This window comes from Terrapene carolina, unplaced genomic scaffold (genome assembly GCF_002925995.2).
Source record: "Terrapene carolina triunguis isolate 2854851 unplaced genomic scaffold, T_m_triunguis-2.0 Scaffold210, whole genome shotgun sequence".
NCBI lineage: Eukaryota > Metazoa > Chordata > Testudines > Emydidae > Terrapene > Terrapene triunguis.
Genome location: NW_020664561.1, coordinates 13,128,038 through 13,192,165, shown reverse-complemented (window position 1 = coordinate 13,192,165; position 64,128 = coordinate 13,128,038). Strand labels below are relative to the sequence as shown.

Sequence of the window (64,128 nt, the reverse complement as noted above, 5' to 3'; positions counted from 1 at the left end):
TAAAAGACATGTGCGGAGATAGATTGCTTTTAAGGGTGCATACACATTCTGCTTTTGAAAATACTAAGTGTTAGGAGCAGCAAGGTCTTGGACCCTATGGGATTAATAAAAGGGGAGATATGGCTCATAACTGCTGACATGAAATCTAATGTGAACTTGAGTGTGTATCTAACAGGCTACTGGCACTGTGCTAGACTGGTCTCATAACAGCAGTATTGATTTGACCTTACACAGTTAAGTAGGTAGCTTGGACATGTTAGAAAGAATCATGAGCAAAACAAACTTGCAGGACATCTCAGCAGAATCTTACATACTGTGTATTTGTGAACTACAAAAAGACTGTGCTGCCCTGCCTGAGGCAGCTGCAGTTAACTGCAGCGCTTTAACTTGTTTTACTGCACTGTAAGCCAAAAGTTGATAAACTCTAGGCTGAGGGTAAACGTTTTCTAAAACTCTTTACATCTTGATTATACAAGCCTCAAGCCCACTGAGTGTGCTTTTTGCTGTTGTGTAACAGAATGACTGCCTCTGTTTAACTGCTGTTACCGTTTGGCAAGTGATTTGTCAAGTTTTAAAATAACATACAATATTTTGATAAATAAACTTCAAAAGGTATTTAATATTAATGATATGGGCCATATTCTCTCCTTGGATATGTCACATCCATTGACTAATTTATACATGCACAGGGTAGAATATGGCCCAGAGCTTGTACCCTAAATGTATACTAACACACACAAAAATAGGATGTCTTAATTTTTCCTGACCCAGTATTTTTTAGAAATCTTAAGCACTGTTGTGACAAACAAAAAGCCAGAAAATGCAAAGTTAAGGGAGAGACTCCAGTTCATCATTATTTCCCCAATCCTTACATTACCTTTGAATTGCCTGGCACTTCAGTTTTGTTTCACAACATTGTTATTTGAGTCTAGTTTTGTCACAGTGAAGTGGAAATTAGACTTAATGAGTCACTGTTTTATTTAAGTGTTGCTAAAAGCTGTCAGTACCAAAACTTGGTCTAGAAGGGCTCGACCTGGCAGCATAGGTGTGGGGACAAATAAATCCAAATAGCTGTTTTATACTGCAAAACTGATTTAAACCCCCCCCCCCCTTTTTTTTTTTTTTTAAATTGCTGCTCCTGGCCTTCTGACTCAGATTAATTTAGAAAAGTTTAAGGCAACCAGGCTTTTCTTTTAAAAAAGAATTGCCCTTTCCAGGCCAAAAATTGGGAGTTAGTTAGTGCCCATACATAGCAAATCTTGATAGCTAAAACTGCATGCTGCTCAAATATAAGCCCTTCCTCAGGATACCCTTGAAAGTGAAATTTCAGCTTTAATAAGATATTTCTTTGTTAAACACTGAAATAGACTTTAATCCTAACTAAACTTGCTTCTGCATGGCAATATTGTGGCTCTCAGACTAAATTATAACCACCTGCCTATGTAAAGAAAATTGAATTTGTACACAGAACACTTACAATGTAACATGGAAAGTAAGCGTGTACTATATGCCTTCTAGCTCCTGCAGGATTAGGGATAACTGCCCCTAACTTTTGGATGACAGTCTTTCACCCTTAAATGGGACATTTGTTTGTTTAATGTGCCCTTATCTCTATTTTGGGTAGCATTTGCCATACAGGCCTTCTATATTAAAAAAATAAATAAATTTGCAGATCACCTTTAGCTGAGGGTTTGTCTACACTAGAAAGTTAATACAGATTAAGGTAGATTGCAAATTTAAAGCACAGTAGCTGTTTCTGAATAACTCTGTGGGTCAACCCTTATTCTGGAACAAGAATGCCTTGTTGCTGTTTAGCTTAACCCACTTGGAAACTGTAGATAAGCCCTGAAATATTCCTTGATTTAGTTTGTCAGAAATAAGTTAAATTTATCATTGGTGTGTTAAATACATGCTTTGCTTCCTCTAGGAGCTGTTAGCTTCCAATATGCACAGCAAGAGTATAAGTAGACTTGGTCCATTATAATCACACTTGCATTTAATATCTCTTCAAGAGTAACTTTTCAGTTGGAGATCCAGGAAGCTAACTATGTAACTCCCATTAGGTTTAATAGGAATCTGTGTGGACCTGACACTGTACCTTTCAATGCTTGGCACTTCAGTGTTGCTGTTACAAAGGGGATTTGGGTATGTGCACCTACTGCTGCTGTGTCTTGTCACTGGAGAATATACTAACCTGTTTGTTTTATATTTGGAACAGCATCCTGTGAAATGACTAACTTTAGACACGTCAGAAAACTTGAGCCTAGATATAAAAACCAGAGGAGCCATTTTCAGTAGAGGAAGGAAGATTTCCCACTTCTAATTCTATTTAATTTCCTGATACTGTAATTTCAGTGTAGGGCTCAGTGCTAGTTGTTCATTGTAGAATGTGGGAATAGACATTTTTCACTGGTAGTTGCACACGCAGTTCCCCACTTACATTACAATATGCTGTGTTGTGTTCTCTCCAAGAATTCTTAATTAAATGAGTTGTACAGAACTGCTCCTACACTTAAGGAAATTTTAGACTATAACATGTTACCAGAAGCCTATTAAACTGCTGTGCTTAAGTATGTCTGTCTAGATGGTGCTGCTAGCTAGCAAATTCAGTGTCTTTAGTCCTATTCTCCTTGTAAATCTGCTTGCTCCTGTTGCCTTTTCCTTTAATTATGTCATAAATAATGGACTGTGGCATCACCAAATGAATTCAGCTACTGGAAATAGTTAAATGGTGGGTTTTTTGATAATCCTTTGTTAGAAGTGTAAATATATAGAGAGAGTCTGGTACAATATTATATTTGAAAGTTCAGACTGTCTCTAAAGCTTGGAGAAGCTAGAGACTGCTTCTGTGAACATATTCCAGACTGGTACACAGCGTTAATCAAAATGTAGCACTTTTTGAACTCTGAGAAAGATCCCTGTACAGAATCTGGATCAAATTAACAATGTGATATTTTCATTTTGGTGTGGCAAGCCTGGGCAGTTGGAACATTTATACGGTCCACACTAAGCTGTAATGAAGAGGTTGCAGATAGCTGTCTGTAGAGTTTGACGTCTTAATGCTGTAGTGGAGCTAGGTGGCCTCTGAGGAAGCTTTTTTGACCATCCCTTATGGTTGAGCACTGTGAAAGATCTGTTATACTTGATCACTGCGGAATCTAAAATGGCTAGCTGTGGCTTATTTTCATACTGTAAAAGTTGCTGTTCTTCCTCCATTCAGAAGAGCTGTTAAAACTGCAGGTTGTGTTGTAATTGAACTTTCCTCAAAGAGGAACTAGACTGTATCTCCAATTTTATATTTGTTTTAACTTTGGGACAGTGACATTTCATTATGTTGTGCTCCACATTGTAATAGAGAGGTGGGTACTGTGCTCCGAGTCCATCTGCTATTTTCCTTTCTTCAGGTTAGTGGCAGGCTGCCAAAAATTGCATTTTAGTAATGCTGTTTATAGGGGGAGCCACTTACTGCATTCTCTTATGGGCAGGGGAGGATAGATTGTACTTCCCATGACCTTACTAGCCCCTCCTGTTCCTCCCTCCATACAGGTTTTTAAAGGAACTACTCGATCATCTGAGACCTAGTAGTCCATGAGTGCAATGAGTTAAATGCAGATTTGTACTCTGCTATATGCATCCCACACTAAGTGGGCTTGGGAGGTGTATAGCACAGTACTTGCAATGTACACATGTGAATTGTCTAGAAGCCCAGTGAGTGGTGTTGCAGGTGGTTGGTAAGGAGATGGTGGATGAGTCTCCCTTTCCCTATTTTTTTCCCCTCCATGACCATACTTCAGTTCCATGTAATCTTGTTCCATGGTGGCTTCTGCCCTGTCATTCATTATTGAGAGAGCAATCTCACAAGTACCAAGAGAACCACAGTCCATTGACTGTCCAACAGTATTAGATATTTATGCTATTATCTAAACTTTAACTTGCATTAAAAAGCTCTGCATAGCAGACATGCTTTGAGAACTGCTGCCTTAATGCACTAGTTTACTGTGGCTGTGTTGCAGCTTGTTTTATAAAGGGGATAACAGCGTGGTGGTGGGGCCTGTTGCAGCGTACAGCCACATAACTTTAAAGGAACTCTGCTCATCTTTACTTCAGGATTAGCAGATCTTCCCTGTTTACTATAGAAAGATCTTTGTACAAAGCTGAAACTTTAGCTGCACCCTTCAGGTTAAAAAAAGGGGTGGTGAGAGGTCTTAAACAGTCTCTCACTACAGTTAAGGGTTCAAGCATGTCTCACTAACAGTTTCCAGCAAAAAGAGGGAAGGCAAGCCTTGATTTTTCTGATGTAAAAGCAAAAAATGGTTTGGGGAAGGTGGCACTTTGTAGCTGTCTTTCTGATTCATTCCAAAGGAGCAATAGAAGAGCACAAACACTTTTCCATCGGTGAAGAAACCCTAGTCTAGGAACATGGGGGTGATGGATTATTTCAGCCCTAGAAAGTTGTTTTGCTAAAAGTGTCGATTTGGATTGAAGACTGTTGTAACTCAAAGGCTTCTACCACAACTCTGCTAGGTCTTGTGCCAAATTAAAGCGTATAGTAAAACATTGATTCAGCCCCTACAGTCTTGTGTGTGTTAAGTAGGAATAGACTGATGGAGGCTTGACCACAGCAGTCAAGGGCCTAGTGCTACCAGTATGGTTAGTACTAGTGCTAGCCCCAGAAGAGTCCTCGAGACAAAGTAGTTGAGTGACCTCAAAATATTGATAGACAACAAACCACCTGTCATGTAGAGGAGGTTGAGATTACCATCAGCTTTCTCTTTCCCCTCCAAGAGGAGGCAAAACCTACCCTCTCCTTCATCCCCATGATTACCCTGGAATCATGGTACAGTAAAAACCCTACAGTGTACAGTAAGCAGGCCTGGCAAGTACAGTTCAGGGGCGCTAGGTATACCAAACCTGATGCTGCAGGACCAAATGTTTGGATTATTCCACAGCACTGTGGAAAAACTCAGAGCTTTATATCCAGAAAATGAACTCATCTCCCACAGTACCCCGCCTTCGCACAAGCAAGTCCACCCATGTAACATGCTACGTGGACTAAGGTTTGGGAATCCCTTCTTAACTGCCTCACTTCCCCTCCCAGGCTCAGATACAGCCGGTGCAGTGCAAAGCAGTGCACGTGACAACAAACAGAAAAAACAAGCAATGGATGGGCAGCTGACTAACAGTCATTCATCCAAAACACTGTTCCATTGTTTCAGTATTTAAATGCAGCAGGGAGCTCTAACAGCACTGTCCTATGCTAATGCTGCCAGAGTGCAGCAGCTGCTTGTTCCCTTTGGATGCACTGGCTGCTCTCCATGGTGATGCTCATAAGGACAATGCATCTGGGGGGATTCTGTAAAAAGCTCTGACTTACCAGAATGCAGAAGTAACGTTCCTTTACTCTTTCCGTCTTACTGTCCTCAGCGGGGGAGCAAAGATTGCAGTAATCGATTACCAAACCTCTGCTGCTATTCCATTGAGTGTTTTCGATGACAGTAGAACTGCTACTCTGATCTGGGAGCAACACAGGCATGAGTGGAAAAAACAGCTCTGGAATATTTGCTTGGTGTTGAAGTGATTGTGTTGTGAACTCTGGAGTGCTGACTGTTAGCTGAGGGAAGGGGAGATATAAGGATTTGGCTATGCAAAAAATCAAATCTGTTTTAGTGTGAAGTTATGAACTCCTCTTTAATGGGGAGTGAGTTTGGTAATTAATTATGTAGAAAAGTTATTTAAATAGATACAGTCAGGGAAAAAGCAGTTTCCCCTTATGTTCTAGAAGCCAGTTGCCACTAAGGAACATAAGGGTCAAGACTCAAGGGGACAGCAGTGGAGTGGGAGGCAAAGCTAGTCCTGGAAAACTTACAGTTGTCTCTTCTGATGATTCTTTACCCATGTGTATACATGTTTTAGCACTCGTGATCCATATGCTGTGTTGCTGCAGCACAGGAAAGCAGCTGGTCTGTGCCTGGGTGGAGATCCTGCTGTCTGTTTTCCCCTGAAATATTCGGTGAGGATTGACAGCAGTTCATTCCTGTGGAGTACAATGTGATTACACCACGGCAACTGTTCCCACGAAACAAAATGTGATAAGTCACAGCTTAGTAGTAGCTGTTGGAGAGTAAGGACACTGGGCAATAGTGTAAAGCCTGTGAGAAACGTTTCAAATAATGAGCTGCAGTAGCCATCTAAGGAAATGGTGTTACTCTAAAATATCAACAACTGTTTACTTCTGCTGTTGGAATCATGTTACGGTTATGCAAAGAATCCTTCATCCTTCTACAGTATTAAAGTGGAGATGCGCTGAACACCTGTCTCATCGATTTTTCCCCCCATTTGTTTGGGTGAATGGTTTGGCAGCGTAGGCCACCCCACAAACCATCCCCAAAGAGGAAATGATTTTCAAGCACATACAGCATTGTTGGTATATTACCATGACCCTGTAGCGCACAGGAGTTGCTTTCATCTGTGCCCGTTCTGGGTAGGGAGTATTGAAATCCCTGACTAATTGACACAACCTGCAATGATAAGTTTAAGAAGCCAACACCACCCCTATGATCCACAATAGATGAAGAATTGGCTGAGCACAGACATTGAAGTATATGATCACCAGCAATAGGATGTCTGCCCTCATACTGAGAACTTTCCACAAGACAGCCTTTCTGCTCTTCATCAGTTTCCACCACAAGCCTTACTTCACAAAAGCTAGACACCTGAAAACAGTGCATCTATTTTACCAATCATAATAATACCTCTCAATGGCAGCTAATCAGCCCAAATAAGCAATTAGACAAAGCTGAGCCTACACGGGCATGGCCAGCTGAGTCAGCCAGCAAGGTCCTGCTAATAGATGCAAGATCAGGTGCCTCAGCCATGTTCTTATTAGTGAGTGGCCATGAATTAAGCAGCAGGAGCCAAAGGCAGGGGCACTGCTTGCCCTTTCCCTGTACTACTGCCAAACCGCAAGGACAGAAACCAAGGGTATGTCTACACTGCACTAAAAACACTGACAGCTGGCCTGTGTCAGCTGACTCAGGCTCAGTCTGCAGGGCTATAAAATTGCAGCGTAGACATCTGGGCTGTAGTCATGGCTCTGGGACCCTCCTGGGGTCCCAGAGCCCAGGTTCCAGCCTGAGTCAGCTGACATGGGCCAGCCATGGGTGTTTTAATACAGTGTAGACATAACCCAAGTGTCTACCACAGCCCTACATTTGGCAAATGCCCTTTTGCCACCTAATTCCACACACACACGCGCGCCCCAAGGATGTAGGAGCGCCATTCCTGGGGCTGGTCTCCTTTGCCTTCCAGATCCCCAGTGCTTGAGCACTGCTCCAGTCTGTCATTGTAGCTACATCAGCAGTGAAGAGTGGGGACTGCCATAGCCAGGCACTGGAGTAACCAGCAAAACGAAGGCATCTCTTGCTTCCTTTACATGGGTACTGAGGATGGAATGTAGTTCCCTGAGATCCCTGTAGGCCTAGGATTTCCAGCTAGTGAATGCGAGAGCGGGCACCACACTTTCCCTGTCCGAGGATACTTGTGCCAGTCCCTGTTTGCTGGGCAAGCTGTTTCCACTGATTATTTGGATCAAGTAGGCAGGAGCTTGGATAAAATGGCCCTGTCACACCAAATGCAGCCAACGGGCTCAATTTTGACAGTGTCAAGTAGCAGCTAGTTTTTTAAACAAGTGAATTAATTGCCCATGAAAAGTGCCACCTTGCTCTCCCTGACAACTGGAATCCTCCATTCACACAACAGATGCAGCACTGGCAGGAGCAATGCAGGCTCAGGGCCTATAGTGAAGGGGACCATACATGCACATGAATAAACAGAGAGAAGCCTTCCTATACAGGGCCTCTGCTCTGACATGGAGCGCCCACCTCTAGTTCTGATGGAACAGTGCAATCTCCAGGCCCAAAAGCCTGTGGCTTGGGCTGGGAGTGCTACCAAAGGAGCTAATACCAATGTGGAGATCTGGCTAACGCTGGCAGTAAGCCCTCCCGTTCACCTCACGTCGGTCGTCACAATGTCAATGGATGGCACCAGCTTTGGGCAGCTACTAAACTAGTTTGTATTTCAGCAAGCCACCTCCCAGGAGAAATGCTCCGTTTCCCATTACTAATCCCCTGAATCATCTCATTTCCCTCTGTCAAAACAGTTGGTCATTTAAAGAAGTTGAACACTTCCCCAAAGCCCGCTGGATGGAGAGATTCTGCCTGCAGAGTTTGTGCTAAGTGGTTGCTGCAAATGGCCTGGCCCAGCAATAGTTCATTTTACCTCCACTTTTCTTGCTCGAGTCCATGGAGATGATGGTGTCTCCACGTATGGGCCTGGTACACACTTTGCCCTGGGGATCTTACAGTCCCATTGGCAGCATCGCAATCCAAGTGACCAATTGCCAAACAGCCTGAAACTGAAATAGTGGGGAAGTTATTTCCTGCCCGTTGGAGCCAGTTGACCTTTTCCAAAATTGCAGCGAGGTCTTTGCCAAGTGGGGTATTGCCAAACCGGCTATCTGTGAGCAGGTGCTAGTATGCTGGGATGGGGGGGAGCATAGTGCCGGGTCTCCTATGGAAAACACTGCTGAGGGGAGATGAGAGGTGTCAGCAACTCCTGTCAAAGGTTCTGCTGCTCGGGAAGTAGCTAACAGCCTCCCCTCAAAGACAGAGCTCCAGTGGAGGGCAAAAGGCAGGAGAAGAAGGGATTATGCCATCACAGCCCTCTCCCCTGAAAAACCCACAAGTCTGGTTGTGACCACTAAGTAGAGAGGGGGCAGTGCATTGATCCCTTAGCAGCAGCCATAGCCTAGCTTAGAAATTCAAAACTGAAGCATTTCCTCACTGAGCACGTATGCTAGTTTGTCACTGTAGGGTCCCTAATGCTGCCACTGCTGGCTTCCTCCCACAGTGGGGAGAGACAAAGAATTAAGGTGAAGAAAGTAGATTATGTCTGGGTCTTTCCATTTTTCGCTTTAACGCCCAGAGCACAAGCACCCCAGGAGCTAGCTGGAGCAATCGTAGGCTTTCTGGGGTGAGCACAAAGGTGCAGTGATGTGCATGCTGCTTTGTGCCAGAAGCAGATGTTTCTCTTCCACCCTCTGAGACAGCCATGGTCCCTATTACAGTGGATGAAAGGACAACAGCTATCTGAGGGCAGAATTTGGTGCAGTGGGGGGGGGATGGCCCAGCATTTGGCTCTCACATTACCTTCATGTGAAGGTTCATGTGAAGGTTCATGTGGCCTTCTGTTGGAATTAGGGCCACTTGTCCCCACCAGCCTCTCCAACCCATGGTTACGGAACCGATCTCACCTTGTCCAGCCTATCCAATAGTAGGTGACATATCTTCCTGCCGAGTCAGCCATCGCACCACAAACTTATGCGTCTTCCTCTTCACTTCCCACCTGATGAAAGAAACTCCAGTGAAACTAACACAGAGACAGATGCCTGCTTGTGGCTCGCTCCGACACAGGGATGGGGTGGGCATTTTACACAGGAGTAGTGAAGGTGGAGGACTACATAGATCACTGAGCGCACTGCACAATCACAGTATGGTTATAAGCTGTCAGTCCTGATGAGAGGCAGAAGAGATCATGTTAGTGAATTTCTCTTTTTGCGTGTCTCCCACTTTACCATATAGGGCCCTGTTCACATTCGCTGTGACAGCCTTAAAAATGCTCTCGACTTTTACTTTGATTACCTTGATTCCAACAGCATGACCGGCTCCCAACTGTGGAGCATGGAACCCAGAGCAGAGAAACCGCCAAGCCACACCACTTCCAGGTGAGCTGGTGAACATAGTGAGGAATCACATCAGGGAACGGGCTGGAGAGCTGCCCTCTGTCCACCAGCAGGAGGAGCTGGAAATTCTCCCCCAGCAACTAGAGAGTTTGTTAGAGATGGGCCTGAGGCTAAGTCAGGATCCAGATCCAGACCTGAACGTTCAGTAAAGGGGGGAAAGGTGTTTGTATCTAGGGGTTTGGGCCCCAGTCTAGCACCCAGTGCCCGAAATGGTGACAAGTCAATTTACACCCCCAAACCAAGAGTGAGATTCTTTACATTCTAATTTACTTTTCAGTGTTTAATGCCCTTTGCTTTTTGGGGTCCAGCTTAGCAAGTGAGGTCACACTGGTCACCAATTTACATGCGCTGGCCCCATGCTGTAACGTCTGGGGTGCAAACTCTGCTGAGGATAATTTTAAAAGAATTCCCATGGCATTGACGTGTTTTGAATAAAAGCTGCTGTTAGCCCTTCCTCAGGCCTATATTTTGGGGCACATTTAGGCTGATCGTGTCCCTTGGAGGCAACAGTGGTTTTGTTTTTCAGAACAATGGAACTTACACTGCCCAGTGCTTTCTAAGGGGAAGTCAGCATTCTCAGTCTTACTTTGCATCAAAAGGCAGGTTCCTGTTTATTATCAGTGTTGCCAACTCTTAATTTTAGCACCAGTCTCACGCTTTTTGGTGGTGCTCTTAAAGCCCCAGCTCTTGGCGTTAGTTATGACAGGAGAATCTCAGCATAAGGATTTTTCTAGCCCTTGCAGCTGAAGACAAAAGCTTGACGTCATGAAATCGAAAGGTTCAAAATATAGAAGGCAAATCAAAACAATGTAGAACTTTTTTTAAAAAAATCCAATGATTTCTAAACATCTGGGGTTGGCAATATTGGTGCCATCAAGACACCAGCACTTTCAATAATTTGCTTTGCTGTGTAATTAGATGTAGTGATCAGAATCTCGTCTCTACCGTGCAAACGATCTCTGGCCCGGTGCTGCGTTCTACAAGGAGGAATGGTGAAGGAGGGGGACACAGTACAGGCTTGAAGAAATAGTTTTCCAGAACTGCTGTGATCTCTCCCACACAGAGAACGGCTCCAGCCTGCCACTCACAGGGCCTTTATTTGGGTTAGTATTTTTAAACTGCAGCTAATCTGATTTGCTTGCTAGTATTTTGTTTTTCTTTCAGTTGCTTTCTTTTCTAAAGACCAGTTTCAGATTCGCCCCAGAGGTGGCATTTGAAGGGGGTGGCCCCCTCTGGCTGGGGATTTTGTAGCAGCATGATGCTGCTTGAGAGAGAGGCGGAGGTTATTTGTTATACTTCACAGGCGCTTTCATTAGAAGAAAAGCTCTGCAAGCAGCCAAGATCCCTCCCCCCGGGTGAAGAACAGCCAGGCAATCTGTCCAGACACCCTGGGATCATTAGCATTGAAATATAAACTCTCTGGGGGATGGAGAACAAAAGCCGAATTACTCATCCAAGGAGCGGGGGCGGCGCTGGGCGAAAGGAAGGCGGCTGGAAGAGCTGTAGCTGGGCAGGTGTCTTCGTTCCTTGGCTGCTGGCCCAGAGCCGTTTGGGGCCTGCAGTGGGTGTGAGTGGGGCACAGAGGCTTGCTGCTGCCGCAGGGGGCCCTCCTGCCTCCGGAGCAACAGAGGCGGTGGGGGGGGGAGGGGTGCTTGAACTGAACTGGTTCTCTCCAGCTGCCATGGAGGCAGGAAGATGCCAGCTGTGCCCAGGCTGCTTGGGGCTGCATGGAAAGCTGGCACAGAGCAGAGACTACAGGGGCCTGTTTTCTAGAGCACCGCAAGAAGAGCTCCAATCATAAGAGGGCTGGCAGAGGGGAGCAGTCACACTCAGCGGGGAGGGGGCTGATGCCCCGTCAGCTGCTGGGAGAGACAGCAGCCTCTGGCCAGTCACTTTGTCTGTGCCTGGGCTGAGCCTTCCCCCCCCCCCCCCCCCCCCCACCCCCCCCTCTGGTTGTACTGCGCTTGTCCCCATAGTACCCATGCACCATCGGCGCAGCATGGTGTCCAGATCATTGCACCCCCCGCCCCAGCAGCCTCGGACTCCTCTGCTTCCCACGAGATTAGCCGGCCTGCTCAGGGAGGACCCTTGGTACTCCCACTTGAGGCTCCCTTCGGCCCCAGCTGCTAAGTGGGGCTTGGCATTCAGCCCTGCTGCATTGGGCTCCATGACGAGTCTCTAATGGGGTCACTGGCACTTCTAAAGTGCACTGAGACAGTGGAGGGGCAGCATGGCCCGGTGCACTGAGCACAGGGCTGGGAACCAGGAACAGCTGACTTCTAATCTTCACTCTGCCACTGCCATCCTGGATAGTCCCAAGCAAATCGCTTCGCCTCAGTGTCCCACTTTCCTCATCTGCTCGTTACAAGCAGCCATACTTACACCGCCGCCCAGGGATGTCTGGGCAGCACTTTGAAAGCATAAAGTTTGACTTAAGTGCTAGGTAACAGTATCTTTGCAGGGGGCTGTCAGCACTGGCCCTTTGGCCCAACGTAGCTTACAGAGCTTCCTGTGTGTGTGTAGGACAGACCTGGGTAGCTGCTGCTCACACTCAACCACCCAGGCTGCTTCTCCTTGCCATAAGGGAAGAGAACAGGAGAGATGTTGTTCCCGTTCTTCCCATGCTCTCCGCCCGCAGGGCTGTCTGGGATGTCTGCAGGCTGGAACAAATCCAGAACTGCGCTCCTGCTGGCTTTGACTAGCTTTCCCATCAGAGGGCGGGTTGCCTTCACATGTATGGAGAGCACCCGCAGGGTTTACTTCTGGGACACGTCGCAGCCAGCTCTCTCTCCGACATATATTCACTAGAGTGGCGATCAGCCTGTGCCAAAATAAACCCGGCATTAACCAACCTCAACTAGCCCGTGCCAGTGGCTAGCGAAGGATGTTCCACTCCTCAGTTATAAGCACTTGAGGCAGGCTGCATGTTTTACCCCCGAGTGCCTATTGACATGTCAGCGAAGCTGAGGCTCTGCTGTGCTGAAGCAGGGCACCCTAGTGCCCCCTACGTGTAGCTCAGCACTCCTCATAATGAGACCTTCGCTTGCCTGCCATTCCAGTGACTCTGCACCTGGGTTCCCGCCATCCTCTCTCAGGTGAGACTGGCAGCCCCTGGAAAGGTGACCTGCAATGGAAAAAGAAATGGGCTCATCGTGCCCTTCTTTGCGAGGGATAAAGCAAGCATGAAAGGGTTTTTCCTCCCTAAAAGAGGGGTGGTGGCATCAGAAAGTCAGGGCTTTCCATCCCTGAAATGGTGCGAAGGGCTAGAGACTCGGTGGGGTTCACAACGTCAGCACAGACGAAAGCTGAGCAATTGAGAGGGGTGTCCAGCCTCTAGGAAAAGGACATCACTGTTAACAATTCATCCCCTCTACCCAGCTCTCCCGTACTGGACCTCCAGCAAAAAATCCAGACACTGCCTCCCTGTTGTTCCTGAGGGGCGGAAATCTAGATGCAACGAAAGAGGCACAAACCCCATTTTAAAATATTTCCCTTTGCAGGTCACCTAAAACCAATTGACCAGGCTGGGAAAGCACAGCTGTGAGGACACGGTTCATGGCCGAGCAGCTGTTACCACACAGAAGCCAGAATGGCTGCATGCATAAACCACTCAGCTCACCAGTGGAGGGAGTGTTAGGGTTAAATCAGGCGGCCCTCCATAGATAAAGAGCCACATAGTGTTTCCTTTCAAGAGGCAGCACCTGGAGCCCGGGGCTATCCATCTGCCACCCACCGACATCCGGCTGTGACCTCTGATGGCCGTCTCCCTTGTGCTAATCATAATTTTTTGGAGGGCAGAGATGAATGGCTCTTACTGCCTCCTCTGTGGTGGGAGCAGAGGGGAGCTGCGGGCACTGTTTTGCCATTGGTTTTATTAGTTATTTAATACATACATTCAGCAAAGGTGCCAGATCAGCTGGGCCCCGCACTCAGCTACAGAGCAGCCCAAGCCCCCCCCCCCCCCCCCCCGCCCCGCCCGGGGCTTCAGCCCTGACCCAGACAGGCAACATCCAGGGTGAAGAGGGGAGTGCGGCACCCAGGCTCAGCCCATTGTTGGCCTTTCTCCCTGAGGCGAGTTGTGGCAATGGAGATGTGATGGGGAAGCTTGTGCAGTATGAACTGGCCGAGCCCACAAACCAGCCAGCCCGTGGTAACATGTTTCAGCCATTATCAATCTGGGCCCGGGGTGAACTGCCCTCCTGAAGCAAAAGCATCATGTCCCCTCCCCTCTGCCACAGGGAAAGGTGTTACCTGGCAACTGGAACATGGACAGACTGACTGGCTTCTCTCCACCTCTTGTCCCATAAAGCTGCAGGGGGTCACGGTGTCTTTGCTCCCCACCCCAGGAATCTCAATTGCTCCTAGTCCAAGCTGGGTAACATACACAGGCACCGAACATTGTCGGTGTGTACAACACACCACAGGAAAAGCCCAGTTCCCTTCCAGCAGTAGTGTATTAAGACATGCCATTCTCAAAGCTGTGCCGCAGCCCCAAAGGGGAGACAAGCCAGGGTTTTCAGCCGGGCACACACACCAGGCAGGCTGGGACTAACAGCACTAAGCAGGTGCTGAAACGGGGGTGGGGAGGGCTGGACCCAGCTGTTCAGTCTGGCAGTGTTGCCTGCTCCCCAATAACAAGGTTAGTTAAAACCACTGGCAGTGAGGAGGGGCAAAAGTGACCTCCTGGGAGAGCAAAGGCCCCAGACGTGATGAGGAGAGTGAAGGCCGAGGAAGTCCTAAGAGAGCCAGAGCGTGAGTGTGTATATCAGACGGATCATGCTCCCCGTGCAGAGGGTGCTGGAGGCAGGGGTGGGAGGGAGACAGAGATAAGGTTGAAATGAGCAATTTGCTTAGAACTTCCCCTTTTCCCAAGTCCTCCACTTTACCAGCAAAAGTCCCTCCCTGTGCATCCTCTTACAAACCTCTCCTTTCCTTGCTTTCCACTACCAGCTCCCTCTCCTGGGCTGGCTCCTCCATCCCTCTGGCCCTGCTTTTAAGCAGCATCCCATTAGATTAGTTCATAGTATACCGGAGCCCTTTCTTCACTCTGGCTGCCTTTCCATGGCTCATCCCAGGGACCAGATTTTGTTGGTTCTAGTGTCCCAAGCAGAACTGTCACATCCACACACGACTAATAACACTGCTAAGGTCCTTGCAGGATGTGTCCCCCCATTTGAGCTCAGCAGGCTGGGAGGTCTCCAAGCCCCCAGCTTGCATTGCCCCCCACACGGCACATTGAGCTGCCAGACCAGCTGCCTGTCATCCGGCCTTTCTCTGGGACTTGCACCAACTCAGCCCCACTTCCGGTAGGACTCTGGTTTCTAACCATTAACCGTGTCACGTTGCCAGACTAACCTCTGACAGGGAGCTTACTGCGCAGCACTGAGGCACTGCAGGCAAGTCTGCTTGTCCCTAAACAGACTAACCCCACAACCACGTCCCCCTTTAAGTGACTTAACCTTCCTGCTGCTCCAGCCCCATAACCGGACTGCAGCCCTCGCACCCAGACTCAGCCGTCCTGCTCCCCTTCCCCCAGATCTATGGCTCCCAGCTTCCCAGTGAACTGGGGACCCTCCCCAGCTGTGGGATGGCTTTCTTTGACAGATGCCAAGACTGGCTGCTCCTCCCTCCTGACCATCTCCTTATCCCTCCCAGCGCTGCGTATCTCGACCAACACCAGCTACCTTCCGCCCGCAATTTATGTACATGCCCCTCTTAGGGCACCGCACCCCTTGCAGCACCGCACCCCATCAGCAAGCATGGACCTGACCTGGCCACCCTCAGAGCACTGCCCGCAAACACTAACAGGCCCGTTCCCTGTCCCCCACTCTCACACCTGCTCCAATAACTCAGGTACAGGGTGTGGAGAGTTTCCATCAGAGATTTTTAATAAGTTAAGAGAAACACAATGATGAACATACAGAGGTTTCCAACACTGGTTAAATGAGCCCCTCGCCAGGCCAAACAGGTCCCATCAGCACATCCAGCAGGTCCCTGGGCTCTATGTCCTGCCCTTTATTTCGCCAGCATGAGTTAGCCCAAGAATGACATTGGCCTTCATCTCAGGCTGGCACCAAGGAGCCAGTGGGAAAGCTCTTGGCTCGGTGACATGAGGCAACCGGAGAGGGACTGACTGCACCCAGGGCACAAAGGCAGACCTGGCGAGAGGGCGGCGCTGCACGGCAGCCGTGGGCTCTTGCTGCACAGCTGCCAGGCTGGCGCTCAGAGCTGAAGACACTGGTGCTGCCAGGCCCCCACCATGGGAGCCTCTGATGGATACGCTGATCAGGCAGCGCCCCCTGCTGTTTGGCCACTGGGAACAGCAGGGACCTAGCTGGCAGGTCACGGATCCTTCCCGCACTGCAGGCAGTCACTATGTGGTGGATGAGGGCAGAAAATAAGACCCCCCCGTCTGCCCCAAGCTGGCAAATGTTGGGGAACAAAATATTGCACAGAAAGTCTGGCCCCTGAATGCTACTCAGCATGTCTGGGTGCAGACTCACCGCGGGGGAGCCGAGCAGCCCAGGCAGAGCAGTAGCACCCATTATTTCTCCTGGACTAGCGTGCATGAGCTGCTTGGTGCACCAGCCCGCCCAACAGAGAGAGGCTGTGAAGCAGACATCGCCCTGACAGTCCCTTGGCCACAGACAGGGATCCGCGTTGTCAGTCACAACTTTGCACACACTCACTATTTAGCACAGAAAGGTCCCCGACACGGAGACACAGCGCTGCCTGTGGCATCAGGTATCTTTCCGGTCATAAAGGCATCTCCTAGCAGCGGGAGTTGGGCTCCGTGCCAAGGACTGTGTCCCTGCAGCGCCCCATGAGGCAGCAGGGGCTTCACCCACATGCAGGTCAATCCTTGTTCAGCGAGGCCACTGAACACTGCGTAGCATCATGCTTCCTGGGTGCAACCAGGCACGACCCTGGCCTCCTCCATGCTACCGCTTGGTGGGTCTCTGCTTGAGCACTCGGATGGACAGGGTGTCGGCCCATAACAGCAATTCGCTGATGTGGGCCAGGCCAAGCCCGGTGACCTTGGCACCGTTCACCTCCAGGATCTCATCCCCCACTCCAAGGAGTCCTGCGTACAGCTTGGCTGTGCTGGTGTCTGCCATCTCCTGGACATAGATGCCTGCAAGGCAAATAGAGAGCCCACTCAGTGCCCCAGTTATGCAGAGAGTAAGGTGCAGCTTCCTAGGACTAGGACCCCTGCACCAACTCCTACCCTTCCTCTCAGCTCCTGCTGTTGCTAATGTTGCACACTGCAAACAGACCATTGCTTAGGTCACTTTGGCCTAGCTGCTCTTCCTTTGTGAGTATTGGGTACAACTCTCTGGTCTCCATCTAGTCAGAACCAGGCAGGTGTTTTCAGGCCAGCTCTTCAAAGAGCAGGTGACTAAGGCAAATCTAGAGTTATGCTAGAAGACAGATTGGGAAAGCTCTGCGATCGGACCAGTTAGGAGAATGGAAATTCTCACTGTGGCATTTCACTAAGGTGGAAAACCAAATCAGCGCACACAGGGATATTCTTCTGCTTGTAAGACATTTAGGGCCAGCACAATGGGGCCCAACTTGGACCTTTGGCCAGCACAACAATAAAAATAAACTATCTGCTCAGAGCACACATTCCCTGCACATGCGACTGACCCCCGCTGCTTCGAATTTCTGACCTTCCTGTTCACTCCAAATTTCACAGCATGCCAGATTATGAGGCCAGGATCTGGAGCGATCCAAGACCCCATGGTGCACCAAGCCACAGAGGGATCTGGATAAGCTGCAAGTTCACTAAAAACCTTTGGCCCACACTGTTCCAACAGTGAGCACTCGCAGTCAGAGAGGGGTTCAGTTTTCATGCTCGCTCAATTGATGGCCTCTGAAGCAACACTGCCAATAAGGGTGCCTGTTGGGGCATTGAAATCTCTGAAATCACACACGTCTACTAGCAATGGGACCACAGCCACCACTTACTGCACATCGGCCGCCAAACCACCCCGTGTCTGTAATTTGGGCTGAATTTGGAAGCAGCGACAAAGGTACAGACCTCCACCGCTCATTACCAGCACCAGGCAAGCCCTCATGTTAATTTCCTAAGGTAGGACAGGGATGCTGAGAGGGGCTTAGGCCACAGACCGCAGGACCATCACTGGCCATCCATCCCTGCCTGCAGGCCACCTGTTGGCCATTCCTTGCTGCTACACTGCAGCAAGTGCCGATCTGAGTCCCCAACTGTCCGATCCGAGTCCCTAACTGTCCGTATGGGGGTGTGGCATCTCCCCTGTGCAAATAAACATCAAACGTGCAACACGATGGGGGAAGCAAGCAGCAAAGCACACACACAACAGATGGGAAAAGAGAAACATGAAAACATCCTCGCCGCGCCTGCCAAGAGCTGCAGTGCATTCACCCGCAGCACTCACATCCGCACAGCCCCAGCCCCACGCCAGTCTGTAAGGGGAACTCCGCCATAGTCAGGGGGTCTGAGCCCGGGGGTCACGACCACCCTGCCCAATGGGAGAGGGGTCCTGGTGCAGAACAGGCTGAGACTCACTGGCCCTCTTTAAAGAGCTCTTCAGCCATTGGGTGTATGCAAGTCCTTAATAGCCATCTTTCCTTCTCTTCCCCCGGGGGCTCTGAATGGCTATCCTTGTTCTGAGTCTCAGCTGAAAGGCCAAGGACTGCAGCGGTGCAGAAGGAGCTACCTCCAGAGCCCAGGATGGTCAGGTTTGAGGCACCCGGCAGGGCTGCTCGCCAGACCCGCTCTGTGGATAAACCGAGGAGTCGGGGCTACAGAACTGTCATGGCAATAAATTCACTAAACATCTTACTGGAATATAGTATCCAAAGTCAAGGCTGGTTAAATCAAATGCCGGCCTCCTCCTGGAGCCCACCTACCTGATGCCAGGAGCCAGATGCACTGCAACACTGCCAGGAGCCCGGCCGGGAAGAACCCTGGAATGTCTGGACTCAGTCAGGCCCTGAGCCTTCCCCATTTCAGGGGGCTCTTCTCTATTTGGAATGGGGAAGAGATTTAGCAGGGGGACTCCAATAGCAAAGGGCTAGCCTGAGACTGGTGGAGGTCCCAGAGCCCGCTACTGCCTGAGGGCTGCTTTCCAGGGTGGCACTCCAGGGCTCCATGGGGATTTATAGAGACAGCTGGCCCCAGACACAGGCGCTTTCCCCCATCCCAGCAGAGGAGGTTAAGGATGAGAGGTCTAGATGGGGTGTTTTGGGAGCTCTACTACTCTGCTGACAAGCAGACAGCCCAGGAACTGCCAGGCTGAGTCAGCCCAGGGGCCATCCAGTGCGTGCCCAGTGTTCCACACGGGCCAGCAACAGCTGCTTTACAGGAAGGTGCAAGACCCCTTGCAGCAGGCTAAGGCAGCCACCTCTACTGCCCTGGGCTGCCATGTCCCAGGGGTGATGCTCAGGGGACGCCAGAAGTAGGGCGCTGCTACAGAGGCCCCACTTGTGGAATTTGCTCCCACCCAAAACATTCCTAAGCCTGAGACTGGCTGCCCGTAGGTCACACTGCTGTCTTTGTCCAGGCTCCCCCAACCAGGGCCAGCGACCCTGAGCACTGAGCAGACTGACTGGCTTCTCTCCACCTCTTGTCCCATAAAGCTGCAGGGGGGTCACGGTTTCATTGCTCCCCACCCCAGCAATGTCAATTGCTCCCAGTCCAAGCTGGGTAACACACCACAGGAAAAGCCCAGCTCCCTTCCAGCAGTAGTGTATTAACACATGCCATTCTCAAAGCTGTGCCGCAGCCCCAAAGGGGAGACAAGCCAGGGTTTTCAGCCGGGCACACACACCAGGCAGGCTGGGACTAACAGCACTAAGCAGGTGCTGGGGGGGGGGGGCGTATTTTTAAGGTCTCAGGAAGCTGAAACAAACCATAAAAGCTACTTGATGGTGCTGCTATAAAGCCCCACGTGACTATTCACTGCAGGTACCTGTGTCAGGTCGACCATTCCCTGAGGAGACACGGAACCCAAAAGTGCCCTGTGGGGGGCGCTGCAGCTCCAGCTGGCTGGTTCCATCCGGGAAGACTTCTACCACCCGCCCGACTGTTCGCACCAAGTCAGGGGCGCCAATGTCATCCACGCTGAGGGAACGCCGGGGCGGGGCACCTGCTTTCCTGGGGGGAGAAGGGACCGAGCCAGAGGGAACGTTACTGCTATGTGGAGCAAAGAACCCACCACCCTTGGAGCAAGGAGGTGTAATATCTAAGCTACAGGGAGTAAAGGGCTGAGGCCTAAAGCTTCAGACAGATCCTTCATCTCAGGGTCACAGGTTCAAGTCCAACTTGCACTCTAAGGAGCCTGAGGCAAGTGCTTGAATTGTTCCTACCTAATAAGGACTTCCCCTTGGTTCTCCGGTTTCAAGGCAGAGGAGACCCTGATCTTAACCAAGGGGAGACTCCTGGAAATTAGAAATGGAAGAGACCTGCAGCATTAGACCCTCTAAGGCCATCCCTCAGGAGCCCAGGCAGGGTTGTCTCACTCTCCGCCCACTGTCTCCAGGCCTTTGTTCAACCCTGTTTCAATTGGCTCCAGCAATGGTGCTCCCTTCACTTCCCCATAGGCTAGCGGGTCACACACTTACAAAGTTTCCCCTGATATTTACCTGGATTTTCCTTTCCTTCATTTCATCCCATCTCTCTTCATTAGACCCTCCCACCCACAGCGGACCAATCCAATCAGCGCTCACGCTAACAAGCGGCCGCTTCCAAATCCGAGTTCTGTGTCTGCTGCTCTCCAATGCACCCAGAATGGAGGTTTTAGCAATCTAGGCATGACGTTTGCAAGGCCTTCCTGGAGCCAGCTCCTCAGGGGTAACTCACCCTTTGGAGGCAGCTAGGCAGAATTCCAAGCAGGTGCGAGGTCTTTCAGATTGTCTGGAACTAGGGTCCTGTCTGTTCTGCACGGACGTTAAAAATCCAGCACCACATTTTGCAAGCATAAGAGTCTCCCTCACTGTGCCTGGCTCAATCATCCCCCAGGCCCTCAGTACTGTGCTGTCCGCCAGCATCCAGCCCGGAGGTGACTACACCGCGGCGGTGAAATAATTTCTATGGCATTTAATGTGCCTTGGGGAGCAAGCGCTGCATCTTCCTCTCCTCCCACTCAGAGTATCATATCCCTCTTCAGCTCCCTTTGCTGGCTTCCCCTGCCAGCCCTTTGGCATCACAGTAACAGTGTCTCCCTGGTCTCCCCTCTGATGCCCTGCACAGTTCTGCCCCACCTGCATTTCTGCTCTTATTTCTCCCTTTTTGTCCCCCTCCCAGCGCAGCCAATCTCCTAAAGGGCTTCTTGGCCCCTTTTGCTCTTTCCCCGGGTGTAATAGTACCCACTGGAGATGGAGCCCTGGCATGTGACTGGGGCATTTCTTTGGAACCTTGACCCAGGTCATGTGGCATGGGCCAACCAATAGAGACTCCTCCCAGCACTCCTGTGCATCACCCTTATTACACTGGCACCTTCTTCCAAGCTGCCCCATGCACTGGGAACTCCTCCGTCAACACATTCAGACCCCCTACAGACAGGCCCAAGCTTGGCTCCTTACCAGAACCTCCCCAAGAAGAACCGCACACAACCCAGCGTACCTGAAATAAAGTGATGTCCACGCTGGTTTGCAACAGAACTGCTCAGTGTGCAAGGACCATATCTTGTGCCAGGCTTTGTGCAGCACCAAGCACACAGACAGAGCTCAATAATCAATTATTTACTACTGCATTGGCATCACCACTAGTGGAATAAACTTGTATTACAGACTAACGTAGAACACTATCACCCAGCGCCAGCTGCAACCTCCATCGCAGATCGGTACCGTCAGCATTCTCAGAACAATTAAACATCAGCAGAGATCTGGAGTGGGGTGAACTGGGAGCGCCCCTGGCCCTCCCACATTCCTACCTGTCAGCTGCTTTGCTTTCCCCTGGCTTGCCCTCCAGATAAAAGCTGGAACGGTCAGCCTTGCCCAGGAGAGAATGCAGGTTCTGTGCCGAAGAGGCTTTCCTCAGTTGGCAGAAGGGCGACACCTAGTGGGAGAATGAGAGTACTGAAAGCCAGAAGTAGTTCTGGAAGAAAATCCAAGCAAAAGTGTCTTTTGCCAGAAGGGGACGCTCAGGGAGCTCCCAAGTGACCAGCATTTGAAACCCCAAATCCCCTTGATCCCTCTTGAACCCTCTGAAAACCATAAAAATCAACAGAGGAAGAAAAACAACCTCGGTTTCTTCCACCTCTCCAGCATTGCTGTATTAACAAATGTACTAACAGGAGTGTCAGATGTAAGACCTGGGAGGTACTTGTCCTGCTCTACTCAGTTGGAGTAGTGTGTCCAATTCTAGGCACCACACTTCAGGAAAGATGGGGATAAACTGGAGAGAATCTGGAGGAGAGCAACAAAAATGATAAAGGTTTAGAAAACCCGACCTGTGGGGAAAGGTTAAAAAACTGGACATGTTTAGTCCTGAGAAAAGACGACAGACAAGGGGGAGGCGACCTGATAACAGTCTTCATATATATATTATGGTCTGTTGTACAGAGGACTGTGATCAATTGTTCTCCATGTCCACTGAAGGTAAGACAAGAAGTACACCTCTACCTCGATATAATGCTGTCCTCGGGAGCCAAAAAATCTTACCGCGTTATAGGTGAAATCGCATTATATTGAACTTGCTTTGATCCACCGGAGTGCGTAGCCCTGCCCCCCCCCCGGAGCACTGCTTTACCGCATGGTATCCAAATTCGTGTTATATCGGGTCACTTTATATTGAGGTAGAGGTGTTATGGGCTTAATCTCCAGCAAGGGAGATTTAGGTTAGATATTAGGAAAACTTTCTAACTATAAGGACAGTGAAGCTCTGGAATAGGCTTCCAAGGGAGACCGTAGAATCCCATCATTGGAGGTTTATAAGAACAGGCTGGACAAACACCTGTCAGGGATGGTCCAGGTTTATTTGGCCCTGCCTCAGTGCAGGGGCTGGATTAGAGGACCTCTCGAGGTCCCTTCTCATCCTACATTTCTATGACTCTATGATCAATGCCTTCCAAAGAAGCACTGGGCTGTCTTGCTTTTATAATCACAAGCAAGCACAGATTTAATGGTGTTTGAAGACAGCTCACACACCCTTCCAGGTTAGCTCAGAAACTGTGCACCCCTGAAGGAGTCTGATGAGGCTTGCTTTCATAAAATTCCCTCAGCCATCCTGGACTGCTCAGCGCTTGTTGGGAGCAATGTTACACAGGGCCCCAGTGGGACTGGAGGGGCTTTGGGCCAATTACATTAGCAAAGGGACTTCATTTTCGGATCAGTATCTCAACTCCATATAATTAAAGGCTGCAAACAGATTAGGTTATAGACCATCCTCCCGGCTCCAGTGCCCTCCTGGGCCTGGGTATGTCTGACCCTGAAAAGGCCCAATCAGCCAGGACTATGCAGAAAGTGTGACTGAACCCAGCCTGAGTGATCTATGCACGCGTGCACACATACACGCATGAGCACACTCAGTTGTCCGTTCCCCACCCCCACTACACTCTTCCATCTTCTTCTTTCTACCTTATTCTGTTACACTTCCCCAGCTCTTCTCTTCCCCTCTGCTATGCCTGTGGCACAGGTTCAGCTGTGCTGACTAATTTTCTTGTAAGCTTCACTCCACAGTCTGTGTGCACAACACAGTGGGGCAGATTGGCAGGATGTGAACGGACAGGGGTGCGCTTAAGGCTGGTAGTGCAAAGCTCTCTCAAAGTCAGTTCAAGCTGCAGCAGCCTGCATACTCTTCAAAGGAAAGAACAGAGTAGGTCAGACGTAAATGGTGCATCTCTGCAGTATGGTCTAGTGGGTACTCAGGAGACCTGGATTCTAATCCTGGCTCTGCTGCTGGGTGATCTTGGTTAAGTCCCTTCCCCCTCTGTGCCTCAGTTTCCCCACCTTTAACATGAGGATAATGTTACTGTACTCCTTTGTAAAGTGCTTTGGGATCCAGTGGTGAAGACTGCTGTAAAACCTAGGGATTATGATGATATAGCGTTGTTCTTCGCAGATCTCAATGCACTTCCTCTAGGAAGGAGGGTAAGCGTCCTAACTCCCATTTTACATAAGGGAATACTGAGGCACAGAAAGGTAAAGTGACATGCCCCGTGGTCACAGAGCTGGGAATCACACCCAGCACAGGATTGTTCCCTACTACGCTATATTCCCCAGTGCTCTGTCCAATCTAAGCCATGCACAGACCCTACGTTCTGCCTCCATTGTAAAGGATCTCACAACTGCCAGACCTGCAGCATGTACAGAGTCGCGCTTGGGACTCACCAGGCGCAGTGACTGCAGGGAAGGTGCTTTCTTCAAATTAGAGCAATCAGTGGCATCTGCCTTGGCTCTTGGGGGTGGAGCCAGGCTTGGCGCCTCGGCAGGAATCTGATGCATGCTGTAGCACCGGAACCTGCCCAGTTTCTGCTTGGTGCTCTGGCTGAGGGTGCAGAAGAACTTTTTCAGCCCCGATGCGGAAGAGCCCCCTCCTTTCCTGCTTGCTGCAGAGGCCGACGGCTTCTTTGGCTCTGGGTGGGCATCCAGCGGTTTGCTAAAAGACAAGTGGTTTCCATTTCAATAGAGATGTCAGAGTTTGCAGCCAGGATTAGGTTCCACTAAAAGAGAACAGCAGGTGAGGGGTTTGTTTTACTAAGAGCATCAACACATGAACAGTTTCAAGTGGCACGGCAGAATCCTGCAGCAAAGACACACGCACACAGGGTCCGGTGGATGTATTTGGTGGCTTGTGTGAAATGACTTGACGGGTCCAGTTCTTAATAAGCTGGTGTTCATATCCCCAAAGCCACATTCCTGGCCATCTCAGCAGAGAGGCAGAACTCCCGTCTCATGTGGCAGTGCCAGCAGGGCACAGCAGCACAGAGAAAGCCTACACAGCCATTGTCCCTGTGTTCTGACAGGGAAGGACTTTCACCAGCACTACATTCGCTAAAACCCAAGAAGAGCAGCCGTGGATGTTGCCAGTGTTGCAATGTAAAACATACAGAGTAAAAAGGAAATAAAGTGGCTCCCCTGCATGACAGTGAATGGAAAAATCACTTAGCTTGGCTTTGGTGCACAGACTCTAGCTATGAAAACAATGTCAGCACCTGGTTTCTGATGGGTGTCTACACAGGGGTGAGACTTATGCATGATCAAAATTAAAAACAGATACATGAATGGGCAGAAACCACCAGATTCTTCAGCCTCAAACCTGCAGCTTGGGGAACAGAAATGGAGCACGCGCACACAAAATTGTTAGTGAAAAGAAATCCTTGAGGTTTGTGTCAATGCTTTCTCTGGCTTTTAAGCCCTGTAAACTATTCAGTTCCTAAAAGCCGGCAGGGGCCGGAGGTTGGGGGGAGGTTAACTTATATGAGAATCAGCTCTGGGAAACCCAGAGAAAAACACAGGTTTTTTTAAAAGGCAAATGTATTTCAAGGTAAACGTTACAAACTAGACTGTTAACCTGCCATGAGTAAAACATCCAGACTCCCCTCGTAAGAAAGATCACAAGGAATAATGGAGAATATTGTACAATGTAACAATAAATTACATACAAATAATCTGCATTAAAATAACATTATATTAGGTTGAAGTAAAACACTCAAAAATTAGGAAATGCCAGAATGAATGTTGCCTGGGCAACCCTGATTCGGCTCCCTTGTGCATACTTAAATACGTGGTCACATACTATTTTTTCATGGGGCCCCTGCCTCATTCAGCACACAGGATGGGTGGTGTTCACTTAACTAGCATCTATTCAATATTTTGTTTTAGCCTCACTGTTCAGCGAGTGTCCCCAGGCCTTATTTACTCCATACTGTTCAAACCCTGCTCTGAAGACAGAATTAGTAGTTCCTCACAGGCTCTCTATGGTACTCATCACTACACTATCTGAGTGCTTTACAGACATCAACTGATTTTTTTTCACAACACCTCTGTGAGATGAGGTGGTATTATTCCCATTTTACAGATAGGGGACAGACACAGAGAGGGAAATGAGGCAGAGAGATTAAGGTCAAAGGTGTCCACTAATTTTGGGTACCAAATTTGAGACCCTTAGGACCTGATTTTTCAGAGGACTTGGTGTTCTATGGCACTTTGTATGTTCAAAACACAGCTCCTGTTGAATCCAGCTGCAGCTATGAGTACTCAGCCCTTCTGCAAATCAGCCCCCAGGGTCTCACGTCGGGCACCCAGAAAACGAGGAACACACAATCAGTGACCACCTGTGAAAAGCTCGGTTTAAGTCAGTGTTTCTCCACCTTTTCAAGTTGGCAACCCCTTGTTCAAAGTCAGATATTTTCACAACCCCCCTCCTTTTATCAGAGTAAAAATATAGCAGTGACAGCAAGGATCAGCCTATATAATTTATCCCTGACTTTTGAGAGGTAGAGAGCTTGACCTTGAAGGGTAAGAGTGTGTGGGAAGCGAGATTGTCTGCTTTAGACTGTAATAAAATAGTCAATGCCACACCTCCCCACCCCCACCCGATTGCCTTTCGGGACCCTTCCCACTCTCCTGGGGGCTGTGGCCAGTGTTCCCTCTAATTTTTTACGTCCATGTGCGGAATGTGCACCAATATGGAGGTGATATGTGACACGTCACCTCCATATTGGTGCACATAACAAAATTCATGTGGTGGGGGTGGAGCCAAGGGGTTCGGAGTGTGGGAGGGGGCTCAGGGCTCTGGCTGGGGGTGCAGGCTCTGGGATGGGGCTGGGGATGAGGGGTTTGGGGTGCAGGAGGGCTGCAGCAGAGGATGGGGTGGGGGGCACAGATGAGAGGTTTGGGGTGCAGGCTGCCCTGGGGCTGCGGTGGGAAGAGATGACTCCCCCTAGCCCTTTCTTGCCACAGCAGCTCGGGGCTGGAGGAGAGGTGCCTCTCCCCAGCCACAGCAGCTCCGGTGGGCCAGGGCTGGGCCGAGGGAGGGGCTCCTCTCCCCGGGCCGAGGCAGGTCCACACTGGGGCCGGGCCGACGGGGCGGCTCCACCCCCCCGGGCAAAGCAGGCCCATGCTGGGGCCGAGCCGAGGGAGGGGCTCCTCTCCCGGCCGAGACAGGTGCAGGCTTGGGCCGGGCCGAGGGAGGGGCTCCTCTCCCCTGGCGGAGGCAGGTCCGTACTGGGGCGGGTGGGGAGGGGCACCTCTCCCCATTCCAGCCCTGAGCCCCTGCGCGGGGTTTAATAGGCAGCTGTGTGGCCGCGCAGCTTAGAGGGAACTTAGACCCATTGTTGAGAAACACTGAATTGACTTGCCTAGCATCACATAGGAACTCTTTGGCAGAGGCAGGGCTAGAACCCAATTCTCCAGGACATTATCCAACTGTTTTAACCATGAGACCATCCTCTCTCTTCCTCATTCACTACACAATTGGGATTCACCCCTAGAAGCAGGTTGATCCTGTGCAATAAACGAGTCAAGGGTCTTGTGGAAACAGTAGCATGTAATCATGTAATTAAAGACTAACATAATGCATGTGCAGAAGGGGGCCACATTAATGTTGTCTTAATTCTGGAATTTCTAACTTTTGAGTCCTTGACTTTACAACTTGAATAATGTTCTTTTAACATAGTGTGTGTGTGTAATTTCCTAGGTTACTAGGAAACAAACCAAAAACACAAATTCTATCATGTAGAGTCACACAGAACCTGCACAGTTCATCAGCAGGGTTGGAACCTTTAGATTCACATCACAGATCTCTGCTATTTAAGGGAACAGAGTAACTGATAGCAGTAGTAGGTTGTCATCCTCTCTGCGAACTAGAGGCGGAGGACACGTACTTTGCCAGTGGGTTTCACAGATATTTGCGGACATCAGAGCAATTTCCAGTCCGGGCTGTGGATGGGAGGGTGCTCTATTGGTCAGACCCTTCTGTTTGACCCCCCACGCTTAACCCCTTCTGCCCCATCCCTTCCAGCCTGTCTGTGTTCTGTTCCCCACCCCAGCTCCTTGTCCCAGTCCCATTCTCCTCACATAGTCAGTCCCAATCTCCATTCCTCAGGCTTCTCATCCACGTCCCAGTCTCTCCCCCATGTCCCAGTCTCCTTGCACAGCCTGTCTCAGTTTCCCACTCCCAGCTCCTCCTTTTACCTGTTTCTCCCCAACCCATTTGGCCTCCAGTCATCCCCCACCCTGATTGTCCCTTGCACTGGGTCCCAGTCTTCCTCCCAGGCTCCTCATCCAAACTCAGTCTCCCCAAGCCCGACCCCTCCCCAGCTCCTTGTCCCAGTGTTTCCCTGCTTGGCTCTTTGCCCAGCCACAGGTAGATCGGAATGATCCCCATGCTACTGGAGGACAGAAAAGCCAGGTTTTCAGAGGTGCTGAACACATGCCTCACACAGTGACTTCCCCGAGGTTGTGGCTGCTCAAAATCAGCCCCCATCACCACAGACCAAGGTCACTGAGTCAGTGGCAGATGGGAATACAACCCATATCTCCTGACACCCTGTCATCAAAGCTAAGATACAAGCCCCTTAGTGATGACTGTGATGCTGCTGTAGGATATTAGATTAGGTGATGGCAACATTTCAGTGGGAACTGCTCAGATTACACCTCCCTGCACAGACCACACCCATCATGCATGCCTGATGGCACCTGGATTAACTTGCAAGGAACCCAACATCTGGGTGGGATTCCGGGGCTGTGACAGGCCCTGCTGACAGACAACAATGAACATAAGCAGTATGGGTATATGCAGGAGAGGTGGCCCCTTCTATGGGCAGGCAGGTGTGTAGGTAAGACTCTGACAGTGCTTTAAATTGCCGTTGCCACAAGAGACCACCACAGTTTGGCTCCACTTTCCTACCCCACACCAAGGTGGGCTGTTCAAACAGTGGAAAGACTCCCAGGTAAATTTCAAACTCTCCCAGGCCTGAAGGAGCAACACTAGCCTTTAAACTAAGTGGCAGAAACTACAATTTGGGGAGGAGTGGTAGAGAACAAAGAAAAACATTAGGGATGGAAGAAGCTGGGAAGATCCTTTCATTAAAGGGCACAAAGAAAAGGGCAAAGACACCACAGTATCAGCAGTGGGGGCACTGAAAACCTCTCGAAGCTGATCAGAGATCCATTTGGGTCTACAATGAACACCATGACTCACGATCAGGTACAATTAACCCCTTCATGTCTTCACTGAAGTATTTATTTCTAGCATTCTGGGATGTGGACAGGAAGGGGAGAAATGCATACTGGCTGAGGGATATCCTGGGTAACAGCAGCAGCAGCTTTTGGGGGAAGTAACAGTGGGGAACAGGAAGTTCCTGGCCAGCTTTAGGGAGAGCAGGGACACCAAGGAGAGGCTGATAGAGGAGAAGAGATGGGCAGGTACATGGATGGGAGAGCAGAAGCAGCAGGGGAAGGTTTAATACTGGAAGGCTGGCTCCCCACCAATTAGCAGCTACAGCTGTGCCAGCCAGTAAGCAGTGCTATCCTGCTAGCAGCAGCTGGGGGAACAAAGAGCCAGGGAACCGGAAAGGGGCTGCAGATCTGGAGAATGGAAAGGTTGCTGACCCCCTCTGGTCAAACAGCTGCTCCCAACTCCCTCTGAAGGGGGACCAGAGGATGACAGGTATTTACATATGCATAGCGCCTCATTATCAGCAGATGGGTGTGTCTTAGGCCTGGGGACCTAACTGCCACACCCCTGCCTGCTTTGACGACCCCACTGCCAGGCGGAGCTGCCAGTACGTGGGTTGCCAGTCTCTCTCTTCTATTTGCCACCTCCATGGTCACAAGCATCGCTCTGTATACCAGGCACAAAACAAGCCCATCCATAGACCCCGAGGGTCGTTACTTGCTAACTTCTGCAGCTACAGAAGGAGCTGTGCAGTTTACAGAAGCAGGAATCAGCCCAACGCCCAGCCGCTCCCCTCCACAGCTCAAAGCCCTTCCACTGATGTGGTTACAGAGCGGGGAGCTTGCTGTATATTTACTCACCTCCCTTCCAAGAACGGCTTTGCTTGCTGTGACCCAGACACTGGCGCTTCCCCACTGGGTAATCGACCAGCCTGGGTGGGCTCGGTCTCATCAGCTGCCAGGGAGAGGATGATGCCCACTGAGCTGACGGTGCTGGGAGCAGCAGAGGGAGCTGCTGCTGAGGATGGACCTATCATGACAGCAACACAGTCAGACAAGCACCTATTGGCTGGTTCAGAAACAGGCTCTGCTTCCACAACAGGAAGGTGAGTTCGACCCAGTTATTGGAGTCAGCAGAGACGCAGACCTCACTCAGCCCGACCCACTGTACTGCAGGAACAGGGATAGTTTTCACTACTCTTCCTAGATCCCCATTGAAATGGAGCTGCCAGTACCTCCTTTTCATTTAGAGGGTCTAGTCTCTCCCCAGATACCCATCCCCGAAACCTCTCCTGTCCCGCAGTGGGTGGCTCCCATCTCAGCTGGCTGAGCGGACTCATGCCATGCACCTGGGACTCTCCCTTCACCCATGGATGACAGTAACCCCTCTCTGCCTCCTCCAGTTCTTTAACGTCTGTCTTGGATTGGGGAGCAACCAGCACCATTCCCATATTAGCCAGCCTCACCCAGCTGGCGGAACCACCGCCCCCCCCCTCCCCCGAGTCTTATCCCCAAGCACAGCAAATGTGTGATCCTGGCACCGCAGCCTGATGACCAGCATGTTCAGGCATTGGTGAGCTGCCAAAGGGAGGGCAGGTTTTACCAGTGAAGAATCTCTACTCTGAGAGCCCACTACTTCCCTTGCTGCGAAGTTCATATCTTGAGACTGTCCGCAGGAGCACCGGAGCTCGCTCACCTGTCCCGAGAGCAGGCAGGGAAGTGGCCAGAGCTAATCAGACAGTGCTTATGAGAGCCCAGTGGGAAGCCAGCTCAGAGCACAGAGGATAGGCATAACACAGCCATGTCACTAAGGGGCCAGCAGCAATAAGCCCATCTTACCTTTACTCTCTCCCAAGGAAGCAGGCAGTTTCTGGACACTCATGGCCCGCTCTCCGTGGCTCAGAGATGCGCTAGCAGCCTGGCCATCATGCTGGCGCTTGGCCCGTGTGTTGTTGCAGTTATTGGTGGACAAGGCCAGGAGTCGGCCCTTAGAAAGCACTTTCGGGCTGTGCTGGCTGTTCTGCTCCTCCGGCACAGACCCGCACTTGCCGGGAGGAGAAGTGGGCCGAGTCACCAGGTCACTGGTCTGGTCCAGGCGCCCAGTTTCATGGCCTGTCAGCCTGTAGCTACCCGTCAGGACGGCCTTCCTGTAAGGCACAGGGGAGGAAGCTTTCCCAGTCAGCGGTGGGACAGGGACCCGAGCCAGCAAGTTGTAGCATGGTGCCCCCTGCTTTGCTTGCTGTTGGGAGATGCCTGTTGCCGGTCTGGGTTGGCTGAAGTTGTTAGCTGGCTGAGGGGCGGGGGCACAGCTTTCCAGTGTGCCTCTGTTGCCTGGGATTGACTGTGCTGACGGCTGACCCTGGGCAGGGGGCGGAGGGTGGGCATGCCCCTGCTGGACAGGGCCGAACGCTGCATCACACCGGCCACTATTCTTCCCAGCCAGCCGAGATGCAGCTGGGAGTTGGTCACCTTTGGAAAGTGCTTCTACCCCATTGGCTGTTGGCGTGGTCACCTGACCCTCTTTTAGCACGAGGGTGTCCTTCAAGCTGGAGTTTCTTTCCTCACTGACGTTCTCACCAATGACAGCCTTGCTAGTACCAAGCACGTTGTCAGAGACCCTGGTCCCTCCACTGCCACCATTCACCCTGCACTCCTCCTGCCCCGCCTTCCTGCCCCTCGGGTCCTTCTCTGGAGCACGAGTTCCCCTAGGAGCTTGGTGCCTGCCAGGCCAGCGGCCTCTGGCATCCTGGGGGTGGGAGCTCCCTGGCCCAGCCTCTTCGCTGTCAGTCCTGCAGCTGTCAGACGTGTCGGTGCTGTCTAGAGCTGAGTCCACATCGTCTATGTATGTGACATCCCCGATGTACGTCTCCCTGATCCGCTCCGTGTGAACGCGCTGCCGGGAGGGAAGAATCCAGAGGGGAGACCCCCTCGGGCCCAAAGTCCTTCCTCTCACCTCCTGCTGGGAAGCGCTTGGCTCCCCACTTTCAGCCTCGGTGCTGATTATTTTGTTTTCCTGAGTTACGCTGTGGCCCTCTGATAGAGGCTTAACAGTCTGATCAGCCCTGAGGTCCATGTTCTGATTAGCTGCTGAGCCCCTGAGGTAGGAGCCACAGGCTCTGCACTTCCCCTCTGCACTCAGCGCAGTGGGCCCAGCCTTCTCAGAGCGCCCCCTACTGGCCAGGTGCGCGGATGTCCCTGCAGCCTGCCCACGGTTCTGCTGCTCCTTGCACGCTTTACTGACCCCACTCTCCTTGCGGTGGAAGTCCCCGTTGATGTAATCTGAAAGGTCTGGCTTGGAGACCAGAGGGCTCTGGCCCAGAGTCAAGAGGACTGAGTCCAAGACCCGCTTCTGGCGCAGTTGCAACCTCTCCAAATAGCGAACTTCAGCATCCCGGAGAGACTCGTCCTCAAAGCGCACACGGGATGGGGACGGCCCTCGCTTCCTGGGCTGCCCGCAGCTGGATTCCCCACTGGAGGAGTCACTCAGGTTCCCACTGGCGTGGGCCTCCGCATCCCTCAGAGCATAGCTCTTCTTCAGATCTGGAGCGGTGCTCCTGCCGGCATCCCTAATGCAGCAACGCAAGGACAGAGAGGACGGTTATGGAGTCACCAGCCAGTCACCCCTCCCCTTTTATTCCCTTCAAGGGAGTCCTGCCACTCTAACGTACTCTAGGCAAATGGCTCCACCCTGCGGAATGAACCCTTGTCCATCTGAGTGATTCCAGGGCCAGGACTCACGCCTCACCCAGCCCACCTCCCTTTCCCCAGGAGGCAACTGCATCCACCTTAAATCACCCCCTTTTGGAAGAAGTTTCCCTCCTTTGCTACCAAGAGTCAGGGGGATAAGTCCAGTGCCCATGGTGAAAATCCCACTGAAACCATGACAGAAAATCTTAAGGGACCAGTGGGTTAAGGGCTAAAGGCCAACGGGATGCAAACTCAGTCCAGCTGCTGTTCAGATCAGAAAATCAATCTGTGAGAAGTGCAGAGGAGAGCAGGAGCCCCAGCACAATATGAACAGATAGGGTAGATGTGGGTGCCCTAGGGGCCGGGCTAGGCAGTAATGTGCAGGAGACCTGTGTTTGTTTTCATGCCTGGCTCTGGACTCTGCTGGCCTAGGGAGGTGCGGGGGAGCACACTGGGCCCCTCAGGAAAGGCAGTCCTGACACACGGCTCAACACTGACCTCTTCAACAGACAAGGGAGTGGTGTGGCCAGGCTCCCTCAGAGGTGACTGGGACAACAGGCCTTGAAGGATCAATATTATAAAGGAGGAAAGTGGGAGGGTCTTCGGCGCAGATCTGGCCTGGGCCATTTCAAACACAACACTCCCACCACCACCCCTGAGAGCAGAAGGTGAGGGGAGAGACGCTGAGCTGCCTTGTGTGTCAGGAATCGAGATTTCCTTAGTGCTAAGCTGTTACCATAATGGGGGGTTAACTGCCCCCAGAGCTGTCTTTGGGCAGAGTAACAGAATCTGCAGCAGCTGGGGTGGGGGGGATTTCACCCAAACCAAGTGTGTATATAAGAACAGAGCCACACTTATCAATTCACAGATGCCAGCCTGAACTCTAAAGCAATATCGCTGCTCTTCCACTTGCTGCATGGAGTATGAACATGTCACGCCTGGTTAGCCTGCTTTTCCGTTCCCAGCTCCCTTCACTAGCTCATTCTTGATTCCTATATGCTACAGTCTTCAGCGAGCATGATGGATCTTCCACACTCCACCTCAGGGTTAAAGCAATTCAATTAACCCCTATTCACTTTCTCTCAGGCGGAGGCACGGAGCTGATCAGCAAAATCTCCCAAGCCCACATCACTTGTGAGGATTGTTAACAGACACACACATGCGTTATCTATAATCCGAGGTGGGTTTGTTGCAGTGGTGACTCTCTCTGTTGCTACGTATTTATTAGAGCTGGTCAGAACATTTTGGATAAAACTCTCAAAATACACTGTATTGATTTCAACAAAGTTTTCAGTTGTAAGGTTTCGGAGGTCCAGGGTGGACTCTGCGGTCACCTTAAGAGAGACGTGAATCAAAAACCTGACTTTTCAGTCAGAAAACAGATATTTCAACCCCATTTCCGTTTTGTGAAAACATGTGAAAGGGTTTGGTTTTGTTCTAATATGGAACAAAACCAAACAAATTTTAAAACCTCACAAGCCAAAACTGTCATCTTCCGGAGCGCTTGAGCTTATTTTACTCTGGGAGACCTTTCTATATTGTTGGCAAAATAAACTGATCTCTGGGAGCCAAGAACTTGCAGTCGGTGCCTCTCATCATAAAATGAAACAATGACACCCCATTCAAATCCTCTAGAGTCAACACTAGTGTGTGATCCATTGTATGTGTTATCTATCCGGTACGCATGGAGCATGTGTACGGTGAAGGTGTAACAGGCTTCTGCTGTGCATGTGACATTTGTTTATGTGGTGTAGTAGGCTACAGCAGTGTCTCTGAACCCTTGTGATACCAGGAACCGGCTTGCTGCCTTCCTAAACTGTGTCAGGAAGATCTCAGGGACTGGGGCCGGTCCACAGACTGGTAGTTGAGAAATACGGGGCTACAGAATGCCTAATGTATCTGCATCTACATGAAAGCAGGGGTGCGGGAACAATTTGTACAGTGGGGGTGCTGAGAGCCATTGAACCAAACTGTAAGCCCTGTATATGATGGAAACCACTTCAAGCCCAGGGATGCAGCTGCACCCGCAGCTCCCCTAGTTCCAGCACCTGTGCATGAGAGCGAGGATCACGGTCTGGTTCTATTTCCATACATGCTTAAGCGTGCGAGTGAGGCAGGAAAGCAGAAGAATCCCGCAGGGAGACTGGCAATAGAAGCAGGTCTCCCGCCCCCTCCCCCTGGCATTCCCCCTGGAGCTGTGACTGACATGCGAGGCATTGCACTCACCGCCTGGCCTGGGGAACAGCAGGAAGGATGTCGTGGCTGGCTCGGAGAGGGCTCGTCCTGGCCTTCATGCGGGCTCTCTGCAGCAGCTGCTTGGCCTGCTCATGCCTGGGGCTCAGCTCAAGCTCCTGAGTGGGAACAAAGGCCCTGCAGCCAGGCCAGTGGGGAGCAAGGCGGGGGGATTAGAAAAAATAACAAGGATTAGAGGTGGTTTAACAGTGACGAGGACGACGCGGCTCTGCCTGGAAAAACAACCCACGGTGCATCCTCAGACCCACAGCAGGCCTGCAAGCCAGCACTAGAGGGCAGCCTATGCCACCAACAGGGGAAGCCAGGGCTCTCACAAGACAGGCATGGGCGCCTGTTTCCAAAGACACAGTGATAGACCTGTCCAGAGACAGGAGGAAGGAAGGACGGGAGCATTCCCTAAACAACCTTACAAGTGGATGCAGCAGCTCTCAGGGGCCTAAGCCAAGTTGAGGCCAAATACCCTGAAAACCTGGACAAGGAGCCTACCTCCAGCCACATTAAATGCACCCTCACAGTTTCCACTCCCCCTCAGTTTAACCTTTACTTAAAGACAAACTTCTACTCGGTGACTGGTTTTTGCTGGTCCCTCTGGTGGCTATTTACCAATGGGCCAGAGCTGAAAAGGGCCTGCTAGGTCCCCTCCCACCCATCCCCTCTGCCAGTACGGGGCTGTGACTGCTAAGTTCCCAGCATACATAAGGAGAAGTTAGATTAAAACAGTATACTCGCAATGGAAGGTTGCAATGCAACACGACTGTTTCTAAGAGTTCAGAACAATTACACACAAGAACACAAAAGCAGACACACAAAGCAGGCTGCCCCCCTAGAACAGAGGCACAACTCCCCCCATCTTGCTCTAGGCTGGCTGGCTGAGCGGGATCTGGGCCTAGCAGCACATATTCTACAGAGCCCCCTAGTCTGCAAGCAGGAGCAGCAACCCCCCTGAAATTTAAAGGGACAGAGTGTCATTTTTACACAGCTTTCAATGCACCACAGCACCCTGCATAAGGATCTCTTGCAAGTCACCTTAAATATTTGGAAATAGCAAAGCAGAAGCTCTCCAGGGACAGAGTTGCTGGTATTTCTGCAGTTTTGCACACCCATCACACTCCACAGCTTCAGCTGCATGGTAGATTTGCCCAAAGAACAGCAGAATGCTGCGCTATAAGTCACAGTGAAAATAATACTTCTCTCTGCTTTCCCTTTGTAGATCTCAAAGGGAATATCACCCCCATTTTACAGACAGGAAAACTGAGGCACAGATAATTGAAGTGACTTGCCCAAGATCACCAACCAGGTCAGTAGCAGAGGTGGGAGTTGAACCCGGGTCTCCTGAGTCCCAGTCCCCTCTGCACAGCACCGCACTGCCACTATAGCAATAATCTGTAAACTACAGGGATGACTGGCTGAGCAGAAACAAAATGAAGCAACAGGGAGTAAGGGTTGTGCAGCAGGAGGGACTCTTTCTAATAGGAACTAAACAAAGGCAGCAGAAGCAAAAAGAGCAACAGGCAGGTTCGCAGCCTGAGATCAACCCAGCATTCCCCACCTTGTCTCTCTGCAGCCTATTCCTGCAACACCTGTGCAAAGTGAAGGGGAAGGAGAGCTGAAGTTAACCCCTTGTACACCAGAGACCATGTAATAGCAGTCCCTCCCCAACTTCCTTTCCCTCAGAGTTCAGCTGCTCTGTTCCCTGGGAGCTCCCTCCTCTCACTGATCTCTGGTAGCCTTATCTCATCCTGGTGCTCATTGGCCAATTAGCTGCTGCCAGTCAGTCACTTAGAGAGTTAAATTACAGATGGGCTTCTTCTCTTCAAAGGCCAGCTGCCAGCCACCCCATGACATTGGGCAAGCAGTAGTCTACCCCCTTTCGCCCACCGAGATCTGCCCATGCACCTTAGTCCTCACATGTAGCACCCCTTCCTATCCCAGTCAGCTCTGCCAATGCATCTCAGCCCGGACCATTTGTTTCCTTCAACAGCTTCCTCCCCACCTCCCCAATGGTCCCGCATTGTACTGGGGAAAGCCCCTTGGCAGCCAGCACAGCAGGCGCAGAGTGCAGCTGTCCACCTGGGAGGTGCTGTTACCGAATGGGAATACTTGACCCCAATTCTCCAAGAGTCTCACTGGCTCCCTGTCCACTTCCAGGTGCAGTCCAGAGATTGGCCTTGATCTGCAGAGCCCTAGGTGGTTTGGGTCCTGGCTGTCCGAGACACGCCTCCCTCCCCACCTGCCACGCAGCAGTTGAGGCTCTTGAACAAACAGTCCCTAAGTTTAAGCCAGGAGGCTGGTGCATTCTCCAGGGGCTCTGGCATTCATTCCCTGGCTAGGTTAACAGGGTTCAAGTTTGTTGCCCTGAGGCCCAAACAGGGGGGATTGTCCAGTTTTCTGGGAGACCATTGTGCCTATATTTTTAGTAGGCTCTACGTACTGCGGAGCCAGTGCACGGGGAGTTACTTTGCAAAACAATGCAGTACACAGCAATACATGGCACTTTCCTCCTCTGTGTACATCTGACTCCCCTTCCTCCCCCTCGGCCCCTATCTCCCTCTCCAGCTTCAGCCCAGCTGCTTAACCTCTCCAGTTAATCTGCTGATGCCATTCCCGCCCCATTCCACTCAGAGAAATGTCAGGTGCTAAGGTTCCCGAGAACAGGAGGGCACTCCACAAAGCCTGCCAGGGGCCTCAGCTTGCAGATTTAACTGAGCCAGGAAGCACTTTGATGCTCTAGTGATGGGTGCTCTAGACAGCTGTTCAGCCCACAGAGGAGAGGAAAGGGGTTAAGCCAATGACCATGTGTCTCAGGGAAGGGAGGAGAACAATGCCTTGTGCCCCACTAAAGGTTGTTCAACCACAGAAGTTCTTTGCCTACCAAAACATTGAGGGGACGCTTGGTTCCTAGCTCACCGGCAAGTGTCATTAGCACCTCCTTCTAATGCAGCATCCAGCTGCTCCAGACACATGCTGGGGTCTGACTGGGGCTTCCCCCTGGGCTCTGTCATGGGGTCAGGGAGAGGGATGTACCAGCACATCTACATCTTCCCAGGTAGGTGCACAGCAGCTTTTCCCCCGATCTGAGAGCACGAAAGGGGAATTCAGTCTCTTGGGCCATGCACCTGTCTGGGGCGTGGAACTAAGTGAGCCCCTTACAGGCAGGGGGAAAGTGTTCCCAAGGGCAGGCAGCCCCACAAGTGGGAGAGGGCACTGGGGGATGTTCAGTGGCAAAGAATGAGGGGAAGAGAAAGGAGAGTTTACCAGCGGTGAGTACCCTCCTACACAGTCCATTAACCACGTGGCTAATTGCTTACAGGACCCAGACACATGGCAGACTAGGCTGCTAGCAATGATGGCCCATAGTTAGGGTTGAATGGTCATTACCCTCGTGCCGTACAGGCATGAGATGTTCTCAGCTCATCTAGCCAGTTAGTGCTCTGGGGCTGACACCCCTAACATTTCCTTCCATTCGCTTTTGGCTTCAGATGGTCTTCTCCAAAATCACTGCCCCCAGGCCCAGAACTCACGGACCTACAGGCAAATATGGCCTGGAGTGCCATGATGAGAAGACACTAGCATGAAAGGGAGAGAGGACAGAGTCAGGCTGCTTAGTGCCATGTGCTAAAAGAGCAGAATTACACTGTCCCACCAATGAGAGAGACTGGCCTCGTCCAGAGGCTGCCTCCTCCCAGTTCACTAAAACAGTGTAGAGGGACAGCAGGGAACACCTGAGAGTGCTCTGGGCGCTGTTCCCATTTCTGCCCTGCTCTGCCTCAAACGCTGTCACTCAACAGCCGGCGCCTACCATGCCAGGAAGGTTCCCATGACACCAAATGGCCACTCTATCCTTGAAGGAGGTGACTGTGGGTAGAGTGTAACAATTCCCAGAATCCTTGGCAGAAACGGAAGGGGCTCTGAAAAACAGCCATTGTCCTTGGGATAGCTGCCCAGAACACACTCCTAGCATATACAGTTAGGCAGAGGGGGGCACAAAACCATGGCTGGCATGGAAGAAAAGCAGCTATGTGGGCCCCACCATATGTCACTTTTAACTAGCTGAGCAGACACTCATTGTGTCCCAGGCTAGCAAGAGCCTTTAATGAATGCACTAAACTCAGTTTTATGTTCAAGAGCTAGCAGGTTTGTTGAATGCATCCAGCCTCATACTCGGCTCACACTCTCCCGGAAGGCCCTGCATTGGATGTAGGACCCATGGTGAATTCTTCAGGGCCCCTCTCTCACATCCTGGCCATGACCATGGAAAGGGATCAACCAGCTTTGAAGAAAAGTGACACCCCAACACCAGCTACATCCAAGCCAGAACTCAAACACTTCACTAGCCCAGAGGCACAGGATTTCTGTCAGTTCCACAGGAACCAGCATAGCAAGAGCCACACATAATGCACTCAGTCACATTGCAGACTCTGCCCAGAAGCAGCAGCCTAAATCCACTTGGAATCAGAAAACAATTTCCCAACTGTAATCGGGGCTATAGACTCCAGTCCCCGGGGCACTCAAACCACAACCAGAGTATTACTGGATCTGTAGTGAAGCCCCGCCCGCCAGGGATTGCACTGCAATCTCTCCACTGCAAGAGGGTCTGCAGCTGCCCCCTCCCCACACAGCTGTGTCACTGCAATGTAGCTCCCCTTTCTCCCCCATAGAGAACCACACAATCCCTCCAGTGCAGCCAGCTCCCTGGGGAATAACCCTAGGCTGTCTCAACAGCGGCTGTACTAGGATATGCATGTTAAATCTCACTCCCAAAGGAACGGAATTCCATTCTCTCAGGGGCAGTAAGCTCCAAGCTTTCCTTCCTGCTACCTAGTTAAGCTGCTGCACTCAGGACAATCCCCAGGATGCCTGTCCCCACCCACTCCCCTGCTCCCCTGTACATTGCACTGCCCTGGGGAAAAATCGCTCCCCATTCTTCCACTTCACATTGTCTCTGAGCTGCCCCCTGCTCTGTCCCGCCCCACATGTGATCCACAGGCTATTCCAGAGCACAGGCTTTCCCTACTGGCTGCTGCCATAATCCCCCTGATTACAGTAATCAGCTCAGGCAGTCACTTCAGAGAGTCTCAGATTAACCCTTTCATGCCCAGGGCTTTCTAGGGGAAGGCAGGCGTGTGAAACACAACAGCGTCCAAACTCGCTTCAGAGCAAGACGTGCATTCTGTGGGCGCATCGTGCTTCCTACTGATTGACGGGTAGATTTATCCTGCCTGTGGCTCCTTTCCGTCACTTGCAGCCTCCACAGTGGGATGGCTACCCACACAGACCACTCCAGAGCCAGAGCTAGCGTATGCAGGGAGCACATTATACTCCCCTCTGCAGCGGAGTCCAGACTGTTTCTCAGTGCCATTCAAGGCACTGACTGGATTTATGAGGCCCTTTATAGCTTGGTATACCCTAGTATATTAGGGCTTGTCTACACGGGGGCTAAACTGGACAAAGTCCAGTTAAGCCGGTTTGAAAACACTTGCATACACTAACTGCAAATCTGTTGCAAATTCTGGAATCCTCTTTCAAAGTGAGCTAAGTTCAGTGTGAATTGAGTTAGTTCAATCTACTGTTCATGTGTACGCGATGCTGCTATGGCAGTCCTCCAACTGCTATCCCACGCAGCCTTGTGGGTGACAGTTACTGACCTCTCTGTTTATCCATGTGCCCTCCAATGTGGTGTGAAGTTGACCAGAAGTCCCCCTCCTCCAGTTAAAAACTGGCAGAGGGCCAGGATATTTGCCCATTTGCTCCTGGATTCAAATACATCAGCTTTGCTGCAGTATTACTCCAGAAACCCTGCAACATGCCTCGAGCAGCTGCTTGGAGCTATGTTGAGATGCTAGATCTCATTGCCATCCAGTGAGAAACGTAGGTGCAGGAAGTCTTTGTGGCCAGCCACCGGAATAAAGATCTGTGTGTGGATATTGCTGGACAGATGTCTTTAAGGGGTGACAACAAGGACTCTTACCAGGGCAAGCTCAAGAGCAAACAGGCAGAGACCATTAAGGAGGCTGTGTGATCCAGTGGCTACAGAACTAGCTTCAGAATCATGAGAAAAGCGAGGTTCCCTTCCCAGCTCAGTCACTGATGTGCTGTGACACCTTTTGGCAAGTCACTTCATGACTATGTGCATTTGTTTCCCCATCCATAAAGGGGGGATAACAAATCTCCTTTGCTCTGAGTGTGCAGAGAGCTCAGTATTATTCCCCACTTGTAATGGTCTATCTCCATTCTTTGTTAAACTGGAGAATGCAATAGAGCAGAATCCCTTGACTTACATAAAATGTTTTGCATGAAGGGTGATTCAGGACACCATCAAGTCTTGTCCATTTCCCTAGCTAGCAGAGACACCCACTAATGTGACATTCTCTCTCGTTAAGTGCTTGTCGAACTCCTCCCTGCTCCCAACACTGATCTGCGAGATGCCTCCAGCGCTGCCCTGAGCCAGCCATTCCACAAGCTCACTCACCCGCCCCATGAAACCTGTCAAGTCTCTCATCACCCACGACATCCCCACCAGCTGGAGGCCCAGATCATACCGCGAACTCAATCAGCAGATCCCCCACCAGCTCCCACCTTTGGTGACCAGAGCATCATCCTGCACAGTACTACAGCTGGGCAGCCGCTCAGCTGCCTCAAATGAGGCCAAACAGAGTCTCTCTCCTCCTCCCACACACAAGCCTGACACAGCTGGAAATCTCACTCTCTAGGATCTCTTATTTTTACTCCCTAAGGTTTATCATTAGTTCAGTGAGATTATAGGTTCCTACCTGCCCAATCTGCACTAGCCCATGGGGAGATTTAAGTCTGATTCCCTCCCAACCACAAGCAGTTACAACTTTCCCAGACCTTCTGTACACGTTAACCCCTTTGATCGTTTGGGTCAGCCTCTTCCTGGAGATCGTGCGGAGCACAAAGCCCACAATTGGGCCCAGATCTTGGGCAAGCTGAGGGCCATATTTCCAAAGTGTGGCCTCTGCGGATGCACTTTAAAGCCTGTACACACAAATTTTGAGCACTAGCACTTAGTGTCTTACAAGCGTGACCTCCTAAGGGATAGTGCTTAAAAATTGCTCCAATCAGTGATTTGCATGTGCACAGATGAACATGGGGGCAGAATGGCCTGGGTAAGGCACGGCACTGGGAGACAAGAGACCTGGATTCTATTGCTGGGTGACCTAGGGCAAGTCTCTCCTCCCCCCGCCCCGCCCGTGTCTCCATCGTTGCAAAGCGCTATGAGAGGTGTGCAGATACTATGGGGATGAGGGCCAGCAGGACGGATGGATGGACAGAGACCAGCTTGAGGCCTTATTGAATATTTGACCCACTGTCTAAAAGGGTACTAACAAATCCCCCAGGGAACACTAGAACTATTGACTCCTCCTTAAATCCCAGGCCCACAGTTCAGAGCCCATTATTTGCTTTGCCCTATGATGCAGATCTACACTGATTTGCAAGATTCTGTCTAGCATCTACAACTGCTCCCAGGTGTCTCTCTTGCTCCCTATTCCACAGGATGCATCTACTCCATGAATACCCTGACTCTAAGGGCTGGTCCACACTAAGCCCCCAGTTCGAACTAAGATACGCAACTTCAGCTATGTGAATAACGTAGCTGAAGTCGAAGTATCTTAGTTCGAACTTAAAGGTACTTACCGTGGGTCCACACGTGGCAGGCAGGCTCCCCCGTCGACTCCGCCTACTCCTCTCGCAGAGCAGGATTACCGGCGTCGACAGCGAGCACTTCCGGGATCGATTTATCGCGTCTAGACAAGACGCGATAAATCGATCCCAGAAGATCGATTGCTTGCCGCCGAACCAGCGGGTAAGTATAGACGTACCCTAAAGCCTCAGGCTCCTAAGCTAACTGTAAGGAGCCAAAAACTACCGTCACCACTGGCAGACTGAATAGAGGCCGAGCACTCGCTGGGCCTGGAGACTGAGCTGCCGATTTCACACCCAGGGAACTGATCCAGGTGGCTGATGCATAGAGGCAGGGCAATAGCTGGTGGAAGCTCATGCTACCCTTGTTCCGTAGATAGAGGGCTCCAGAGATGTCAGTCTGACACCTCTGCTAGGCACTAAAAACAGTTAATTGTCACTGGACTGGGACTCAGCAGACCTGGATTCTGTTCCCAGCTTTGCCTTTAGCCTGCTGGGTGACCTTGGGCAAGTCACTTGTTATTTGGGGGAGGGGGAGGTTGAAACAAATAAATGATCCATTTGTCCACCCATCCTCCCCGTCTGCATCCCCCAGAAAGAACAGCAATTGGAGGAGGTTGAGATGAGTAACTCACTATGGAGGGGTTAAGGGGAATACTTCCACCCAATCCACAGGGCAACAGCAGACCCTCTGCAGCCTCAAGCATGCAGTAACCCCGAGGGCTCTTGTGCTTGAGGGTAAGGGGGAGAAGGCCAGGGGATCCCTGCAGTCATGCCCTGCTCCTCTCTCATCCAAGAGCTCCAGGTGGTGGGATACGGTGAGCACAGCTCCATGACATGCAGATGGTGCACCCCGGAGTCCTGCCACTCCTCCCCACAATGGAATCAGACCAGATCGCTGGCCCTGCTCTCACAGTGGGGCAGGAAGAGACACCCCCCACTCCATCTTTGCAGCTGCTGGGAGTGTAGCAGCCTGACTTCCTAGTGGGTGCCATCAGCAGGGGATAATTGGTGAGGGGAGCACTCTGAGCAAACAGGAACGGAGCACAGGGCAGAGTTTCCTTGGATTCCAGAGTCATACCACAGACTAATAGACAAGGTGAGGGGAGCAAGTGCAGCACAGAAGATACCCCCCTGGAAGGGAATGGGTAAGGCATGAAGCAGGCCCTTCCTCCTCCGCCCTCTCCTGTGCGCACGCACACATCCTAACCTCAAAAACCTTCCTGCTGACAATGATTGTTCCCCCAACAGCTGGGCCTAAGCTGCCATCCAGAGCCAAAGTCACTCAAAGAGATCCAGATAATTGGGCAGCACTGGCCCCTCGTCAGGTTTCCCTGGCAAACCCCCCTGAGCGGTAGCCAGCGGCGTAAGGTAAAGCTAGTTTTAATGGCAGCCCCACACAGATCACGCTGCCATGCTCTGCTGAGAGCTCCCTTTTCCTCAGAGGAAACACATGTCCTCCATGAACTGCTGGACCCGACCCTTCTAAAACACACATGGGACTCGGCAGCAATATAGTATTTGGGGCTATTCTGGGCTCCAGTTGGGAAGAACAAGTCCTGTAATGCAACAGCCCCAGGGCTTATAATGAACTAATACAAGCTGGCGCTGACGGGAGCCTAGAATTAACTGCTCTCCCAGACTTTACTCCTTTTAGCCTTCTGTTTAGATGTGTGTGTTATTTTTTCTTGTTCAAGTGTGTGGTGTATTGCAAACTGTTACAATTACACACTATCACTTTAAATCGTAGGGAGTTTCCTACTCCTGCTTGAAGGCTGGGGGGCGCTACAGGGAAGTGTGTGATTTAGACATAGCAGCAGTCAATCAGCTGCCAGCCACCCTGCAGTAAGGGATGAGATATGCTTCTTTGTCTTAGGGAGCAGCCTGTTTTGTCTCTCTGCTTTTGGGTTCTTGTGTGTTACCGTTCTGAAGTCTGGAAATAAAGTCGAGTTATGTTAAAAGCTTCCAGCAAGAGTACTGTACATTTCCATCTGCTCCTCTCCATGTCTATGCCGGGAAACAAAGCACAGCGAAAGCAATTCCCACCCTTGGTTTAGTGGTGCCAGGTTCCCAATCATCCATGGGCAGGGGGCGCTGGCAGGGAACGCTGCGCGTTTAGCGATTGCTATTTCGAGTGAACTGGGTGCTGGGGACAGCTGCCTGACTCATGGCCCTGCAGACTGGAGCTCTCCATAGAACCTCAGAGCGGGCTGAACACAAGCAGCAGCGGGGCCAGCTTCCCTCAGGCTGGCCTGAGAGAGCGCCTTCGTTCTGGCCTTGTGTGTGTGAGGGGGAAAGGACACCTCTAAGGGGGAGGGGGAAGTTCAGGAACCAGACAAAGACTCACCAGGGACTGCCTACTAGTTTTAAAAATACATGCGGGGAGGGTGGATGGGAGGGGAGGGAGAAGGGGCAATCTTCACTTCCTTCCCGCAGTGTTCTCAGCTCTTACCTGTACCCTTCTGAGTCCTGCAGCGAGACCCCAGAGTCCCAGTCCAGGTCATTCACCAGCAGCTCTGCAACCCAGAACAGAGACGCACATTTAGTCGCACACCTCAGCAACAGGTAAAGCAGGGGGTGTGAAAGGACCCTGCTCTTCTGTTCACTACAGATCCCATTCACCCGCAAACCAACTTCAGGGCTCCTCCTCCAAAGCCAATCTTTCCTTCTAGATTATGTCGCCATAATGCAGTGTATTTCAAAGGCTTCCAATCTGCAATATGAGGATTTTTGAGATACCCTCTGGTCTGACACCAAGATATCTTTGTACAGAACAGCGCTCAGAACCACTGGCAAGAGAGCACGGCATGGACTTCACTAGGGTTTGTTCTAAAACAAATCTACTTGGACTCGGATCACTCCATTGAGTTGGGTGGCCTCAGCTTTCATGAGATAGTGATAAGGAGAGTTACGGTTGCCTTCCTAGCCATGTTTCCACAAAGAAGGCTGACTACTTACTCAGCAACCCCTGCAGATGGTGCACTACCCATTCCCACAGAGAAGGGATTTTGGGGCAACTGTACCTAGAGCTACAGTTTTCTATAGCACAGTCTTGTTTCTCCTCACTCAGCCTTTCCCTTATAATATGGCAAGGACAGAGCTCACACAGCACTAGGCCATATTTGGGAAAGAAATGGTCACCCTGACAGGGAGTCAGCAAGTTAACGATGCACTAGTGGGGGTAGAGACTTCTGGAGATGAACAAGTAGCGAGTTTGCTGATCTACTGTCCATAGTAATTCAAGGGTGGATCTCCAAAAGAAAAATTGAGCTTCTACCACTTTCTGTATGGATAAAGTGGCCTGAAAAAGGCTTTTTTTCTGCTTGTATTTTAAATATTAGAAATTCAGGCCTTGGCTCTTCTGTTTAACCTGGAAGACACTATGGATGACTGGCAGCATTATGACCTCAGATCTAATTCTACAAGTGAAACCTGATTATTTGAGAGAGGTGATTTTTATTCACACTGTACAATCTTGGGATTATATGCGTATGTAAGTCAAATACCGGAGAAACACTTAACAGAAAAGCTGTCTTTGTTAAAGATTCAATTTTGAGCTGGGAACGCTTGCAAACCACATCTGAAGCCTCCAACCAGGCTTGCCATTCCTCATTTTTAAGCTACATTGATAAGGCCCTGAATTTAAGTGACTACACAAGGAACCTGCACTGATTTAATTGAAGTGGTAGCTCTTTTTTTTTTGTGGAGCAAGGGCCTGTGATTTAAAAATAAAAATGCAAAAACCCTCAACACCCCTCCCCCCCCCCCCCCCGCAAATTTCAGGCCTTCTTTTCCTACCATAAAGGAGCAAAAATGGGCAATGGTCACAGCCCCAGTTTGTTGTGCTTTCTTTGCAGGGCATCTGTAAGTAACGGTGAGTGAGACTGTGTAATTCAGAGTGGACAGCAGGGGTAGGTACTGCAAGGCAGGACTGAGGTGCATGGCAGAGCAGCATTAAAATGGCTGTGACACTCCCCCTGCCCATCACACACGCTTGAGATGCTCCCACATCAAATACCCACCTTGAGCGGCTCCATCCTTCGCTAGCATGAGCGTTTCCTTCGCATAGCGATGAGGCTCCAGAGGAGAGCGGTTCTGCCTCGACAGGCTCAGCATCTCCTGCAGCACGGCCCGGTTCCTCTCCACCTGCTCAGCCAGAGACAGGCCGCTGGCGGCACTCGCAGCACTGCCCAGGCTGTCCCAGCTCTCCGCCCTCCACAGCCGCCCCGATGGGGCTAACCCCCCGCACAGATCGTCCTTTTGAGCCAGGGGGAGGCTCTCCGAGTCCCTAGCCTGAGCCAGTTCTTCTCCAAAGGAGGCTGGTTTGCCATGGTCTTCAAGGGAAGATTTCTGGCTGCTTGAGGGAGGATTCCTAGTGGAGCTGGTGCCCCAAAGCCCATTTGGGGAGCCCCTTTGGGCCCTGTTTTCTGAGCAGTAGTCAGCATTCTCCTGTATGCTCCTTCCTGGGCTTGGAAGCCTCCAGAGTTCCTCAGCTGAACCGCAGCCCAAGATACTGCCTCCTCCCACTGTCCTATGCGCCTTCAGAGCTTCTACGTTGTTGGCGTAAAGGTCTGCAGCCACAGGCCCCCTGGCACCCTGCCCAAAGTCCACATCGTCACGGCTGTCTAGCAGCACGTCCGTCAAGTAGGTGCGGATCTGAGCCCGCGGCTCCACCACCGCGTCCTGGGGGACCCCCTCCACCACCGCCGGACCTGGCGCGAGCTTCCCTTTCCTGGCCTTGGGCTTCTTCAGAGATGCCCGTTCCTGGGACACCGCTCCTCCCTGCTTAATGGTCGACCTCTTCTCCTTCAGAGCCTTCACCTTGCCCTCCAGAATAGAGTGAGTGGCCCTGCCCGGCTCCCCTCGCAGCCGCGCTGGCTCCAAGGCCGCTCGGACAGGCTGGTCGGTGCTGGGCTCGGCGCTCTCAGCAGGGAGGTTGCTCCTACTGGTGTTCCTGCCGTGCTGCTTCGTGCCCTTCACAGCTCTTCTCTTCTCCGTAGGCGAGTTCCCCTCCATGCCGGCCTTCTGCCTCCCAGGGGCCCCTTCAGAGAAAACAAACAGCAGTAAGGCAGAACTCAGCTGGACTGTAAAGGGAGCTCTCTGCAGCACCACAGCTGGATGGGCCTACACACCCTCCTCTCAGAGAACTCCTTTTCCTATCGCCCCCGCTAACATTGGCCAGCTCCGCACAGCCCTTGCCAAAGGTCTCTAAGCTTTGCATACAATTATTTACACTGCAGCAGCCCCTAGGAGCTCCAGTCATGGACCAGGGCCCCACTGGGCTAGGTGCTGCGCAGACAGAACAAAAAGATGGTCCCTGCTCCAGTAAACTTAGATGTTTATTGATTATCCCTGTGTCAAGGAAGGGCAAAGAGAGAGAGACCAAGCAACTTGCCCAAGTTCACAGCATTCCTGGGACCAGAAGTCAGGAATCCCAGCTCTGAGGCCCCTGCTCCCACTACTAGCCAACAGGCCATCCCCACAGTTGTGTGCAGTTCTTGGGTACAACCATCATTGCAGGCAGAATTCACCTGGCATCGCCGTTTCACTATTGTATACTTTCCATCGCAATTCTATGTAGTGAGAGTGGAGCGCGGCTTTCGGATCGGTTACTGCACCAGGCTGAAGCAGGGAGGAAATGACAAGTTCCGTGAACTGAACTCTGTCTATGACAATGGGCACTTCAACTTTCCTTGTCTTCAGACACATTAAACAAGTCATTCTCTCTCTGCTTTTATCTCATCTCCCTGTATAAATGGTTTAGAATAGCAGCAAGGGCCTCCAGACTGGGCATTTCCTGACAGTTATAAGATAAAATATCTATTTGCATTTATCTCGTACATTCCATCAGAGGGCTTTTGCAAAAGCAGGTGAGTATTATCATCCCCCTTTTAGAGATAGGGAAACTGAGACACAAAGCGATTAAGTGCATGACATAGGCAGATCAGTGACAACACTGAGATAGAACTCAGGTGTCCTGACTTGCAGTCCCCAGCCTAGCCTCTAGGTCATGCTGCCTCTCCTCAGAGTAGCAGCCGTGTTAGTCTGTATCCGCAAAAAGAACAGGAGTACTTGTGGCACCTTAGAGACTATTCATGCTCTCTGTATGTGTGTATATATATCTCCTCTATATATGTTTCACTCTATATGCATCCGAAGAAGTGGGTTGTAGCCCACGAAAGCTTATGCTCTAATAAATTTGCTAGTCTCTAAGGTGCCACAAGTACTCCTGTTCTCCTCAGGCAGTGAGCCACTATTGACTCAGAACTGCTGAGTTAGGAAAGTGACCAGCCTGAATGAAGTTTTGGGGGAAGTTTAAGACCCATCCCCAACTCGGCTCACCCAGCCTCACGTTACTGCTAGTTGTCGGCACGTAGCAAGGGCTCCTCCACTCCCAAATCTGTCTATAGCATCAGAGGGAACATTGGTGATTTTCTAAAGGTGTGGATCAGCCTCCAGAAGACTGGTTTCTAATGCTGAGTTCGCTAGGCTAGGCTGGTAATCTCCCGAGATTTCAGTTATGTCCTGCCTTCAAGTTGGCTGCCAGGGGAAGAACCTTGCTTGTGGCATTCCGGCACCTCCTTTCCCAGAACTGTGGAGCCGGGCAGAAGGGCAGGAAATCAATGAGCAAGAGAAGATATTCCCAGACAGGCATGGGTCAGTTCTGCATGGGTTTGGAACAGAGGTTGGGTGAGCATGTTAATTCCAACCGCACCAGCGTCATCATTCCCTAGAGTCAAAGACCTCGTTCAAGGCATCACTAGCTGACTGTGTGTGCAGTTCCTAGCTGGGAAGGTCAGGACCCCTGGTGAGGTCAGATGGACTCCAGTGTAGAGAGCTGAGTCCCCCCACTACAAAATAAGTTTAAATTACTATTTTTAAGTGAATCCAGGTGTGACCCTTTGTATTGCTGCATTGTGGGGACTGGTATTTTAGAAATACATAGATGTACTCCAGGCTAGATGGACCCTGACACCCAATGTTCTCCTAGGTTTCCCACTAGGACAGTGGGCAAACTCCCTCTGTGGCCCCTCCCCTCACCACAAGTCAAGGTTGAGGATAAGAGTGAGCAAGTTCATTCGCCTAAGGCTGAGACGGACATGAGAAGAGTGGGCACAAGGGTGAGGGTCAGAGCAGAATTCTCTCCCATCCAGGAGACCAGTTGGCTTTGGGGGGTGGGAGGGGAAATCAGCAAGTGACATGAAACATTCTCCTGGACTTTCCAGAAGGTCACGGGGAGAGAGACTTCAAACACAAGGGCGGTATGGGGAGGGAAGGGGAAAACCCGGATCAAAAGAACTATACTCCCCCTGGAGCTGTTTCCAGACCTGAGCCTCACAGCAAACTGTTCAGAAGAGACAGTGCCGCTGCCATCTCCACTTACCACATGGCTCTCCACATGGCCTTGGCTGGGATGTAGCGATTGGATGCTGTCAAGGAGCAATGGCCAAGCCCAGCCCTCCCGGCTACACAGAGCCACGAGAACAGGCATATTTAGTGCCTTCCCTAAAGCCAAGTAGCTGGCTCTGAACACTTGGGAGCTGCCCCACATCCCATTTTAAAACGGTAACGACTTTGCCCTTCTGTAGCACCTTCCACCTGAGGATCTCAAAGCCCTTTGCATACTTTAACCCATCCTCACGGCATCCCTCGAAGGCAGGGGAGGTATTCTCACCCCCATCTGACAGACGAGGTCCATGAAGTCAGAGAAGCTAAGACCCAGACTTTCAAGAATGACTAGTAACGGGAGTGTCCAACCTGAGGCATTGTGAAGATTCTGGTTTTCAGAAAGTGTGGAAAATCAGGTTCCTTTAAGGTGTCTCAAGGTGGGCAAACAAAAATGGAGGCACCCAAAATCATTAGTCATCTTTGAAAACCTTGGCCTAAGTGACTTTCCCAAGGTCACACAGCAAGTCAGTAGCAGAGTCAGGAATAGAACCCAGGAGTCCAAGGAATCACCCTCCACCCAGGTCACTGCAGGCTGATGGTCCTGCAGTCCAATGCCTGTGTGTTGCTGTGGTATTCCACCGATGTCCCAACACCCGCCTGGAATGTAACGCTGTGCTACACTGACTATCCAGGCAGCACTGCACATGTGCTTTGATCAGCCTACCTCGCACACAAAGCAGCAGTGGAGCAGTTAAAGAGATTACACATGTCTGGATGGGGAAAAATGGATGTGACACATTTCAACATGTTAGCCAGGGAATCTTCCAAGAGCAAAAAAAGCCAAAACTTGTTTTTCACTTCCAAGTTCAGCAGATATTTCACTGCTTAGGGCTTGTCTACAGGGGGAAAAAATGGTATAAACTAAGATGTAAATTTAAACCAATATAGTCACCCTCTCACCACCACGTAGATGCTCTTGTATAAAAGAGTTTTTTGTGATTTAGCTTAACCCTCTTCCCAAGCAACATAAACTAAACCGAAAACAGGCCTTCTTCCAAATGTTCACATGGCGGGTGGGGGAGTTGTACTGGTACAACTATATCAGTATAATGTAAAACTTCCCCATGTAGACAAGCCCTTGGAGTCCCAATGACTCATTCAGAAATATGTATCTTAAAAAAACACCAGACTGAAAGAATCTTATGCAGAAGCCATAGGTGACAAGAGGCTAAAAATCACAGCTTGCCTAAGTGAGTATAGCTCTAAGTGTCCACAGTATTGTGTGGTCCAGTGACATGGAGGTGTCAAAGGGAGGTCAGGGCATGCGCAGCTGAGATGCCCAAATCAATTAGTTATAATGCAGTCATGCCCTGCTGTGCTAGGCGCTGTACAAATGCAGCGAGAGGCAGCCCCTGCCCCTAGAGTTTACAGTCTAACTAGATGAGACACAGAGTAAGGGGAAAGGGAGGGTTATCTACCTGCATCTCGCAATGGGGGAACTAAGGCAGAGATGCAGTGATCTGCTCATAGTCAGCATGTAGCAGAACCAGGAACTGGACCCAGATCTCCTGAGTCCCAGTTCAGTGCCTTAAGCCACGAGCACCCTTCCTGTCTTGTGGCACTGGGGGTAATAGCGGAGCACTCAGATAATACTGGGGTCTCCTAATGTGCCGCACCAGCTGAGCCTGGGCTCCACAGAGATGCATCAGTCACCCCCAGCTTGCATCCTCTACCACAAACACCCACTCCCAGCCCCGTATAACCTCCTTTGAGGCCTGAGATTCAACCATCCTAGCCAGACAGAGGGCATGGGATAACTACAGAGGAATCTCCCTCCCCACATCCTATTCAGTTCTCCACTTTCATACTCACCAAGCCTTCCTGAGTCAGCTGGGAACGGTGTGCTGCTTCTGTGTGGGACGCAGGAGCTCTCCCCCCAACTGAGTGGTGGGAAGAATCTCCTCCCCAACCTCCATCCAGGCTCCAGATTACACCACGGGACAGAAGTGTCTGCGAACCAGCTGCCAGAGGTGCTGGCCGCGCTCTTTCTCCCCGAGACTGGATCCCGGAGGCCCCATCTGCAAGGCGGGAGCTACTCCTCAAGGCAGGGCCAGGCAGAGGCTAGTCCGCTCTCTCTGGCCCTCTTCACTCATTTCTCTTTCCTATGCAGCACTGCTGGGATGATCATGGGAGGGAGGCAGGAAAAAGAGCACCCCTCCCGCCCCCAGATGTTAACCTTTTATAGTCACACCATTACAACCACCAGGCAGTGGAGAGGGAGCAGAACTACACTCAGGAGAGACATACACCAAATATGAGGGGGCAGCCTGAGAGCTCTTTTGGGGGGGGGGAATCACAGCAGGACCCCAGCTGGGGAGAGGAGGTCAGCACAGGGATCACAGCAGGACCCTAGCCAAGGGGGAGGGGGAAATCAGCGCAGGGAACCGCAGCAGGACCCCAGCAGGGGTGAGGGGGCAAGTCTGCACACGGGATCGCAGCAGGACCCCAGCTGGAGGGGACAAGGACAGGGGGAAATCAGCACAGGGCTCACAGCAGGACCCCGGCTAGGCCTCTCTCTGCCACGACTCCCATGAGTTAAACGCGGTGGAGTTTTCCTAGCACTCCAGCTAGAGCAAGGGCCGGAAACTGAGAGGCAGGAAAACAAAAACCAAACCAAAACCTTTGCCAGCAGCGCCCGAGTTCACTGCCTGGGTGACTCCGCTCCGCAGCTGGGGTGCCCCCGCCCCCCTTCTCCCCTCCCCACTCCCTCCAGTGACCCAGCTGTGCAAGAGGAGAGAGCCTGAGGAGCCGGCCCCGCGCATACCAGGGCACCCAAGCAAAAAAAACATGCTAACCACAGGAACCGCTTGCTATAAAAGGTAAGACATGTTTGGAGGGGCTCACAGTGTCGCCATGGCTACACACTTGCTTGGCCAGAGGGGAGGGGTGGGAATGTGGGGGGGAAGGCTACAAACCCACCCCATTGGCTGCGCAGCCCCGGCTAGCTGAGGTGGGAGGGTGGAATTCTACACCCCGTGGGGAGCTGCTCAGTCCCAACTTGGAGGGAGGCTGGAGGGCGGGAAGGAGGAAGGGGGAGGGGTGGGGAGGTGGTGGAAGCTTGGCCGCCTTTGGCTGCTAGTCAGGAATGTCCCTTGTTTAGTCTCCATTTTTGGAGGCGGCTGGTTAGAACTGAGACCCACGGGCGGGTAAAGCGGCCCTAGGAGAGCGGCACGGCCTCTCTGGCAAGCGGAGGGAGTTATGTGGGCTTTTCAAAGGTGGGGGGAGGGGCAGGCTCTGACTGCACGTTGCTTTATCAGTCCCTAGGCTGGGGACTCAGCCCCCAGGGCCAGTCAATCCTGGATGTTCTTCAAACCATGGACCAGACGCAAGCCACGTTCTGCTGAGAACCAGACTGAAATTCACGTCCACCTTCGCTCCACCCTAGCCTCCTAGTCCCAAGCCTGGCTGTGCGCACAGCCAGGGCATGTGAGATGTGGATTCACTCTGTCCATGCATGTCACTCACACGCCTTGGAAAGCGAGGACGGGTTTTGAAAGCCCAACCTTGTAGAGAAGGAATTGGGCTGGGTTCAGTTCCTGCCTATAGACTCCACATGTGACCTTTGGCAAGTCACTTAGGCCAAGAATTTCAGAAGTGTCCAGTGATTTTGGGTACCCCAACTTCAGACAACTTAAAAGGGACCTGATTGTCAGACAGGTCCAGTGCACCCAGCTCTGAAAGTCAGGCACCTTCCAGGCATCTCAAGTTGGGCACCCAGAAACTGAGGCAATCAAAAATCATTAAGCATTTGGGTCTTAATCTCTGTCTCTTCAGCCTCCTACCTGTAATGGGGGGATAATAATACCATCTCTCTCCCACCTTGTCTCTTTCTGGTCTCAACAAACTAAGTTTTTCGGGGCATGAACTGTCATTAGCACGAGTCTGCACAGGGCATAGCAAGCTGGGACCCAGATCTCCATGTTGGCCTCTAGAGGCTATTTCTTAAAAGAAATAGTATTATTATAAACATATTCTTTCATACATCAAGATTTGAGGAGCAAAACCCAGGGAATCAATGCACAACATACGCCTCACCGGCCCTTTGTCCTAAGGGACATCACCAACACACAAGACCTGATTTCCCAGCACAAATCTGAGGGTGCTTTTATGGTTCCTTGCTGTAAAATATTGACAGCAAAATCACTTGTGATAAGTGGGAAGCTGTCGAGGGCTGGGAGAACGTACCCTTAGCAAGGAAATGATTCCCACTTCATATCAGGCTCCTTACTTAGCTGTATTTTGCCTGTGGGTTTGTGCTGTGCACTGTAAAAGCCAGCACTACATGTCCATGGGACCATCAGACCCTATGTGACAAGGTGGGAATTTTCTGTAATATTTTATGATGCCTATGTGTGCCTCAGTTTCCCTCTGTACTTTGCATTGCTACCCAGTGGGGGCAAATGGGTTAAGTCTGCTCTTGGGGCAGTGCAGGAGACATGAGGTGTGCCTGTCATCTGGTTGCAGGAGGCAGACTGAATGGCTCATTAAAAGACTGGCCAAGGCCAAACCATACCAATGGAAAAATCCAAGTGGACAACAGAAACCCCATTAACCAGGACACTGACACCCAGCAATCAACATCCAAGAGGAAAGCGGTTCCCCCCACCCCCACCTCTCAGCAGAGGCCAGCTCAAGAACAGAGGACTGAGTAGTGACAGGAAGGGGAGAACAGATTTAGCCCCCTGGAGAGACATGGCTCTCACCAGGGTCAGACAAAGGGATAGAGACAGAGACAGAGACAGAGCCCGGAATGGTCCCCGACCCCAGCAGCTTGGCTGGTGGATTGCTCTGGCTTGGCCAGATGGACTGTGCTTTACCCTTTATTACTCCATGTGTCCTAAGGAATTCCAGGGCTGTGTCCCAGCTGACTAATAAACCCTGCTCTGGTTGGAAAGGCTGCCAGGTGTCCCTGCAAATACCTACTGAGGTGCCTGTGTCCCTGAAGAGTGGCCAACCCTCCAACCAGGAGTCTGTCTCCGTTGGCTTCGCTGGGCCGAGCTCAGGATGTGAGGCAGGAGTGCGGAAGCCCAGAGGCTCTGTCCTGGAGACAGTGAGGACATGTGGACCACCTGAAGGAAGAGTAGGAGCTGTTGGGATCTGGCAGGCAAAGCCTGTGGATCCATGACACTCTATAGCAACCTCCTGCTGTGTCTCAGGGATGAGCCACCCAGGGCCTGAGCGTGTTTGGGAGCAGCTCAAGCTTCAGACATGTTTCAGGTACAGTTGCAGCTGGTGTCATTCCCTGCTGGGGAGGTGCCCGGCCTGCACAGGAGCAGCACAGCTCTTACCACAAGAGAGGCGCCTTTAGGATCATTTCCTGTCTCTCTGGCTGACTTATTTCAGATTAAGGAGAACAACAAGCTCAACCAAAAGCAGAGAGTCTCCATGAGAGAGAGAGAGAGACAGCCCACCCGCCAGGTATCTATATCCTCTCTGCAACAGGCTGCAGTCACATAGCTTCCCAAGTAGCCAGCCGACAATGCAGAGAGCAGTGTCCTTGCAGATTTAAAGATGCAGTACACAGAAAACAAAGGCATTGCAGTATGTATGTCACACCTCCCTTTGTAGCTCAGATCTACAACTTCCTTCTCCCTTCACAAACAAAATACCCGCCCACACCGCAAGGGCAGCTCATTCATAGCCATACCCCTCCTTTTCTTTAGCCCCAGTGACCTGGTCTCTATTATCACTACCTGCAGGTCCAAGAAATCACCCATCAAAAGTGTCTGACCACTAGCAGGAGCGTGTGCATAACCCTGGCTACAGTTCCATCTTGCGCAGTCACCCACGCCTATTGAATAGAAGGAGCAAGCTTCTCTTGGGTGCCATTTTGGCAGCTGGGAAAATGCCATCTCTACATCATAGGGTACCTCTACATAGCAATGCAAGACCTGTGGCACTGAGTCAGCTGACTTGGGCATGGGCTGCAGGGCTAAAAATAGCAGCGTAGTCAAGGCTTGGGCTGGAGCCCAGGCTCTGAGACCCTCCCACCAATGGAGATTTCTCCAGCCCGAGTCCCAACGTCTACACTGCCATTTTTAGTCCCACAGCCTGAGTCCAGGCTCTGGGACTCCCCCCTGTGGGTGTTTTATTGCTGTGTAGATGTTCCCACATTATCCTGCTAACTCCACAGGTGGCTTTTCACTCCCTCCACCCCTTCCCCCCACTGGAACGCTCGTGTCAGTAAAAGGACACACTGCCTACTGACTGAACCACCGAGTCGCCGTGCAATTACACACCCAGGAAGCTGTTCAGTAGGACTGGAGACCAGTATAAAAGTGACCCAATCAAGTCAAAGCAAAGAGCAGGGGCACATTCTGTTCCTTCAGGTGCGAAAAGCTAACAAAGCAAGGATGGTGTCACTATGGCCCTTCACCTCTGAGTGCCCTCCAGCATCAGGCCCCAGCACAAGTGCGCCCAGCCTCAGTTTCCCCTTTCTTCTACTCATGAAAGTAACACATGTAGTTTCTCAGTGTCCGATACAAAGTCCACCTCTGGGCACAATTTATTCACATACACCAGTACAGTAATTCCCCAAAAACCTTGTAATATTAAACAATCCTCCAGTTCCCAAAGTAAACATACAAGATACAGCAGTTCTTCCATCCCCCTCTCCAGGGACCTCATCTCCTGCTCACCCACCCGACAGTCAATAGCAGCACTTTGTTCCCAGTTCCTTTTGCCCCTGATCCAGGGTCCTGCTCTCCAGACCTCCCTGCCTGAGAGTGACCTGTCTTCCCACTGCCCTTCACTCAGGTCTTCACCCAGAGGGCTCCCCCTCCTGCAGCCTTCCACTCCTCCAGGCCTCCCTGCCTGCGAGTCCTAGCCCTGCTCAGGGGAACCTACCCTCCCACAACCACCCTCTCTTGCTTCCAGGCACAGCTTCCCCTGCCTAGCTGGGGCCACTTCCCGAGCCTTCTGCTCAGCAGGAGTCCCTAAGCTTTGGTCAATTCTCACCAGCAGCCCTGTTCCAGCTCCCATTCAAATTCACCTTTCTCCCAAGTCTCCCATAGCTATCTCCCAAGCAACTCCTGCCCTGCCCTTCCCTCCCTCCCTCTCCCCGCTCCTCCAGCAGCAGCTCTCACCTGCCCTTCCTGTGTCTGACTCTTACATTTTGAGAGACTGACTCACCTGTCCCAGTCTCCTAGTCCTTCCCTCTAGAGCTCAGGTGCCCTCTCTCAAGCCTAATTGGGGGTCAACTGACTAGTCACAGGTGTATTGGCTTCTTCCCACTTGAGAGGAGCAGTGTCACTCTGGTTATTGGCAATATGTGGGAGGAGGTGGGGAGTGATGCAGCCAGCCTGCCCTAGAGCTAGGTTATATTGTTAGCAAAGCCTCAGGGAGCCTTAGCCCAGTTCACAGCTTGGCCACATGAAATGCAAATTCCCCAGGTGGTTTATAGCAAGAGGCTCCTATGCCTCAGAGTGCAATGCGTAGAAGGTGGGCTATGCCTCAGAGTGCAATGCGTAGAAGGTGGGCTAGCAGTATTGCCAGCTCTGAAAGTTCAAGCATCAGGAGTCAGGCTTCCCCAGATCCAAAGATTCCAAGAAATAATAAATCTGGGGTTTGTTCTGAGACTTTGGGAGTCGTGTTTTCAAGTTTTTCTCTGCAATCATGAGGGCTAGAAACTTACTTGTATTAAAAATTACAAAAGCTGAGATTGTCATGAGATCATAGGATTCCAGGAGCTGCAGCTTTAAGGGAAACACCAAATATCATACGAGTTGGCAATACCCAGCTAAGCCAAAGCAAGGGGAGTTTGGGGGCATCTTGGGTTCAGAAACTGGGTGTTTGATTTTGCATGGTCTCAGTTTTCTGTAGGGTACTGATGTGCCAATGAGCAAAGAGATGGGAGAGGAAAGACCGTCCTTCCATCCATGTCCTCCGCACCGCTCTGCAGGGAATAGCCTTTAGCTTTGCACATGGGCTTCCTGAGCCAATGCTGCAACTGCAAACTGTGCAAGAGGAAAAGTTACTGGGCTCTTCTCCAAGCTGGCCCCAACAGAATGAGGCCAGCATGCAAGCATACCCATCTCTCAGCAGAGGCAGCAGCAGCCAGTGCTAGAACTGAATGGAGTTCAATGAAGAATCAGCCTTGTTCTGCTCTTTCATTTAAAGGATTTACTGAGGGGGAGAGAGAACTGGAATTACAGTATTGATGCTGACAGGATGGAAGCTGTTTTAGGATCACCTTCTCCATTCTTGCATACCCAGATCCCAGCATGCAGCCTACTGGGGTGTTGTGAACACAGGAGCTCCAACCCATGCTGGCACACAAGACATGCACATACACAGCAACAGCTGTTTTCCTCCACAATGTCTTGCTTCCTGGTATTTGTGTTCACTCTGTGGATCATCTGCCTATCAGGAAGAATTCACACTTGAGTTGATAGACCTGAATCCTGGTTGATTTCTTTACGAAAATAAGAGTGACCCCCTAGTAAAACAGCTTTGGATTTACTTTCATCACTCCTCAAGTGCAGCTCCTGGAGTGCAGTTCCCACTAAGGGAATGAAATTTGTTTCTCTGGGAAGCTTGATGCAGGACACTCTCTCACCAGGACGCACAGGGACAGAACTGCCTCATGCACTACAGAGCACCAAAGGTAATTTGCAACAAGCACCCAAAAAGTTAATTGCTCCCTACTTCTGGAAAGGGAATTTGCAAGAACAAGGTAACCCAGTCAGGACAATCACATTAAACAGCCAAAAAACAGTGGCTAACAGTTACAGCACAGAAAGAGACCTATCAACAGGGCACTGAAATTCATCTTCCCCTTTCTTACTAAGAGACCCCAACATCCAGATGTGCCTGGCTCACTTGCACCAAGGTTTAGCTGAAGCTCCTCCCCCTTCCTAAAGGGCCCCAGGTCAGGAAATGCCTGGCCAGCTCACTCTCACCAGGCAGCCTATCCCTGCCTTACAGAAGCAGACTGAAGACAGATGGCTGCTTTCCTGGAGAACAGGAGTCTGGTGCAGTGGAATGGATCAGTGGCACTAGAGAGACTGCGGCTGAGAACAAGAGCAGAGGAGTAAAGCCGGCACTTATATCCATGCAGGACGTATGTACCCCGGAGACACCTCCCCACCCCCCACAAGCCCAGCCGTGTGTTACCTTTTCAGGCAGTCGCAGTGGCGTGTCACACTCTCGTCCCATTGCACATCACACCAGCAGGGCACTTGGGCTTGAGGTGCCTTAGTTCATCAGTCTCCCCTTTATAACATATGGCATTTGGCTCCTAAGAACAGAGGCAGAAGAGAATGGGAAGAGCTCCAACAGGCCTGGGGCAGTCCCAGTAGGTTTCAAAGTGTCAACGTGCTTTAATTAAGTATGATTCTTACCTGAATGCTCTTAGGCAGCCATCCCAGTCCAAACCAGTTACCACCTTACTGACTGTGCTCAGGGATGAATGGGGAGAGCGGGGGTGCGGGGGGGTGGCAGGCCTCTCTGAGTGAAATGGAAGCCAGCCCTGGTTCTGCCTCACTCCTTTCCTGCTGCAGTCTCTGCAGGGCAGCTGCTCTCAGGCTGCTGATTTAAGCTGCAGCTTTTGATATTCATGATTGGTTTCATAATCCCAATCGAAAGGAAATGGCCAGGATTACAGAATTGTTTTAATCCCCCCCTGCCCCATACATGGCTGCCGCCGTCAGCGCAAGTCGCAGAAATCAGTTTTATCTCCTTAAAACGGCTCTGTCAGCTCCTTCCAAGCAGCCCCTGGGAGCCAGCGAAGGGGCCAGCTCCCAGCTCTCACTGCAACACAGACGCGAAACATTTCCATTTCCACGGCTCACCCTGATTTGCCAGTCTCATCACGCTGGAGAAAAGACCCAGGTTAGATTCCTCAGCAGAGTTTGGAGTCGCTCTCTTCTGGATTGAGAATACACTGATAGGTGCCAACGGGGATTATTACTGTGCTCCAAGTAAACGCCCCATGATGGAGTCTCGGTCAGCATTGACTGGACACTAACGCATTGTTTAGGAGCCGTTTCTCCTTAGCATTGCCCACCATCGCGAGCAACAGCCATAAGGTTGCTGGCATCTTAATCACTGGGTCGTCTGAAGCTGTAGCGAGCCCAGTTGGACAACATTGGTGACAACACTGGTGCTGTTGCTTCTACGCTATAACAAGTAGGACTGGAGAAAAAGGCCCGGGTTTCAGAAGGGTCCTAGATTAGGGAGGGGCCAGAGGCTCAGGAACTTAAGTTGGGGGGGGGGGGCTGGCTACTGAGAGGCAAAGAGCAGAGCCTCACATGTAACTAATCTATGCTTCTTTTACAGCTCCTCCAGCGGCGAGGGAAGCAGAGGACACCGCTCCTGCTGTCGAACCCACGCCAGGGTTAGTTACCGTGGGAAATGTGGGAAAGCACCACGTTGGCAAAGTTCAGTTGTGATGGAGGCTGAACTCCCGTCCATCCCAGCCAGCAGTTGGTGTCGGTGGGTCAGGACCTGAAACAGTGTTCCTGCACACTCGCTCGCTGCCTGCCTGGTTAACGTTCTGTCTGACACCCCGGGCCTGTGTTGGTTGTTGCACAGGAGTCATTCCCTTCTAGGAAGGAGCCATGAGAAATAGTCACCTTGGATGGAAACATGGATTCTAGCACCAGAGACCCCGAATGACACTCAGCTGCTACAGTGGCCAAGCTGCACAAGAGCCACCTTCACCCAGATGCTGGGAGTGGAGCTTCACCAGAATGCTTGGTCCCAAGACCCGCAGAAAGCTGTATGTCGCATATGGAGTTAGCCAGTCAAAACACCCCGTTGGGCTCCTTGAGGTCAATCGCCAGTAGCTACAAAGAGGAGAAAGGGATTTTGCAGAGTGATCTGAACAGGAGTGAACTTCAATATAGCTCTTCTATCACATCCTCAAAATCCTCCTTGCCTGGCCGCCAGGACTCTACAATCTGCACATCACCCTCCTGGTGTCTCCTTCTGACGCTTCATCACGTTGCTTTTGTTCCTCGTTCAGACAGGAATTGTTCTGGGGAAGTTCTCTAGCCTGTGTGATGCAGGAGGTCAGACCAGATGATCACAATAGTCCCTTCTATGATTTGGCAACATTTAATAACTCATTCTGGTGCACGAGTACATGAGAGAACAGGATTTCTCTGCCCCTCTGATAACACAGAGCTGACCAAACAGCAAGAAAGTCAGAAAGGATTTAAGCAAGAGGGCAGGCTAAACTTGTAATGCAGTATAGGAAGGGGTTACATTTTGGAGGGAAGGAGGCGTGTGACGCTGGCTGACCAGGTCATGCTAGTGTGTATTCAGGGTCAATTCAGTTGTGTATTAGATCAAAGTGACTGTAAATGTATAAGTGTTTGGGATATTTAAACTTCATAAAACTAATGGAAGGTTACTTATATTGTGTTCACTTATCTATTCCTGTCATAATGTAATAGCAAACATTTACATGGCAAATACCCTTGCAACTAAATTACCCATCAAAGAAATCTTGTGAAATGCCAAAGAAGAAAATGCTATTTTCACAGCAAGTGGCCACTATGTATATGGCCGGAGGACAAAAGTACCTTCCTCACTTGCTGTCATTAAAGGAAAAACCAGCATGGGTAGAGAGACTGTCAGCTTGTCTTCTGGGAGAAGAAGATATACATATGAATTCAAAGAAAGATCCTTTATCTCTGAACTGTTTGAATTCTAACAGAGCAGAATAACTGAACGAGTAGACTGAGATCCACAGAATTATTCTGGGCAGCCCTGGAAGAGACTTTTGGGAAACTGGCAGTCTATTACATCACTGCCACCATTTGGAGTTACAAACTGTGATTTATCTGTATATTTTACTTGCTTTAACCTTTCAATAACTCATTCTTTTTTCTTAGCTAATAAACCTATAGTTAGTTTACTATAGAATTGGCTGCCAGTGTTGTCTTTGGCGTAAGGTCTGGAGTACCAATTAATTTGGGTGAGTGACTGGTCTCTTGGGACTGGGAGTAACCTGATGTGATGTGATGTTATGTTAGGTTTAAATAACCTTTTATCACAAAACTCAGTTTTTCTGGGTGGCAAGATAGACTGGAGACGCTAAGGGGACTGTCTGTGACTCCATGGTAAGACTGGTATAGTGATCCAGGGGTTCACATTTGTTATTGGCTTGGTGAAATCTAATTACAGAACATACCACCAGCTTAGGGTGTCTGTCCTTGTTTTCTGACAGTCTGCCCTGAGATAGGCACTCCTAGTTGTGAGCCACTCCAGCCCGTGTGAGAAGGTGTTGAAATGTAGACTAGGTATGTAGTTTTGAAGACCTTATTGTGTTTATGCAGACAGGTCAATATTGAAAGGTGGGGTCTCAGCTCTTTTGTATATTGGTTCTAACATGGTTTGCATCTAACCCACAACACTTGGGGTAAAGATGCCCCTTGCAAGCAGTTCATAATCTAGCCCCCAGCCTTTGGTTAACACCTTACAGTTACGCAATATTGTGCTGCTTTGCAGACTGGCATTGTCTTATTCCTGTACTTTCCCTTTGACTTCAGGTCCAGGAGAATGCCCACCATCCAGCTGCCGCAGAAACCTGCATGCCATCTATCCTTTATCACTTCTCAGAAAGCTAGTCAGCTGGGGCAAGGCCAGTGCCTCCTCCTGGCCAGGACAGAGGCCCAGCCAGGGAGCTGCTCTGGGATGCTGTCAGCAAGCCATCAACTGACCTTGCATCAATGCTCCACCTGCCAACCAAATGGTCGGGCATCTCCCAAATCCTGACTACTGCCCCCCATTGCACCCTTGGGGCACCTCCCCCCCAGCCCTCCCAGACTTCACGCTTGGGGTCACAGGTCAAGCCTTTACCCAAAGCAATAATCAGACACCACTTAGCACTCACCATTGGCTCCAACAGCTGAGGATATAGGCTGGCCATAACTTAGTTCACTGCTTCAGTACCAGGTGATAGGAACCTTCTGCAAAGGAGAGAGCGATTCCCATTCCCATAACATGGCACCATAGAGGAAGAGGCAAAGAGTCACTTCCTGCTAACACTGAACAAGAATAAAGGAAAATGCTGATTATCTATAAAGCTGCAGAGCTTCCACTAGAACCTTCCCCAACCTCTCCTGCATGGCTCCCTGCTCCGGAGCTACAGAAAGAGGAGACATCCTCACACACTCCTCCCCAAAGCAGTACTGGGCAACAGGGGGATGCCTTCCTTGGCACCGTAGTCAGATGCACGCCGCTGGAAAAGAGCGGAAGTCAGCCTCAAGAGTCGAGTCAAATCGAGGACAAACAGCGAAAGCCTCTTATGGTTACAGTTTGCCCAGTGGTGTATTTGGGAGGCAAGAGCCTAGCTTAGTTTCCTGCTGTGCCGCATGCAATTAGCAGCAGGGAGAAATCAGTGCAGTTTGCGAAGGTGCTGATTGCACTGGGTGCTGGATGGAGATAAACGCAGTTACCTCTCCTTCCATTCATTATGCAAGAGGCTTGAATTGTTCTTGAGCCTTTGGACCGAAAGGATTTAGGGATTCTTAATCAGGCTTATCCATAGGCCAGCCACACTTCCTCACATTCCCTTTCTCCTAATCACCACGCTGAACCTAGAGGGACCCACTGAGTCCTGGAACAAGGAGGAATTTGTTCAGTGCCCACTTCGTCTTGGGTTTCCCAGCTGTAATTCTGTTTCCAGCACAAAACCTTGTCCTCGCCCACTAGGGAATTTATTCCCTGAGCTAGCTCAGCCCTTTGCCTCTCCTGAGCAGAGCGCTTGACTCTAGCCACAGGGGACCTGGTGCTAACTAACTGAGCTGAATCATGCCAGACTTGCGTTTGAGCTCTAAAATCTAAGCATGGGACTAAGCTTTATGGGGCTGGCACAAGCTCTTTGTTAAGAGAGCCGGCCCTTGGTCCCCAGAACAGAGAACCTTGGCTTTTGACTTTAAAAGCAAAACAAAACACAAAGTCTCTTGCCTTTTTCCTTGCAAAGATAGCCTTGAAAGCGCATACCATTGTGAACCAGTTGCTGAGACCAAAGGGAATGTACATCTGGGTTCCCTTTCTGCAGCAAGAGGAAAAGGGGGACCAAGCGATTCCTCCCCCAATCACATGCTTTATGTAAAAGGCCTGATTTCTGTTCAGAGTGTATCTGGAAGAATCTTCTCACTGACCACTTCCAAAGCCAGGGAGAGGGATAGCTCAGTGGTTTGAGCATTGGCTTGCTAAAC

At 50.9% G+C, this 64,128-nt stretch overlaps 1 protein-coding gene across 1 annotated transcript; it reads right to left on the bottom strand.

The window, feature by feature from the left end:
* Positions 1 to 16,708: 16,708 nt before the first annotated feature.
* LOC113407277 (uncharacterized protein KIAA1614-like) lies at positions 16,709 to 52,812 on the bottom strand. The gene is made up of 11 exons (XM_026655601.1): positions 52,802 to 52,812; positions 51,770 to 51,975; positions 46,531 to 47,550; positions 44,961 to 45,024; positions 34,820 to 34,963; positions 30,746 to 32,472; positions 29,768 to 29,936; positions 24,116 to 24,383; positions 21,718 to 21,842; positions 19,756 to 19,940; positions 16,709 to 16,934 (listed from the first exon to the last, which is right to left on the bottom strand). Exons 1-11 carry the CDS (start codon positions 52,810 to 52,812, stop codon positions 16,741 to 16,743), a joined length of 4,113 nt encoding a protein of 1,370 aa, XP_026511386.1. The 3' UTR covers positions 16,709 to 16,740.
* Between the last annotated feature and the right edge of the window lie 11,316 nt (positions 52,813 to 64,128).

Coding starts and splice junctions, on each gene's coding strand:
- LOC113407277 (XM_026655601.1), bottom strand. Junction 21,843..24,115: donor CCCTGCAGTCACTGCGCCTG/GTGAGTCCCAAG, acceptor TTCTCCCACTAG/GTGTCGCCCTTCTGCCAACT. Junction 19,941..21,717: donor GAAAGCAAAGCAGCTGACAG/GTAGGAATGTGG, acceptor TTCTCCCCCCAG/GAAAGCAGGTGCCCCGCCCC.